The sequence below is a fragment of the Fundulus heteroclitus genome, chromosome 2 (genome assembly GCF_011125445.2).
Source record: "Fundulus heteroclitus isolate FHET01 chromosome 2, MU-UCD_Fhet_4.1, whole genome shotgun sequence".
In the NCBI taxonomy this organism is placed as follows: Eukaryota; Metazoa; Chordata; class Actinopteri; order Cyprinodontiformes; family Fundulidae; genus Fundulus; species Fundulus heteroclitus.
In genome coordinates this window covers 1,632,909-1,686,944 of record NC_046362.1, presented here as the reverse complement: position 1 = coordinate 1,686,944, position 54,036 = coordinate 1,632,909, and the positions used below count along the sequence as shown (strand labels likewise).

At 41.9% G+C, this 54,036-nt stretch overlaps 1 protein-coding gene and 1 long non-coding RNA gene across 4 annotated transcripts; one reads left to right on the top strand and one right to left on the bottom strand.

The window, feature by feature from the left end:
* Positions 1 to 10,720: 10,720 nt before the first annotated feature.
* LOC118565328 lies at positions 10,721 to 11,088 on the bottom strand. Its single transcript, XR_004932311.1, has 2 exons — positions 10,998 to 11,088; positions 10,721 to 10,793 (listed from the first exon to the last, which is right to left on the bottom strand). It is a non-coding gene; the product is annotated as an uncharacterized LOC118565328 (long non-coding RNA).
* Positions 11,089 to 14,878: 3,790 nt separating this feature from the next.
* Positions 14,879 to 49,552, top strand: LOC118565316 (calcium-dependent secretion activator 1-like). Of its 3 annotated transcripts, none has more exons than XM_036145538.1 (2): positions 14,879 to 15,584; positions 48,238 to 48,335. In XM_036145538.1, exons 1-2 carry the CDS (start codon positions 15,234 to 15,236, stop codon positions 48,322 to 48,324), a joined length of 438 nt encoding a protein of 145 aa, XP_036001431.1. In that variant the 5' UTR covers positions 14,879 to 15,233; the 3' UTR covers positions 48,325 to 48,335. The 3 variants fall into 3 exon arrangements, with proteins under 3 accessions (XP_036001431.1, XP_036001429.1, XP_036001439.1); XM_036145536.1 differs by lacking the exon at positions 48,238 to 48,335 and having other exon boundaries at positions 14,883 to 15,118; positions 15,205 to 15,715; XM_036145546.1 differs by lacking the exon at positions 48,238 to 48,335 and adding an exon at positions 49,508 to 49,552 and having other exon boundaries at positions 14,884 to 15,584.
* Positions 49,553 to 54,036: the final 4,484 nt, after the last annotated feature.

Below are 54,036 nucleotides of genomic sequence, written 5' to 3'. Positions count from 1 at the left end.
GTAAACTCGTGAAACTGTTTAATTTAACATCATCATTCAAATTATTTGACAAAACAATATGTAATATGTAAACAATATGTAACAGAACAATAAAATTTGAAAAAAAAATGCATTCACAACACATCAGCAGTAGTATACACTCTCAACCCAGTACCCTTTGCTCATACTACAGTATATTCCAGACAGACTTGCTTAGTGCAGGAGTTTTCACACTACACTGTGTAGAATGCACAGAAGAGGCAGCACGATGGCTCTTCAACCAGGTCCTTGTATACTTTCTCGGATCAAACTTGGAAGTAGGCGGGCCATTGATATTAATCACCATCAAGTTTCATATGTTTGAGATCAGCAGGACAGCCCTGTTGTCAGAGCTTATAATGTCCATAAGGCTAAAGCTCCTCTCACACTCTGTTGTACTTACAGGGAATGTTTTCATGTAGTTCATGAGTGGTTTTAGATCCTTGGGCTCACTACTGGGCTCCTCCAGTAGGTCCCACATCCCATTCAGTTCTAGGTCTGTGCACAGGTTAAATTGCTTGCACAGTCGTGTAATTTGTTCTTCACCATGGCGGATACTGCGCTTTGATGGCCATTTACTCTGATAAAGGATGCTGAGATCCTTGATGGTCTCATCTCGGAAGCACAAGCGTTTCTCCAGATTGTTCACAAAACTTTGTAAGAACTGGCCTGGATTGACTGACTTTAGCTTTGCAATTGTTTTCAGTGCTGTAAACCGATACTCCCCAGTTTCTTTTGCTTCCAAGGCCTCACTATATTTCTCACCTGGACTCTCTTTAAATGAATGGATCACTCTAAGCGTTTCAGCAGATGCTCTGCTCTGAGCAGAGTTATCAAACAAGATTGAACCTCCTGTGAGAGGAAACATAGTTCATGGACAGTGTCATACATGAGCCCAAGGTCACAAATAAATTCTGGACTTTGAACACGGTCTAATAAATGGATTTTGTGTTCCTCGCCTGGACGTGGGTCACCGGGGCCCCACTCTGGAGCCAAGCCTGAAGGTGGGGCATGTTGGCGAGCGCCTGGTGGCCGGACTTTTACCCATGGAGCCTGGCCGGAATCAGCCCGAACAGGTGACACGGGTCCCCCTTCCAATGGGCTCACCACCTATCGGAGGGGCCAAAGGGGTTGGGTGCATTGTGCAATGGATGGCAGTAGAGGGCGGGGACCTTGGCATTCCGATCCTTGGCTGCAGAAGCTGGCTCTTGGGACGTGGAATGTCACCTCTCTGGTGGGAAAGGAGCCTGAGCTAGTGCGCGAGGTTGGGAGGAACCGACTAGAGATAGTCGGGCTCACCTCGACGCATGGCTCTGGCTCTGGAACCAGTCCACTCTGGAGTTGCCCCTGGTGAGAGGCGCCGAGCTGGGGTGGGCATACTTGTTGCCCCTTATCTCGGTGCCTGCATGTTGGAGTTCACCCCGGTGAACGAGAGGGTGGCCTCCTTCCGCATTTGTGTGGGGGTACGAGTTCTGACTGTTGTCTGTGCTTAAACAGCAGTTTAGATTAATCACTCTTTTTGGAGTCCTTGGAGGGGGTACTGGAGAGTGCCCCTCCTGGGGACTCCCTCGTTTTGCTGGGGGACTTCAACGCTCACGTGGGTAACGACAGTGGAACCTGGAGGGGCGTGGTTGGGAGGAACAGCCCGCCTGATCTGAACTCGAGTGGTGTTCTGTTGTTGGACTTCTGTGCTCGTCATGGATTGTCCATCACAAACACCATGTTAAGGCATAAGGATGTCCACATGTGCTCTTGGCACCAGGACACCCTAGGCCATAGTTCAATTATCAACTTTGTTGTTGTTTCATCTGACCTGCGGCTGCATGTCTTGGACACTCGGGTGAAGAGAGGGGCGCAGCTCTCCACCGACCACTACCTGGTGGTGAGTTGTCTCCGATGGTGGGGGAGGAAGCCGGTCAGACCTGGCAGGCCCAAACGTATTGTGAGGGTTTGCTGGGAACGTCTGGCAGAGTCCCCGTGAGACAGAGCTTTAACTCCCACCTCTGGGAGAGCTTTGAACATGTCCTGAGGGAGGCGGTGGACATTGAGTCTGAATGGACCATGTTCCGTGCCTCTATTGTTGAAGCAATTCTGGTCCACTATCCAGCGTCTCAGGTGGGGGAAGCAGTGCAGTACCAACACTGTTTATAGTGGGGGTAGTGTGCTGCTGACCTCGACTCGGGATGTAGTGCGTCGGTGGGCGGAAATACTTCGAATACCTTCTTAATCCCATCAACACGTCTTCCATTGCGGAAGCAGAGCCTGAGGACTCTGGGTCGGGTTCTCCTATCTCTGATGCTGAGGTTGCCGAGGTTGTTAAAAAGCTCCTCGGTGGCAAGGCCCTGGGGGTGGATGAGATTCGCCCTGAGTACCTTAAGGCTCTGGATGTTCAATCAATCAATTTTATTTGTATAGCCCTTTACAATAGCCGAACGGTACCCAAAGTGCTTTACAATAGAGCCATAAAACAATACGTAATAACATACAGATACAATAAAAAGGTGCTGTAGTGGTGCAGTGCTGCTGGGCGTTAAAAGCCATTTAAAAAATACATAGAAAAGAGCAGACAAAAGGAGGAACACCTAAGAGACTGTATTACCCAGGTCAGAATTAAATGCTAATTTAAAAAAGTGGGTCTTAAGCTTTGTTTTAAAAAGGCTAAGGTCAGTAGTGCTGCGGATGTCAGGGGGTAGTTTGTTCCACAGTCTGGGAGCAGCGACGGCAAAAGAACGATCGCCCCACTGTTTAAGTCTTGACCTAGGGACCTTTAACAGAAGCTGACCCGAGGAGCGCAAGGCTCTGCCAGTATTACCAAAAGTTAAAATCTCAGACAAATACAAATACAACATGCAACAACACAACATCTGAGCGGGCGTGAGGAGGATCAGGGTCTTTTGCACACCCCCGATCTCCGATCGCGGCACCGAGTCTGGGGCCTGGAGGGGGTACGGGCCACTGGTAGCCAGAGGCTTGCCGGGTCTGGGGCTGACGCCTCTGCTCTCCCAGAAAGGGGTGGGGGGCAGGGGTAGCTAGGGTAAGGTCGGGGAGGGAGTGGGTTTATTAGGTATTTAGTGGGTGAGGGGGCTCTGGTTGGGTGGCCCGTACGGGTCGTGTTGCCTCCCCCTCTTTGGGGGGCCTGGTCCGGGGGGCATCTGGTCCGAGGGCGGGGCCGGGGGTTGGGCACAGGCAGTCGTATAGTTGAATGGTGGTGACCCCCCCCCCCCACACACACACTTGGGATTTCTGTATGTGAGTGTTATGTGGGAATGTGTGTACAGCGTCCTTATTGTAAGTCTGTGTGTGGTGAGTGCGGCATTAGGGAGGGATGGTGTGAATGAGTTTGTTTTTTTTCAGGTTCGGGTCCGGTCCTTGGCCCTCTGGCGCATTGACGGTCCTCGGGTTTGGGGCTGGTTCCCGGTGGTGGCTTTGCGGGGCCTGGCCCCCCGGGGGTCGGCCAGGGCCCCCGCCGCGCCGCGGGGGCGGGGCGCCCCTGGGGCTCATGGCCGGGACCACTTCCCTCAAGGCTCATGGCCGGGACCACTTCAGCGCAGCTGGCTGCCGGCGGAGCCCACGGGCTTGTCCCCGCGGCTCCTGGGGGCGTCGGCATTGCGGTGGCTGGGGGATTTCCTCGGGGTCGTCTCTCCTCTTTTCTCGGGGGGTGGGGGGGTGTTGCAGATTTCCTGTGATGGCCCCTCTTGGGCGCCCTGCTTTGGGGGCCCCTTTGGGAGTTTGGGGTTATGGGTCCCCTGACCACTGCCTCTGTGCTCGGGGAAGGCGGGCCTTTGGTTCTCCACAACCACTATCGAGCTATTTCCTTCTGGATAATTTTCACCTAAACTAGTCCACTCTCACAAACTCCCACAGGTGCAGTGTTCACTTATATACAGAAAGCCTGTAATTTATTTATTTATTTTCTTTCACTTTCTTTTTTCAAGTATCACATTACACATGTCAGCTTAAATAATATTACATATGATTTAGTAATGGCATCAAGGTGTTACTCGATTGTATCTGTTGCTTTATGTCTGTTGGTTGTGCTGTTCTTTTTGCGTCTCTTTCCAGGTGATGGAGCAGATAGAGGACGTTTTATCATTCTCTCCCTTTTATCTCTTCTTTCTTTCACCTCTTCTCTTTCTTTTTTTTCTCTTTTTGTTCTTCCTTCACTCTCCTACTTTCCCATTGTAGTGTCCATATAATTCGAAATTCTCCCTGCAGGAATCACAATAAAGCTATTTACATGCACAAATCAAGCGGAGCACTATGGCGAAAGCTGTTTGCTCCACTAGTGAAAGCAAAATCTGTCGAGCTCTATTTGGCATTAAGACATCAATTTTTATTGCCACATTGCTAGACAGGACACTGGGAAAAAAATAAAAAATAAGGGGGGGTGGACAAGCCATAAATGGCTTTAAAAACAAACAGCAGGAGTTTAAAATAAATTCTAAAATGGACTGGAAGCCAGTGGAGAGACGACAGCACAGGGTAAAGTGTTTGCCTCTGGACGTGCTTGTTAAAATTCGGGCAGCAGCGTTCTGTACAAGATGGAGATGAGAAATTGATGACTGACTGAGGCCAACGTAGAGGGCATTGCAGTAGTCCAGTCTTGAACCGATGAAAGCATGGATTGCCTTCTCAAGATCCTGCCGACTGTGAAAGGACTTGACTTTGGCCAAAAGACCAAGCTGAAAAAAGCTTGAGCTGACAACAGAGCTAATCTGTTTGTAAAATTTGATCCCATTATCAAATGTTACTCCAAGATTTTTGACATGAGAATTAAAAAAGGGGGCCAGAGTACCAGAGTTTGTGGTGAAAACATTTGACATAGATGGAGAACCAAACAAAATACATTCAGTTTTGCTGTAGTTTAAGTGCAAAAAGTTCTGTGACAGCCACTGCTTTATATCTGTGATGCAGTCCAATAGCTTAGTAAGGGCAGTGTTTTCATTTGGTTTCATGAGCAAATATATCTGCAAGTCATCGGCATACGAGTGAAAAGACAGGTTGTGCTTTTTATAATTGATCCCAGAGGTAACATATACATTGAAAACAAAATAGGGCCGAGGATAGATTCCTGTGGCACTCCACAGGGCAGCGAAACCTTTGAAGAGCGGTGGTCACCAATCGCGACAGAGAAACTCCTGTTTGTCAGGTATGGCCTAAAACACTGGAGAGCGGAGCCACGGATGCCGACGTGCTCTAGGGGAGATACAAGGACTGAGGTCCAGCCTTACCAGCACAGCAGGGTTCCCAGCGTCCACAAACAAGGCAATATCATTGCCCACCTTTAACAGTGCTGACTCGATGCTATGTTGGGATATAAAACCAGACTGAAATTTATCAAGAATAGAATTGGTCTCCAAGAATGTCTGTAGTTGATTAAAAACAACTTTTTCGAAAACCTTAGAAAGAAGAGGCAAGTGGGAGACAGGTCTAAAATTGGAGAGCACATAAGGGTCAAGATGCGTTTTTTTATGAGGGGCCTAACCATAGCGTGTTTGAAGGCAGCTGGAACAGACCCTCAACTAAGACAAGTGTTTATAAAAACAAGCAGGCTTGACCCAACAGAGCTCAGAATCTCCTTCAAAAATTTGGCTGGAATAATATCTGAAGGACAGTTCGTTGGTTTCATGCCACTAACCACCTTAGTAAAAGAAGACAAAGAAATGGTCTCAAACCGTTCAAATACAGCAGTGTGTGCCGGAGGAGCACAGACATCATCAAAAGACATATTCATATTCATATTACAGATATTCTGCTGGACAGATGCCACTTTATCAGTGAAAAAAGACACAAACTCCTCACAAGTTGTAGTGGAGGCATGGGACAGGACAGTAGGGCATGGGTTAATGACAGAATCAATAGTATTAAATAACAGTCTTGGATTATAAGAGCTGTTAGCTATAATGGAGGACAAATATTTGCACTTAGCTTCCTTTAGCGCTCTTTGGTAAGCAGCCAAACTGTCCCTTAACCAGATCAGGGATACATGCAGTTTATTCTTTTTCCACCGCCGTTCAGCCTGTCTGCATTGTTGTCTGAGCAGACGGGTATAGTCATTCAGCCAGGGATCTGACTTAGTTTTAGTAATTTTTTGCCGAAAAGGAGCAACAGAGTCAAGAATCGCAGAACATGTTAAATGAAAAGTGGCTATTAGGCTGTCAGGACAAAGGGGAGGAACCAACCTACAGTCATCAGACAGCTGAGAGTTTCTAAAGGCAGCAGCAAACTCCCCAGCCGTTGATGGAGTAAATGTTCGGTGTCTGCGAGCTGGGGAAACTGGTTTATTGGCAGTGGGGGGGGGGGGGGGGGCAGCAAAATCTAAAACAACAGGGAGGTGATCCGAGATAGCAGTGTCGACTATTTCTCTGAGGGAAACCGAAAGCCCATGAGAGATGACAAGGTCAAGAGTGTGCCCATACTTGTGTGTTGGTGCATTAACAGATTGAATGAGATCAAAGGAGACTAAAAGGCCTTTGAATTTGTTGGCCAGTTGATTTGCTGCACAACAAACATGAATATTAAAGTCTCCACAAATCAGCAGTTTATCAAACTTTGGGAGAAACTCAGACAGAAACTCTGAGAACTCTTGGAGAAAGTCCTTATTAGATCTGGGTGGGCGACAGGGATCATGGAGGGAGGAAGCCAAAGACAATTTTGGTCTAACGAGGAGTGAATGCTAACGTTTTCTGGGGGCGTCTGCTGCGAGGCAACCAGCAGGAAGGACGCCATAGATGCGGCGGTGTAGACTCCAGGTAAGGCCTCTTTGAGTGTCCAGCAAAGCCGCAGATTGGCAGTTTATACAAAGATTTGCGAATATTAAGAAGTGTCAGGCGATCATACACCAGCAGCGGTGACACACTCCGTACAACAGACAGCAGAAACAGGAAAAACATTAACACTCTCAGCAGACAGTTGTGGGGCTGTGTTGGTTAACGCGGCTCTGTAGCATTGTGTGGACATCGGGGGCAGTTCCTCTGGATTGGCAGACTGGGGTGGTGGTCCCCCTATTTAAAAAGGGGGGACTGGAGGGCGTGTTCCAACTACAGAGAAATCATACTCCTAAGCCTCCCCGGTAAGGTCTATTCCGGGGTTCTGGAAAGGAGGGTTCGTCGGACAGTCGAATCTCAGATTCAGGAAGAGCAGTGTGTTTTTTGTCCTGGCCGTGGAACACTGGATCAGCACTACACCCTCAGCAGGATCCTGGAGGGGGCATGGGAGTTTGCCCAACCAGTCTACATGTGCTTGTGGACCTGGAGAAGGCATTCGACTGTGTCCCTCGAGGGATCCTGTGGGGGGTACTCCGGGAGTATGGAGTACCGGGCCCTTTAATAAGGGCTGTCAGGTCTCTGTATGACCGGTGTCAGAGTCTGGTCCGCATTGCCGGGAGTAAGTCGGACTCGTTTCCAGTGAGAGTAGGACTCCGCCAAGGTTGCCCTTTGTCACTGATTCTGTTCATAACTTTTATGGACAGAATTTCTAGGCGCAGCCAAGGTGTTGAGGGGATCCGTTTTGGTGGCCTTAAGATTGCGTCTCTGCTATTCGCGGATGACGTGGTCCTATTGGCCTCATCAGGGCATGATCTACTGCTCTCACTAGAGCAGTTCGCAGCCAAGTGTGAAGCGGCCGGGATGAAAATCAGTGCCTTCAAATCCGAGACCATTGTCTTGAACCGGAAAAGGGTAGAGTGCCTCCTCCGGATTGGGGAGGATGTGCTGCCCCTAGTAGAGGAGTTCAAGTATCTTGGGGTCTTGTTCACGAATGAGGGGAAGATGGAGCGGGAGATCAACAGGCGGATTGGTGCGGCGTCTGCTGTGAAGTGGGCGCTGTACCAATCTGTTGTGGTGAAGAGAGGGCTGAGCCAAAAGGCGAAGCTCTCGATTTACTGGTCGATCTACGTTCCTACACTCATCTATGGTCACGAGCTTTGTGTCATGACCGAAAGAACGAGATCCCGGATACAAGCGGCCAAAATTAGTTTTCTCCATAGTGTGTCTGGGCTCTCTCTTAGAGATAGGGTGAGGAGCTCAGTCATCCGGGGAGGACTCAGAGTAGAGCCGCTGCTCCTCCACGTCGAGAGGAGCCAGTTGAGGTGGCTCGGGCATCTGGTTAGGATGCCTCCTGGATGCCTCCCTGGTGAGTTGTTCTGGGCACCTCCCACCGGGAGGAGGCCCAGGGGAAGACCCAGGACACGCTGGAGGGACTATGTCTCCCGGCTGGCCTGGGAACGCCTTGGGATTCCTCCGGAGGAGCTGGCCCAAGTGGCTGGGGAGAGGGACGTCAGGGCCTCCCCTACTGAAGCTGCTACCCCCGCGACCCGACCCCGGATAAGCGGAAGACAACGGACAGACGGACGGACAGACGGAACACGGTCTAGTAAACCTCTGTACATTTGCCTCTCTTTGGTGGACCTCGTCTCATCACAGCAAGCGTTTTTAAAATGCTTTACCAGAGCTTCCAGGGATGTCCAAACAGCACGAACAGTCCGAAAGCTACTGGCCACCCAGCGTCAGTGTTGTAGTCAAGTCACTATGCCTCGAGTCCGAGTCCAGGTTTGAGTCTCCAGTGTTCGAGTCCGAGTCAAGTCCAAGTCATTTAAAAAAAATCCGAGTCGAGTCCGAGTCAAGTCCACTACTCATCCGAGTCAAGTCACTATTGATCCAAGTCAAGTCCAAGTTCCGCAGGGGCAAAACTCACACTCTGACCAATAAAATGGCCAGAGTGTCAGTCAACGTACCAAAGTTTCCCCGTCTGTGTCACACCACTTTGCTGCTCCCCCTCCCCTCTCGTACATGCCTCAGCGGCGGGCTGGCCAGGCTGAGCCTGCAGCTGTTTGGCTGGCGCCGCTTAACCATGTGACGGTACGAGAGGGGAGGGCGAGCATCAAAGTGCTGTGACACAGACGGGGAGACTGGTGAATCTGTGTGGAAGTGGGTGTACGCAATGCTGAAAGAAAAAAAAAGGTCGGATAGGCCGTATACCCTGTACACCCTGGACTACACCCCTGGTCTTAACTGTAAAAACACACTCAAATTACATCAGCATGGCATGGTTTCAAAATGCTAACAGGAGCTATGTAAGTTAGCTCCACATGTTTAAAAACCACCATGAAAAGGATTAAATAAACCGTTCTAAATAAACCATTTAACTTTCCATGTTTATTTCTCTGCCAAACCTGTCAGTGCCTCTGTGTCAGTTTGGTTCACTTTGGACATCCAGTTGGAAGCAGTTCAATTACTCCAAGGGAAAGTCGGTTATTTCAGCAACGGGCAGCAGCTATGGGTTAGCCGGAACGTGGCAGCCGGAGCAGGCAGGTCTGAATCGTAATAGAGTCTTTGACCCGGTTGCAGCGGGCGATTTCAGCTCCGCTTTTGCTCTCAGCTTGGGAAAATGGGTCCTGTGCTGGCTGCAGGCGGGAGGCCGCTCCGGGCCGTCTGGAGTCAGTTTCCTGCAACCGCTGAGAAAAACAAAACAAGGCTGGTTTCGACATAGATGGATTCGTTACTCCTGCGTCAGGTTACGCAAAAGTTAGACTGCAGACTTAGCTTCAATCCAGCCTGCAGTTCTCTGAGCCCAGTCAGGTCCTCTGGATGAAGATAATTTCCCCCCTTTGTCGCTTCATGAGCAATGGGACTGAGTTTTATAGAAAGCACATTTTACTCAGCTTGGCCGACCCTGCAGATGTTTGTGAGTCTTTGAGTCCCGTGAGGCCCGCATGGGTGGCAAGAAGGAAGATAAGTGAGGTGTAGCCACTGAGCTATATAATACACTGGAGTGCTAATTGCCCGCTGTTAGAACGAGTCGCTTTGAAGCCACCAGCCGCCATATTGGTACTCCCTATTTTCCCCCAGTAACTAGGGAATGTGTGCGCTACAGCATCAAATAACGAGGATTTTCTCATGTTCAGGGGGGCTTAAAACTTTTAAAATGTCAAATGCCATATACTTTTATGTTATGTTCTAAAACTACAAGTACTGAGAAAGTCATGTGCTGAAATATTTTGCATTTTATTCATTTAAATATACATATATAACATTTATAAATATATAAATAACAATATACATAAACATATATTTACATATATGTATACATATATATATACATATATACATGTACAAATATTTATATAAACATATATGTATATTTAATATGAATAACATGTAAAATATTTCAGCAGCTAATTTCCTAGTAGTTGATAGTGTTAGTACATCCACTGACTGTAGAATTACCTATGAAACGATTGCACACAGCCAGAAAACTGCTTTTTGTTGTGAGAGTAGGGAGTAGCAAGGTGGCGGCCAGTGACTTCAGTTTTTAGGCAAAATCAGCACTCCAGTGTATTATATAGCTCAGTGGGTGTAGCATGGCTTCATAGCAGGGCACCCTGCTGGGAAGGGGATGGGAGTAGTTCTTGGTGCCTGAAAAAGTCTGAAATTCCTCTGCTTACAACCCATTCTGATTTTTCATCATGGCTTGATGGCACAACAATGCCATTGTAAAAGAAGTTAAAGATGGCAAGTACTTCTCCATTATATATATATATATATATATATATATATATATATATATATATATATATATATATATATATATATATATATATATATATATATATATATATATATATATGTGTGTGTGTGTGTGTGTGTGTGTGTGTATTTCATTACATTAGCCAAACCTGAACATACTTTGTATTTTTTTTTTTCAAGTTGTCCCACTTTTTTTTGGCCTGTTGTGGCTCAACTTCACCCTCCAGGCCCGTTTTTTGCAGGATTGTTCTAAACAAGAGAAACGAGAAGAGATAAACACACAAGGATCACTACTATCACAACTATAAGATTAAAAAAAGTGACATCTGGGCATCATTTGATGTGATCAAAAGATTATATTTGTACGTTGGTGTTTGAACAGGACTTCTTTGAACTTGTGTGACTTTTACATACAAATGCAACATGTATATGGAATTATGCCTCAACTCTTACCTCCATCCGACTGCGGCAGTATTTCTGGCCCCGGTAAAGAGGTGGTTATTTTGCCCACGGAGTTTTATCAACTCCTCTTGTATGCTCCCTGCTGCCTAGAACAAAATGACATGTAAAGCATATTTCTGTTATGTCAACAGGCAAAATGACTGTTCTGTATAATTACGCCAGTATTGTTCTTCAAGTGAATTATACTTTAAGCCTTATTATACTGTACTGTAAATTAACTATACGTTATTGAGTATTCAAACAAAACTTTTGCAGTATTGACAGCCCAGTACAGCTGGACTGATGTAATTTCTTCAGCTGCATTAAGCTTTGGCAGTGCTAATCATTTGTAATAAACTGTATGAGAATAAATTGATCGGATTTGTGAGGGACACGGCTATCAGCACAGTTACAATAAGATGTAGGTTAAAATAAAAAATCGTGACATTTTTATGAAGGCTTTTAATGTTGCTGAACGTCTCGTATCAACAGATTAGCTCTAAGCTTTAGCTTTAGCTGGTCCTACAAATTCCGGTGGCTCCGTTACTGTCATGTATTTTAATAGATGTTCAGTTAAAAAAATAAAAACAAACTGCTTACATTTAAAGCTGTACTCAGCACTACTGCCAGCGCTGCTGCTGCTTTCCATTAGTCTTGATGAAAATCCACCTTCTTTTTTCTTCTTCAACTACTAAAAAAAAGCAAGCAAAGCACCTCGGGAAATCTTATGGCAGGCGAGGCCACTGAGGACAGTAGCGGTGCATCCTCAGAATTCGGGGAAAAGGAGGACGCATTTGAAGGCTGCATTTTAAGCATCCTCAGAATTTTTGCCAAATGGGACAGCCTCCGCGCATCGTTGTGACGTCACCGGCCTTAAAATGCGTCCTTCGAAGGACGCAGCCGCCGAAATGAGACACAGCTTTTGTCACAAGAATAGCAAAGACTAATTTTTTTTTTTATGGAGAAATTTGTTTTTCTAACTAAAACAAAATCTATGGATATTAAACAAATCAATGCAGCCACAGAAAATCTGAAGAAAATATACCCTCAGGATCTTCAAGAGGACTTTACTGCAAAGTTTTGCCAGTTCATCTCAATGGTTAAAGAGGAAAAATCAGTCATGGCCATGTAAAAGAAGTTCCTAGAGCTAGGCTTGAAGGATGCTTTCCCTATGCAGACATTTGCCTTGGCATGTCTCTAACATTACCAATTGCAAACTGTTCAGGAGAACGATCACTTTTGTTATTGAAACGAGTGAAAACACACCAGAGAGCAACAGTAACAGAAAAAAAAAACTGAATGCCTTTGCCCTGAGAATGGATTTACAACCTCCCTGGATTTTGAAGACATTATTGAGGATTTTGTCTGATCAAAACTCAAGAGAAATCTGTAAATGTAGGTTTTCCATTTAAAAATCCAAATCTGAATAAGTAAAATGAATATTAAAATTAAAGGTAAAATGCATATCAATTAAATGTATAATATATGGCTATACCTTCTACTATTAAGAAATTAAATTTCAAGAACAAATCAAGTATATTCAAATCTCAAACAGTTTTCTTTCATCCTATGTATACATTTTGTTATTTCTCCACAATATCATGATCAGGCTGTCAAGACGTGCTGCGATGGAGACCTGAGATGCTGGAAGGCTGAAGATTATCCGTGAGTGGAGCATGCTAAATGGTTTCTTCAGTAAATGCTGCTGCTAATTAAGATTTTCTACAAAATGTAATTGCTTACATTTATTTGCTGTGTTTACAAAGCAATGCTGACACTTATTGGAGATTTACTGGCACTAATGTCATAACAATGACATTCGCAATGGTTAAGATAAGGATAATTTAGTAGCATTTAACAGAGCCTTGTAGTAACGAATAAATACGGTAATAAAAAATTGCCTGATAGACAGTTTAATATACGACACATGACTTTTTTTGATATACAAAGACCCAACTTCTCGTAACCAAAGACTACACTATGTAAAATGTGAATTAACTTTTATTAGTAACTTTGGTACGTTTCAGATTTCAATTAATAAATAACATTGATGGAGGTGGCTCCAAAAAATACAGTCTGCCCAGTATAGTGGGATGCTTTTGATTTTAAAACCCTAAGATCCATAAATTCAGTACGTCTCCCAAAAATAAGTTTAAATCTCATTCTAATCAGGATTTTTAAACTGCGTGTCATGACATAAACTTTAATTTTTAAATTCTATGTTACAAGACAACAGTGAGCTTGATATGCTTGACAGCCAGTAAACAGATTTCATGAGTTACCATGGTGACCTTGCTCAGGTAAATAAAGCTGCTGTCATAATTAAATACATTAGCTTTTGGCAAGGCAAGGCAAATTGCTTTACATGATCAAAATACAGGGAAAAAAACACAGAGAAAAGCAAGTAGTAGGTTCTAGGTATGCAGAGTAGGCTGGAGCTAGACGACCTGAGTGGTCTGGAGGGTTGATACACTGATAACAAGTCTGTGATGTATTTAGGTGCTAAGCCATTCAGGGATTTATAGACTAACAAAAGTATTTTAAAGTCTATTCTCTGAGATACAGGGATCCAGTGTAAGGACTTTAGAACTGGGGTGATGTGCTCTACTTTCTTAGTCTTAGTGAGGACACGAGCAGCAGCGTTCTGGATCAGCTGCAGCTGTCTGATCCACTTTTTAGGCAGACCTGTGAAAACACTGTTGCAGTAATCAATTCGACTAAAAATAAGTGCATGGATTAGTTTTTCCAGATCCTGCTGAGACATTAGTCCTTTAATCCTGGAAATGTTCTTCAGGTGATGGAAAGCCGACCTTGTTATTGTCTTTAGATGCTTTTGGAGGTTCAGGTCTGAGTCCATCACTACACCCAGGTTTCGGGCCTGATCAGTGGTTTCTAGCTGAAGCAGCTGGAGCTGTGCGCTAACTTTTGATCTCTCCTCTATTGGTCCAAAAATTATTACTTCAGTTTTGTTTTTATTCAATTGAAGAAAGTTTTGCCACATCCATTCATTGATTTCTTCTAGGCATTTTCTTAGTGGTTGAACTGGTCCATAGTCACCTTGTGACATGGTGATTTAGAGCTGTGTGGACCCTTGGGGAACCCCACATATAATTTTTGTCGTCTGGGATGTAAAGTTACCTACTGACACAAAAAAGTCCCTGTCCTTTAAGTAGGATTTAAAACAGTGGAGAGCTGTACCAGAAAGGCCGACCCAGTTTTCCAGGAGTTCTAACAGAATGGAGTGATCAACAGTATCAATGCTGCTGCACTGAGGTCCAACAGAACCAGCACTGTGGTTTTTCCACAGTCTGTATTTATATGGATGTTATTAAACACCTTGATAAGGGTGGTCTCTGTACTGTGATGAGCATGGAAGCCAGACTGGAAAACATCAAAGCGGTTGGTCATCGTTAAGAAGGTGTTTAATTGCTGAAATACAGCTTTTTCAATAATCTTACAAATAAAAGGGAGGTTTGAGATGGGCCTGTAGTTCTGGAGAAGTAGTTTGTCTAAATTATTCTTTTTAAGCAGTGGTTTGATAATTGCTGTTTTTAGAGACTGGGGGAAAACACCTGACTGAAGGGACGTGTTTATTATCTGAGTCAAAGCTTTTGGCTCCATGGACTCGATATGTCGCTACTGTCAGCTTTCTGTCTCTTTCTCTCTTCTTCCATTTGGCAATGTAGGTGAACAAAAACAACCTCGACATTGTAACAGTCAAATCCACCTCGAGTCAAAGAAAACAATCTTTTAATTGAATCCAGGTAAAGGGAGTAGCGTCTATCTCTACCCAGCACAGATTTATTTTCAACTGCCTGTGTGTCTTTTGTTGTGGGTTTAAAAAAACAAAACAAAGTGACCCCTCCTCACTGTGCTCCAGCCTCAGCCTATCTCTGCTCGCAGCCACAGGTTGCTCACCTGTGTCTCGAGCTCTACGCAGGCAGCAGCGGGCGCGCGCTGCCATACCAACACATTGTGTCTGCGTGTGAAGGAACGAAGCTCGTGCGGCGACATCTTCATATTAACCCGGAAAACTCCGCCTGCCTGCCTGACGTCGTCACAAGGAACAGTGGCTCACTCGGGTCGTGACTCCAAACGCAGCACTTGTTCCAGCAGGAAACCGGTGGTGACAGGTGAAGTGCCGACGGCAGCGCCACGTCAACCAGAGCAAACAAACTAACTCAGGCGCTAACAGGAGTTTCCCGTTTGATTTTGCTAGTCTGGAGCTGAGCTTTGCCTCTGGTCACCATGCTGGACCCTTCCTCTAGCGAAGACACGGGCGCGGAGTCCGACCCAGAAGTTGCCCGAGAGCCTCAGAGGAAACCGTCCGTCCTCTCGGCGGCAAAGAAGGGGGGAAACGTCTGGCGGACGGGCGGTGAGCGGCTGCAGTCCACCGAATCTGGAGGCGCCCCCGGTAGAGGTGCGAAGGGCTCCCCCTCTGCAGGTGACGATGAGGAGGAAAAGAAGGAGCGAGAGCGCGCCCAGAAGGAGGAAAAGGAGAGGAGAACCAAGCTGCAGATCTACGTGTTCGTGCTGCGGTGCATTTCCTACCCGTTCAACGCCAAGCAGCCCACCGACATGGCCCGCCGACAGCAGAAGGTGAGACCGAGCAGCGCGCTGGACACAGCTTCCCTGGGCTCTCAGCCGCTCTCTGACTCATTGGCTCTAGCAAAGCCTTCAGACAAACATCACAACCTTACATTGTTTTGAACGAATATGGCACATAGCACAGTCCCACATCTTCTAATTTCTGAAAAAAAAAAAAAAATAATAATAGCAGTTGCTTTGGTTCTCCAATAGCTCCCATTACACTTGTTTTAGATGCAGACCAGTGGCAGCTGTTCTCCAACTTTACAGATGCTTCCAAAATTTACACAATTGGCATAGCATGTTGCAAATCCCTGTGTGATGCAAGAACAAAACAAAACACAAAATAAATCACATTTGGCATCAGAGGTGCTGTTAGAACCCTGGGACATGGAAACTATTTCTTTATTAAATTATCACACCCGTCCATCACTTCCCCTCTGTCCTTTACACGCCTGCTAGGTGTTGCTCACCTCCCGGTTGCAAAGGGAAACGGACACTAACAATCAAAGGAATCTTGATAGGAAGGAAGGAAGGATCTACCAGTTTATGCTGTCTACATATCAGAACACAAGCAAAAAGTGACAAGTGAATTTCTCCAATGTGGGATCAATACAGCCTATCTTATCTTATCTTAAAAACAAAACCAGTCTCACAGTACTAACCGGACACTTAAAACAGAAACGTTAATAGCATTTATAGTTTTATTAACCACAAATCAATCAATAATTACACCGTTGCCACAAACAATGTAATAAATTGATGATTATGGCAGGAAAAATGTCATCTATGACATTTATTTATTTTCAGTTAAATTCTGGTTCTTAAAGTTAAATTCAGTGTCTGCTAAAATGCCAGGTTATTTCAAATACTGCAGGAAAACAATAAAGACCTGCAACATCTTCATTCAGTTTTTAAGTGAAGTTTAAGATAATGAGCTCATTGCACAGAAGATTTGTCACTTCTTGCCATTCTGATCTCTAACACAGAGTCTAATACTATTAATAAACCATATTAACATTTAATCCTCCAAAATGGAACAAATATAGCTGAAGTCATTGATTGATGGCGCTGGCCAGCAACACTGTCTTAGGGGCTAAGCCCTGGGTGGTATGGAGTTATATCTGTGCCTTTGAATTGAGCGCGCAGGAACCAATCCGAGCGAGCGGTGAGACAGGTATTCAGTGTTTAAACATCACGCACGCATGCTCTAAACCTGTCTGCCACGCACTCAACTCTGATAAACTCTTCTCACCCACTATCCTCGCGCTCAGTTCCGCGTCTGCTCACACTCGACCTGCTCATTCAACGCTCAGCACCAGCTGTGCGCTCGCTCGGCTGTTTCTCCGCTCGCTCGACTCCGTCTCTGCGATCGCGACTTCAAAAACTGTTCACTCCACCAGCCAATCACAGACAGCTTTTTTTTCTCTCCATCCAATCAGAGTATGGCTTGCAAATACTGCATTCGGATGGATTAAATCAAAATGCTGCAGTTTTTGGAAGAAATTACTAAACATAATGGTGGGATTAAAGAAATCCATGAACAGCTTAAAGTAGAAGCTTTTTCTCCTCGTACCCTGAGATCTATTGACAAGATTACATGGACGTGCAAAGACATGCGTACATTTGAGCAGCACCGCTACAGTGACATGGCCTGAATGGCAGGTATCACATTATTTTTTTTTAGTTGCCATCAATTGCAGGCTCCTCCTGACTCTTTCTCACCTCATGCTTGATGACTAATGTCTTCCACTCATCATCCACAACTATTCCTCTACATTTGAAGTTGTTTCTCTACTAAAGCTACAGGGGAACAGAATATTTCAACCTTCCTTTTCTCTGAAACAATCTGTTCTCCCTAAATCTAGAACAGAGACCAATCACATCATGTTTTGGCTTATTGCTTTGGGTTTTTTCTCTCTCACCTATTTCAACTATTTCAATAACTTTGGAAACTCTGCTAGACTTTTTTTCTATTTATCCAGTAATGTTTTATAGTTTACATTAGAAAAGTGGTTTTAATAAAAATAAGGAGAGAATTCTGATCCTGTACTTGTCGTGCTCAGTGACTGAGCTTCCAGTGGTTTGTGGCAGTAAATAAAAAAGTTTTAGTAAGACTGACTGCGTGTTAGGTTAAACTATTGTTCAAGTGAACAAGACTCAAATTAGAGAAGACTGTACTTATTTTGGCACAAAAACGACCCAAAACAGAAAACTGGGTCAAAAACGAGAACACGTTTAATTCTTTTACTGGGGGCCACAGGTTCAACAACAAAAAAACCTTGACATCTTTGGGCTGAAGAATCCTCCTGTCGGGCTGTTGTTATTTTGTTCATAAAGCCATAATGCTGCAGGGTATCTTATTTCAGAGGAACTAAATTTCACACAACATGGGCTCACTGTTATAAAGGCCAAACTCAATGCCTCCTCTTGCCTGATTCTCCCACTGCTGTCCGTTTCCCTCGCCCTCCGGCTAGCCCAGCATCCACCTTCACTGGCTGCATCTCTTCCTCCTCTCTCAGGTGGTCTGAGAGCATCCTTCAACAGGATCGTCTTCACTGGCAGTTGTTTAAAAATAACTCTGTAAGCTTTGGTGTGGTTTCTAGTAATTCCTGAATCTAACAGGTTTATATATTTTTTCTTTTCTAAACACTGCTCTCAAGTTTCTTTACTGATGTTTTAACAACCTTCACTCAGTCACAGCGGAAGTACAAAACCAAAAACTAGCTTTTCATGTTCTGATTGGTCAACCCATGGATCATAAATCAGTGAGGCCACATGGGCCACTTTTAATTTGGGAAAAATCAGCTGCCATCAACCTGCATCTACAGTTCCAGACATGTCTGGCAAGTTACAAACATTGATATGTTACATCAATGGCTACAAAACAACAGATTCTTTTCCTTCTCATCATGTGACATCAACATGGTAGGCCCCTAACCCTGTAGGCCCCATGTTTGGTGTCTTGTTCACAAGACACCAAACATGGGGCTTTTTAGTTTGTTTAATGACAGGATATGGGATGGGTTGGTTCTAAACACTATAACCTTTATAGTGTTTTGATTTATCACTGAAAGGAAAATCCAAATTATTGGGAGGGTAAGGCACCCCCTGATAAAATGGTAGGGAAACGTTTTTGTTGCATAGACTTTATTGTTCTATTATCTGATGCAAGGCACTAACAGTGAAAATAAAATAAAAAATTCTTAACACTGAACACAAAGTGAAGGGTAAACTAAAACTGAAACGAACATTTCATTTGGCCTTTTATTTACAAAATGTAAATAGTTGGTTGGTTTACTCAGGCTAGTATAAAGCTCACATCCTCCTCTTTATCACCTGTCATCCTTGTCCCTTCAGTCCTGCTCAATTAAAAAAGCGGTAATAGATGTAGGGCTGCAACTAACCACTATTTAAATAACTGAATAATCGATTTTTCATTTTATTTAATTATTTTTTTATTCCCATCATTTTTTTTCCAAAATACAACATTTGGACTAACAGAGCAAATAAGCTGTAAAACTGCAGCGTCAGGTTCGGTGTGGGTGCACCTCACTTTTGTCCTGGTGCTCCTAAGGAAAGAAACTGGAAATAACAAAGCAACCAGAGAAAACGCCCTGCTGACAATCAAATAAGATACACAGACTTTTCTCAGCACAAGCTGCACTTCCTGTAAACACTGCATGCTGCATTTCCTTGTACATATTGTTCCTCCAAGGACGTTGATATCTTCTTTAGGGGTTCTAATTTTTCTTCGAAAAGTCACAAAGATGTTTAATACTTTGTTTTTCTTTTGAAGATTTTACATTTTTGATGGTGTCCTGTATAGATGTTTGTTTTTTGCTTTACTATAAGTGTTTTTAATTTGTGTCTAAGGGTGGATATTGTTAAGAACCTCACCTTTTGATTCAATTTCAATTTGATATTGATTTAAATGTTTCAATATTGATTTATGTTGAAAAAAGGAGTAGAGTACACATCATTACATTTTAGATATTTATTTATATTTTGTCCATATGAACAGCTATACAGCTATAGTATAACAGTGCATGTATCATTAAATATCAGTATAGAGTACAAAAAGTAATGTATTATCACTGAAGTAAAGTGAAAGTAAACCTAAATTATTCTCCATTCCTCTTAGAAACTCAAACATTTCTCATCGTTTTTTAACAGTAACACATGTGAAAGTAAAGCTTTAGTGCAGTGATATTTGTAATGAATGTGGAGAGCGACCGCTAAAAGTATTCCAGAACTCAGTGCTGAACTAGGGAGATAAACAGGCCTGGAGGAATGGTTAATGAAAAACAAGTATATCAGTTACAGCTAATGTGATGATTTTTATTCCCAGATGGCCACTATAATATACAGCAAGAGCATACAGTATATATCAGGGTTAGGCAATAAATTGATTTAATCTATTAACATGAATTTACAGTTTATGAAGATCTAATTTTTGGAAAATCTCAATTTTGCTATGCAGATTCACTCATCGAGCTAGAGAATAACATGCAATGCTGAATATGTTTAGGAAAATATATTGTAAAATATTGTAAAGAGAAACTTTTTTTGAACACAAGACAAGGCACTTTAAGTTATTTGTTTACTTTTTTGAAGTTAGTTTGAAGTTGCACAAGTAAAGTGAAGCCTGTTCTAAGCTCATTGTGTAGAACTAATAGCAGCAAACTTTTAGTTATATTGTCGTTGTTTATTAAGGCAGGGCCGCCATCTTGTTTCACATCTTGTAGTTAGTTGCACTTTGAATTCAGGTCAACTCCCATACCAAATGCTTGACATAATAGCAAGTGCCTTTAATTTCTGTTTGTTAAAGGAAAAGGAAGGAAAAATGGATGAATCGGATTTGGTATAATAAAATCAGACATTTTATTTTTAAGCCTTATCACCCAGCCCTAGTATATAGCCTCTATAAGGGAAACTATAACAAAGCCACAGTTTCTTTTCTTTCAACAAAGTAACTTATAAACTTAACTTGAGTCTGACAAAATAAAGAACTGGAGAGCTACTGTATTTATAAATGAAATTATTCATGAGTAACCTCTGCAGAAACAGACTCCTTTATGCTACACCATAATCTTATCAATCGCCAGCATTTTTAGCACATCTGACTTAAGTTCAGATGGACTTTCCTGGAGGGCTTTCTTTTCACCTCAACTTTTCAGTGCACTTCACCTATGTGAGCCTATTTAATGGTGCTCAAAGTGACAGTGATGGACATGACGAGCTTGGGCCACAGTACTGGCCATCTCTCTCATAAACGGGAGGGACAGACTAGGAGGTTTAATTGGGAAGAGACTTTTGACTGTTGAGTTCTAAGCGACAAAGAAGGTTTTCATTGGCCAGGCTTGGACAAGTTTTCTCTGATACCTGCTGGTCAGTTCTGTCGCGCTGGTTCTTGAGTTGAAAGGTTCACTCTACGGCCGCACGCCAAGCAGAGCCTGAGTGGAGAGCAGGAGAAAAAGAAAAGAGAAGAGAAGGGAAGGGGTTTCAGGTGCCATGCTGCTGCAAAGAGAGCGTGTCGCGCGACAAGACATCCATGGGCTGAACCACTGGCCCACCGGGGAAATCCCTAGTAGTCCCAGTCTGCCCCTGTATTAACACTGCAGGAAAACTGTTTACTTTATTTACATTCGCGTTGTCCCGCCCGTAAAACGTGATACCACTCGAAGCTGTTGCTCATGAACCCAGTGGCCAGGGGAACTAATGAATCACAGGATTTTCTGAATCGAAATCATCGCAATCTGTCTGTGTCTTATAAGTGCATTCTGAGTGTCTCAAAATCCTATTTGTGATTACATATTGACAATTAATAACATTGATTCTTGAAAAGTTAGTTTAAAGCCCTGCCCCTCTCTCCCATTTATTTACCAGCAAATTAAAATGTAAGTGCAATAAATAAGGTATTTACTGTAAAATCAACCACATCGTTCTCATTTGTCACCCGGGCTGGAAGTAACATTCCCTATAAACAATCAGTCCTCCCCATCAACAATGTTTTAGTCAAAAGTTTCTCCTTTCAAACCAAGAGGTACCGTGCGGAACTACTTTGTGCAGTGTGTAGCCCGTGTTTACTTCCTGGTTCCTGAGCCAATCATATGAGAGTTCCCTGAGTTGTCAACACAGAGCTCAGCATTTGCTATTTTATATTGGCAAAAGAGCAGCAGTCTGCTAACATGGAAGCCAGTAAGAGAAGCAGACCAGAAGTAGATTAGAGAAATACAACATCATCTATCCCGTGTAAGTAAAGATTCATTAGGGTCGGGGGGAAGCAGATTTGACCGCATTTCACAGCAGCAACTGACCGTTGAGGAAACGGCATAGGCTGTTGTTAGTGGCAGGCAGTTGGCCCGTTTTGGATATCCATATCCCAGTGGGCAAATTTTTTTTTTCAAATATAACAAATTACTTTAGTTTACCATCTAATGTAGAACAGATTCCTGGATCAATGTGTGCTTCTGTGCTTTTTTGTCTCTCTTGTTGTGTCTCTGCTCTGTCCTCTCAAACCCCCAGTCGGTCGAGGCAGATGACCGTTCACACTGAGCCCGGTTCTGCTTAAGGTTTTTCCTTCCTGTTAATAGGGAGTTTTCCTTTCCACTGTCACTTCATGCTTGCTCAGTATGAGGGATTGCTGCAAAGCCATGTACAATGCTGACGACTCTCCCTGTAGCTCTACGCTTCTCCAGGAGTGAATGCTGCTTGTCAGGACTTTGATGCAATCAAACTGGTTCCCTTATATAGGACATTTTTTGACCAATCTGTATAATCTGACCCAGTCTGTATAATCTGATTGAAATTGACTTTGTAAAGTGCCTTGAGATGTCATGTTTCATGAATTGGCACTATATAAATAAAATTAAATTGAATTGAACTTACTTTGGCTGAATAGTCCTCACTTGTCATCTTAAATTTAGCTTTGCAGCATCCTCGTCTCTCTTGACTTGGCAACCTGTAACCCTGTGACAGGAGGGAAGGAGGGTTGCATGTTGTTTCAATTTGAAACACTAGGTGTCATTACTTATTGCTCCTTCAGTCACAGAACTTTGAGGGGTGATAATGTTGCTGCTCTCTCTTCCTGTAACTTAGGAACAGCAACATCATGAGTTGCTGAGCCTGTAGCTTAATTAAGGAAAGCAATTACACCTCAACCACTCTCAGAACCTGACACAAGTCCTTTCTATGTGCTCAGAACAGTCAGAATCAACACTCCTCTGTGTTTTTTTCCCCCATGCACGGACAGAAGTACAAAACATCTGAGGTTGTTTTAAGGACATTTGACTGCAAAAGTCAGAGAGTTTCTGCTTTGAATAAACCTTGGTGCAAGTAAGCGCATGTCATGATTCAATTATTTGATTTTGAGCACATATAAGCGGTGCCTTTGGGATACTTTCTTACCTTTTAATCCCAACATATTTCAATCTAAACAGGAAATTTTTGCATATAAACACAGCTACTGTCATTAACCAGATGACAAGTTAACAGCAGCATCAGGCGAGCTGTCAGAGACCAACATTAAGGCTGGTTGTGCTTCGGGGCGTCGTGCAGGTACTGAATCCTCCTATGGGGTAATACAGCACATAGCTTACATGTGTTTGCATGGAATGGTGGGGCTTGGATATTAGTTTAGTGTCAATAAGTATTAATAATTCACAGCCCACCTATACCTGGTATTATGCGATGCGGCTTGGATTGTTCAGGTTTAAATAGTTTTAAAAGGAACTGGAATGTAGCTGGATGAGTCAGACCTTGTTTTGGATCAGTCATGCATGGATCGTGACAAACAGGTCAATCAAGTGCTTCACCTGTTTCTACAACGGCAAACCTTCAGAATGCTGAATAGGTACATTCTCCTGTTAATTCAAGTAGAGGGTTAGAAATGGATGAGAGTATACATACCGCAGCACTTGTGTTTATTTTTAAACAAGATGATGTCGCGGGTGGCAGCCTTGGTGCTTTGCTCTCTTAGCATTTGGATGTTTATTTTGGTCTTTGCTGCTATTCCATGGTGCCATGACATCACTGTATAAACCATTTTACGCAGTTGATATAGCTACATATGTAAATTCTCCAAAAAATGTCATAAAAAATATAACGGCAGCTTGTTGTTTTGTCAGGCCTAATGTCCCTCCTCAGTAAAAGGGTCGGTTGCGGTGGTGATTTGCAGCTACAACCACATTTGGAAAACTCCATCCACACCTCCCTTCTCTGTGAAATGGCGTGTCACAAATCCATTATTATGTTTTATATGGCTTGTGGAAGTGTTTGTGTTGGAGGATGTTGGACAGGCGAGGACAAGCTGACCAAAGGCTTTAACCTGGAGGCACAATTCAACTCATTGGGGCTGCAATACAAAGTCTCAGACGAAAATGCGGTGGGGAGCCCGCTGCGGCAGTACTGCCCCAACATGGAAACGTTACGCAGCCGGATGCCATTTGACAGCATTTAGAAATCATATAAACTTGTAGGTAATGACAGTGTTGTGGTCGCCACCTGCTGTGTTGGAACAGAAGTTTTTTTTTTATCCGTTTGTTCAAAAACCCGAACTTGAATTGAATTTTACTCACTTTTTGTCTCTCTAAACCCAGGAAGCAGTCTTCAGTAAAGTCTCCATAAATGAACTTCAGACACTCTTCTGTGATCTCTTTAGTAACTGCTGTGAAGTTAGTTTGAGGTTGAATATTGGATATTTACGCTCCATGGCTTCAGGAGTGATTACCTCATGTTGGAGGTGATACAGTGAGGCTGATCTGGGGCTGCTGCTCCTCGCTTTCCTCCTCTCAAGTGGAGCAGTCAGACATGCTAGCGGATTCACGGCTGGTGCATCAGTTGGGGGAGGAGTGAAGGGGGAATGCTGTTTGCTTGATGGTGTGCTCTGAGACAACCTACGTAGAAAGATAACCCGTTTTCTGACCATTTGAGCAACGCAACAAAGCTGACCACGCCTGAGCAGGTGCTTTGGTATTCACTTCTGACATTCACGTGGCCTCGTCAGTGCACAACACATATTATACCCCCAAAACCTACATCTCCAACCTCTTGGTTGGAAATGTAGCAGCGATGTAGGGGATATACCAAAGATACGAATGAGGTAAATGAGCAGGTATACTCTTGGTCTGTGGGAATGAGGACAGCAAATATCCTTGCCTTCAATCAACCTGGGTAATATCCACGTACGGGCAAAAAAAGAAATGGAAAAAAACCCACACTTTTTCACTGGAGTTTGGTTGTGAGGCCAGCTCGGACTGCACATTACAGGCACACAAAAATGATGGTTCGGTATGTACCTAGGTTCTTTAGTCACAGTTCAGTACATTTTCACAGCTGGTTAAAAGATCTTCCAGGGCAGCTAAGAAGATTCCTCCCAGCTAACTCAGACCCTTGTAAAATTAGGCCCCGCTAAAATTATTCATTTTTCTCGTTTGTCTTTGAAACCTTTTTTAAAGGGGAGGGGAAGGGGGAGGTTAGTATATGTATTTATTTTAAGGGATGTAAAGGCAGAGCTGTAAAGCATACTGCTGCTACAGTATGTGATTCAGTCACAAAGGCTAGTGATTCATTGATGTTGTTGTCAATATACCAAAATTTCAAGCTTGGTACAAATGTATAGAAAAGTAATTAATATTAAATACAATTTTTGATTCTGCAGACATTTCTTTTAATACATAGGGTTCTTTGAAATAGATCAGATAAATATAACTTACTGTATTTCTACTGTCTTGATCAGTGCAAAAACAAATTGGTAGTAGACATTTAAATCATTGTTTGGTGAAAAAATAACTTATATACCGCAAAACAGACTAGATAACCTTGACTAGAAGTAATAATACCCTAGAAAGAAACGTGGACTGTCGATTCATCTGAACAACTAGAATTGGAAAACTTCTTGACAGTGTAAACGATAAAGTGAATAGAAATGTTTGAGCATCAGCCTAGTTCACGTTCTCTGGTTTGTTTTTGTCAGTATTGGAATGTATAGCATGTAAAAATTTATTTTTTAACCTTACTTGTTTCAGTTAGCCATAGCTGATAGCTCCCAGTGTCAGCTATCAGTAGTAATGGGGTGGGCGTGCTGGTCATTTCACCTGTTCGTTATTCTGTACCTTTGTAGTTTTGGTCCTCTCGTATCTGATGAAGGGGGGTGGGGACAGCACCTGGTTGGGGGGGGGGCGCACCTGGTTGGGGGGGACAGCACCTGGTTACAGACTGTACCTGGCAGAACTCCAGTAGCTTTGCTCCACTGTTAGCCAGAGGAGGCTCACTGCCCTTATCTCAAGAATGTGCAAATGTTAAATATCCTAGGCCTCCTCCAGTTCAGCTTAAAAATGCCATACCCAAAAAAGGATTGATTATATCTATGGAACTACAAGGTTTATTTGAATTGTTCTGGTACCACGATAAAGGGAATACACCATGAAATATTTCTAAGGTCTAAAAATCTGTGCTTAAATTACTGGATGAATATGGCTCAAAGCAGAGAAAAATGCTTTTTCTAATCTGAATATCCTTTTAAATTTATGTTGTTGAAATCCAAAATATCTCTCAGTATCTGGTTGAACAAGAATCCGTACAAAGAAGGTGAAGCAGAGAAGTTTTACAGAGGTGCTACGTGATAGAAATCCCGGCAAACCTTCTAAATTAACCATTTTAGGAAAAATATGTCATTTAAAATTCCTCAGCGTTTTCTTTTTCTTTTTAGACCATTCTACCTTTTTGTTGGCTCCTGCCTCCTTGAACAGCCATTGTTTTATACCCAAAAGGCTCCAGCTAAAAGATGACTCAGTTCAGTCAATATGTCGCTGTCAATATGCCAACAATGAAACTATTCCGAGCAACCTTGGCTGGACTTTCTGCAGCGGCCATGACAGGATTTTCTTCTGCATTAGCACGAGCCAAAATAATGGGCAGAAAACAAAACACATTGGTGAGTTCCTTGTTATTTGGACTAATAATTATGATCATAAAAGTAATAATATAATAGTAATGCTTACATACAAGTCGGTAGACTGCTAGTAGTACCTGCAAAAGTACCTGCCCTTGGCCTGGATGAGAAAAATGCACCTTCGGATACAGCCCAGGTTTTTCAGTATTTAAGAATAAAAATTTCGCTCTATACTATTAATTTCTCTCAAAAGTCTTTAGATATTTAAAAGGCATTCATTCAAGTTTAGATATTCCTCTGCCCCGTTATCCGCAGCATCAGACAGAGAAGTCTCTGTCAAAGTTTTCAAATGCCTGAGTGAGATCATATATACTTAACATTATAACCCTGCTGAAAACATTGTGGTTAATGGTCGACATTTCCCAACACTCGCCTTTTCATAGAAAGAGCATCCATGCATAAACGCATAGCGTCACATTTCGTACTCATTAAATCATTGATTTCAAGTTCTTGTTCTAATTTTTACTGCCGTTTGTTAGATATTAATGAAAAGAGAGAGGGGGAGAGATAACGACATTGTGTTCAAAGCCAGTTATACAAATAAGACCAGTTCACTCTGTTGTGCAATTACACACTGTTTAAAGTTATTTAATGTTTAATAAATAACTCTCTGTCTGTTAGGTATTGTCTGGTGAATATCAGCTGATATTAGGACAATAGTTGAAAGGGATGATTCGAGCATTGGCAATCTTTTAACAGCAAACTCTGCACACGTGTAGAATAAGGAGTGACAACTTCTCTTCAAGTTCAAGAATTTATTAACAGAAATAAAATGAACATCCAGAGAACATCACTATATAATGCAGTTTATTATGCGAATGAACACTATATTTCAATCAACAAATCCTCTTTACGAGGCTAGTGAAACTTAACTAAAACTACTAAGAAAAATGAAGATATAAAGAAGCTAAGCTAAGGAACTATGTACACACCAAAAAGAAACAAAGAAAAAAACAAAGTGGTTGATCATCAGCATCATCAGAATAATTCTGTGAATCCTGGTTCACTGCAGATCTGAGTCAAAGAACCAAAGTTCATCTTAAAGAACATTCAGAACAACATTTGGCATGTATTTCAACCCATTCACAATGCAAATGCTGAGTTAAACTAAATGTTATTTGATGATATGACATCTTATTTGAGTTAAAGAACCAAATGTCATGTTTGGCTTTATATATTTGGCCCACATGCAGAAACACACTCGGCAGCAGAGATCAGTTTAAGCAGTTTATTTAACGGTCATGATGGTAACGATCGCTCAGGAGGTGATGAGGGAATGACGGGACCAGTACCTGATAAATCACTAAAGGGAAGGAGAGACGATTAGATGAAGAAGGTCACAGGGGAAACGATCTGAGGTACGTAAGCTTACCACCGGACGCGGCAACCGGACCGGGGGAGGACGGTAAGGACTCAGCGTGCTGTAGTAGATGGTGGCAGGTGCTCCAGAGACCGGGGGCGTAGGCGGAGGGTGGTCCGAGCAGCATTGCCGATCCAGGACAGTAGGGGGAACCAGACAGGCTCGGGGTGCACAGGTGAATCCGAGAGGTGGACTCAGAGTGGAGGTTTTCTCGAGAGGGTTCTCCAGAAAGGAGACGAGAGCACTTGGGAGGGAACCTGGGAGACACAGAAGTAAGCGGTTAGCTCGAGGGAATCTATCTCGGAACAGAGACAGTGGCCTGCAGTCATACCACAACTGATAACACTCTGGCATCCTCCTGCTGTCCGCACGCAGTTCTTGTAGCATGATCAGGCGCTGCTGAACCAATCCCCGGTGTGCGTGCCCCGCCCTCCAGTCAACTGGAAACACCTGCGGAGAAAAGCAGACAGAGGCAGAGCCAGCAAAAAAGCATGGCTCTCCTGACTGAGTCCTGTCACCAAAGTTCATCTTAAAGAGCATGAAATGGTTAAATTAGCTTAACTAATTCAGAACAACATTTGGTATGTGTTTCAACCCATTCACAATGCAAATCCTGAGCCAAACAAAACATTATTTGATAAAATAACATTTTAAAGAATACTTTTCTCAGTAAAATCATTAACATTAGGGACACTTGATTTTATTAATGCGATTTATTCTGGGAGCTAGGGGTCGCTGTAGCGATCGGTCGCTAAAATCAGTTAAACCTAAAGTTAAACAAAACGCCTTTAAATCAACATTATTATTCCATATTAATGCGGCAATAACACTCATAGCACCAATCGAACGATGGTGGAGCGAAACAAAACAAACCTTATGTTTGAAATGAACCGTAGTTGAATATCCAGAAACCGGAAGTTACCGGGATCTAATAGTATTTAGGCTAGCGGATTTCGGCACTAATTTTAAAATACTCCGGCTTTATTTTCGTCGTAATGACTGGGCCGAATAACATAAACATTAATATCCAATCAATTTATGAAACCCTTGTGGAGATAGTGTTTGTTATAACCATGAAAACACACTTGAATTACATCAGAAATGACATGGCTCGAAGAATGCTAGCGGGAGCTACAATGGTTAGCTCCGTGTGTCCAATGTAAAAACACAATGTGACCGCATCACACAAACCTTCCAAACAACCATTTACCTCTCCCTGCTCATCCTCTGCCAAACCTGTCAGTGCCTTGTGTGAGTTCAGTTCACTTTGGCCATCCAAGGGAGAGCAGTGGTCCAGGGAAACATTGGTTCTATTAGCAGCGGGCTAGCGGCTCTGCGGCTAGCCGAAACGTACTTGGAACAGGGTAGGCCGGTCAGACGTCCTGCTTGCAGTCTCTGAGCTCTCAGTTTGGGATACTGAGTCCTCTGTCGGCTTTTGGCCGCTCGACATTGTCTGGAATCAGCTTCCTGCAACAGCTGAGAAGAATAAACAAAGCTGGTCTTGGCAAAGGGATTCTTTGCTCCGGCGTCTGATGCAGAAGTTAAGACTTAACTCTGATTCGGCCGGCAGTTTCTTCGATGCCAGTCAGGTCCTCTGCTCCGCAGAGGACGAGAATTTCCACCTTTGTCTGTCCATTGAAGCGATGGGAGATGAGTTTCACAGAAGGCCATGCATGGAGGCCCATGTGGCCAACTCCTCAGTAAGGAAAGTAGCTATTGGCTGGTCTAAAAGTCGCTAGAAGTCGCTGAATGACGTCATCGCCTAATTTCCATAATCTGCCACATGATGTGATGTGCATGTTATTGACGCTGTGGGAGAAATAACGTTGTTAGAGAGAGACAAAAAGTGAGTAAAATCACTCAAAATATATAGAGCTACTTTTTTTTGTCCATTAATGTTTATTTATTATTATTTTTATTTTATTTTATTTATTTTTTTATTTTTTATTAATGTTTATTTTATTACAATACTAACCCTCCTCCTTTACCCAGGGTTTGAGACCGGCAAAATGAACCATAAAGAGACACTATGGCGGAGTTACAATTTGTTTCTCTTCAACTTTTTTTAACATTTTCTTTTTTCTCTTTTGGTCCACTAAGGAGCCTACAAATCACGGTAAAACATGAACATGTGGCTGCGTGAATCAAAAGCCGTTATTTATTTAAGATAAAATATTTCAAAATCAGTTATTTATAATCAACCTGCGCCGTCAATCCTGGCGCATGCGCGCTTCATTTGCAGTCTGGACGCTGAGGGTAAACATGCTGTGGCTCTGACTGCAGCGCTGAGAGGGACTCCTGCAGTAGCGGGAGAACGGGGTTGGGACTGAGGAGGCAGCTCACGGCAGTACCTGCCGCTGGAGGACAAGAGTATGAACGATACGTGCTTTCACGTAAGAGTCTCCAAAAGTCGCTAGTCGCTTTTTTGAAAAAGAGTCGCTGGAGGGGTCTGAAAAGTCGCTAAATATAGTGACAAAGTCGCTGAGTTGGCAACACTAAGAAGTGTGTAATAAAGAGAGCTGAGCTAGGCTCATAGCAGGCATCCCCTTCTGTGAGGGGATGTCTCTGCGTGGACATGTGAAATGACTTGCTCACAATCCATTTTGATTCCTCTCCCATGTCACATGTTGCCAATTCAATCTAATTTTATTTTTCTCATAATGGCTGTAATGGCACAGCAACTCATTTTCATTGATTTATCGTTTCGCTCATTCATCAACAATCTTAATTATTTTGAAATAAAAGCCTGAATGAAAAAAGAAGAAGCATGATTACAAATATTTTGCTGGAGTTCTCGAAGCGCTCACAATGTAGTGTAGGAAAAGTCTTTTAGCTGAGCAGTTGTTTTTATGTAAACATTTGTACTGTATAACAGTTGTGTAAACGATTAACATCACAGAAAAAGGCTAAATATAATGCTCTGGGTCATAAAACAGTATACAAATTGATGAATAAATGGGAAAATGTTATTTAGCTGTCTATTTGATTTTATTAGCATAATAATAGGCCAATTGTTAACATGAAAGTGGGTTTGTGATACAATTATTATTGTTAATGGCATATCATTACAATTTAATTTCAGATGTGAAAGAATCCGTGGCAGGTAGGCAAGGCAAGGCAAATTTATTTATATAGCACAATTCAGTACAGAGACAATGCAATAGATGCAGACAATGCACATAGATAATTTTATTTACATATTTTTTTTAATTTAGAATCTGGTCTCCAAGACGTCCCCCTACCACGCAGTTTGGCTGGTTTGTTGATGAACTGGGACCTTCATCAAATAATTAGTTTACATGTAAAACCAGTTAAACTAAAAAGTATACTGCTCTAAGCCATTGCTGAATAAGTAAATTGTTTTTTTTTTATATAAAGCAGTGATTCACAACAGATCTATCAAATCTGTCAAATATACAGATTCAAATTAAGGTTTAAACATAATTTCATGTTGATTGTAGTTATAATGCAGTGCACTGAAAATATGTTTATAATGCCACATTCTCTCTCTAAAGAAGCTCAACTGATTGCATCAAGTCACAGACTTTCAAGCGATTCCAAGCCCCGTTCATGTTATAGTTTGAAATTATGATGGCTGAATCTGCTGGTTACAGTCTTTCTGATCAGCTGAGGCTTGTCAATCTGACTTTGTAACTCTCTGTCTGTCAAAGGTTAAGTTGAATTTGGAATGGACTTACTTAACCTTTGGTAGTTTGTTTTTACACCGTGGAGTTTTGAGAGTAGCATGCGGTAATAAAAATCAGTAGAAGATACAGACCTGGGAAAAGCAGCTGGTGTGTTTGAGGCAATCTATAGATGGCCCAATATTGAGGATATTTTTTTACAGAGTTGCTTAAAAGAATGAAAAGTAATATAGAAAAAAAAATGAGACGATAGTGAGTTTTGTTTCATTTGTTTGTTTGTTTTTTTAAATAGGTTTAAACTTCAGGCATCTGTATTGCTTTATTCCTAAAATACTTGAAGCTTTTATGGTCTTCTCTGATATTGTTCTCCAAGCATGCCTTAGAAACCAAGTGGAAAAATATAATTAGATTAAACCTCCTCATGAAAGACCTTATGATGGAGGAGGTTCAGCAAGATTTTTTTTGTGTTGTGGGCACAATCTTTGGCTAAACAGTTGCGCTTGAGGCAGCCTTCATCCTGTTCAGTCATTTATCCGTTTCTGCCAGGTTGCATAAGACAGATTATTTTATAAGGATATACTTATACTCCATGCCTGTGGAGTGTTTTTGTAAACCACAAAACTCTGAAAGTACTAAACAGCCGGACAGCAAGTTTAAACTGTGGCCCAAGGTTCGGAACAGAACACTTGACAGACAGTTTAGCCCTTTGCATGAGTTTGAGCTTTCCTGCAATCGGTAAAGTATAAATGATAAGACCTGGACCACCAGGGTGTTTAAAACCTTTGGTCTTAAACAGATTTAGTCAATCGTGAAAGACTTAAAACAAAAAGTAGAATTGATACTAGCTCAGTCTAGGGTTCTGGAGAAGCCTGGAAAAATTTGGAATTTTATTTCTGAACAAGTATGTGAAATTTTACTCTGAAAGTATAATTATATTTGCAGACTATTAACTATTCTGAAGCTTTATGAGGTTATATGCAGAACGGGAAAGTGCGGGGTGAGTTGCATCATTCAGTTTGAAGAAGGGGTGCAGCATGAACGTAGTGTGTGTCGAACTAGTAACAGCTAGGTTGTTAGCTATTTAGACCGGGTGGTTTTCTCCTGGACAAGAACTTTAATAACTGTTTTATGTTGCTCTCAAACGTAGACGCAAATAAACAAAGGACGATTAGCCTAGTGGGGGGCAAGTAAAGCCTGGCGCCCTGCCAGGCTCTTAATACGCTGGGAGAAACCCTGTGCTAGGAATGATTAGAACTGCAGAGAGGATCATCCCAACTGACTTAAATCACTACCTTTCCAGGTCCAGTGCCAGTAAAAGGGCAGTTAACATAGCTATCACCCAACTCATCCTGGTCACTGGTTATTCAGACTTTTACCCTCAGGTTGGCCTTACAGAGCGCTGATGGCTAAAATGAGTCGGTACAGAGCCGATATCTATCCCCAGGCTGTCCCTCTGATGAACGCCTCACAGCCAGGGTAGCCGGCTCCTCAACAGAAATCCATTGGCATATTTTCACTAACAAGGTTTTCTACCGCTTTTGTGTGTTGTATGTATAACATCCATCCATCCATCTATCCTCTTCCGCTTATTCGGGGTCGGGTCGTGGGGGTAACAGTTTCAGTAGGGTGGCCCAGACTTCTGTTTCCCGAGCCACTTGATTCCGGGGGAATCCCATGGCGTTCCCAGGCCAGCCGGGAGACATAGTCCCTCCAGCATGTCCTGGGTCTTCCCCTGGGTCTCCTCCCGGTGGGACTTGCCCGGAACACTTTACCAGGGAGTAAAAAAATATTGCATTAGCACAAGAAATGCAAGTTTGTAATACTTAAAATATATTATCCGGTAATTATTGCATTCTAAACAGTCCTTTGCATTATGAATATTGCAATGAGGATATATTTGACATATTGTGCAACCATACCATAAACGCTGCCATAAATATAGATGGGAATCAAAAAGTCTTCCAAAATTCTGGTTCCATTTGGTCATTAAATTCAGAGCTGTGTTCATAAAACTTCCTTGAGTTTAACCATACTGAGAACCTGGGTTTCAGATTGCATAAAGCACACACAGAAACGGAAATCAACAAACTGTAATCAAATCCTGTCAATAGAGCCCAACAGATTTGACTTTAACAATTGGAGCATTACTGCTTTCACTATAGTGCTCTGCTAAAGCCTAAAGCTTTATTAGATTTTATTCTGGGACTATTTCATGTTCAGTGGACACAAAAACTGAAAGGTACACTTGCAAAGGGAGATGTAAAAAAAGAAGCAAAATAAACAGGTAAAATATTAGGTACAAACCGCTAAGCTAATAATAGGGTTTTCTGTACAAAAGTGAGTCTGTAAGCAACTTAATCCAAGCACCTGTAGGTGTGTAAGGTTTATCCATAAGAAAAAAGTGGTTGTGAGGAGCCAAAGACATGTAAACACTTAGACATAAAAAAAGGGACACAGTATAAATACTCACATTCATCGCACACATCCTATACTCCCTGGTTCAGGTACCGGCACCACAGAGTGGTATTTAGACCCACGGGGTGAACACTATCATCAGGATGGGGGGGGGCACCGTAAAACCCCGACCTACCCACCCAGAGAGGAGGCCAACATGAACTGAACGGGCTGGCCAACAAGAGCTGTTCCTCCATTTCCCCAACCTCCGGATGGCAATCGGAGAACAGGGGTGTGAGAAAGACCCCGTGCCTGGTCAAACTTCATGTTGTTGCATGCTGTTCTTAAGTGTATTTAAAAATTGAACGGCCAAACAGGGGGCACCCAACGTAGCCCAGCCCCCTGTCGGACAGAACCACCCCCACCCCCCCGGTGCCTTTACCTCTCTCCCAATTTGTGCCCTACATATGTGTGTTGGGGGAATGTCCATCCATCCCTCCATCCATCATCTTCGGCTACCCCAGTCGGGTCACTGGGGTAGCAGCTTCAGGAGGGAGGCCCAGACTTTCCTTTCCCCAGCCACTTGGCCCAGCTCCTCCGGGGGAATCCCAAAGCGTTCCCAGGCCAGCCGAGAAACATAGTCTCTCCTGGGTCTCCTCCCAGTGGGATGTGCGCAGAACACCTCACCAGGGAGGCGTCCAGGAGGCATCCTAACCAGATGCCCGAGCCACCTCAATTGGCTCCTCTCGAGGTGGAGGAGCAGTGGCTCCACTCTGAGTCCTCCCTGGACTTCTCACCCTATCTCTAAGGGAGAGCCCAGAAACACCATGGAGAAAACTCATTTTGGCCGCTTGTATCCGGGATCTCGTTTTTTCGGTCATGACCCAAAGCTCATGACCATAGATGAGGGTAGGAACGTAGATCGACCGGTAAATCGAGGGGTCTGCCTTTTGGCTTAGCTCTCTCTTCACTCTGACACCAGTCATACAGAGACCTAACAGCCCTTATTACAGGGCCCGGTACTCCATACTTCTGGAGTACCCTCCACAGGACCCCCCGAGGGACACGGTCGAATGCCTTCTCCAAGTCCACAAAGCACATATAGATTGGTTGGGCACACTCCCACGCACCCTCCAGGATCCTGCAGAGAGTATAGAGCTGATCCAGTGTTCCACGTCCAGATCGTGTTGTTGCCACACTGCTCTTCCTGAATCCAAGATTCAACTATCCGATGGACCCTCTTTTCCAGAACCCCGGAGTAGACCTTACCAGGGAGGCTTAAGAGAGTGATTCCTCCATAGTTAGAACACACCCGCCGGTCCCCCTTTTTAAATACCGGGACCACCACCCCGGTCTGCCAATCCAGGGAAACTGCCCCCGATGTCCACGCAATATTGCAGAGCCGTGTTAACCAACACAGCCCCACAACATCTAGAGCTATAAGGTACTCTGAGCGAATCTCATCCACCCCTGGGGCCTTGCCACCAAGGAGCTTTTTAACCACCTCGGTGACCTCAGCACCAGAGATGGGAGAACTCGACCTGAATTTCTCTGGCTCTGCTTCCTCAATGGAAGACGTGTTGGTGGGATTAAGGAGGTTAGGGAGGTAAGGGAGACGCTAACAGACTAAATATTTGACTGCATGGAGGGTGTGAAATCAGATGTAGTATACTTCTTATGATGTAGTGGACTATTTTTTTCTTTTAAAAAGGAGAGTGTTTTACAAGTATGGAGTAAAATAAAATAAGTTTCCAAGTACAATATACAGTTGCTTCCAAAAGGATTCCCACCCCTTGAACTTTTCCACATATTGTCACATTACAACCACAAACATAAATACATTTTATTGGAATTTTATGTGAAAGACATACACAAAGGGGTATACAGTTGCAGTTTTTATACAAATAAACTGAAAACAACATATTTTAAAAGTATTCCCCCCACCACCCCCCATCATTCAATATTTTGTGGAACCACCTTTTTCTGCAATTCAAGATGCAAGTCTTTTAAGGCTGTTTAGGGTTATTGTCCAGCTGGAAGGTGAACCTCCGCCCCAGTCACAAGTCTTCTGCAGACTCCAACAGGTTTTCTTCCAGGATTGCCCTGTATTTGGCTCCATCCATCTTCCCTGTCCTTGCTGAAGAGAAGGGGTTGGTGTGTTCAGAGTGATGTGCAGTGTTAGTTCTCCGCCACACATAGTGTTTTGCATTTTGGCCAGAAAGTTCAAGTTTGGTCTCATCTGACCTAAACACCTTCTTCCGCATGTTTGCTGTGTCCTCAACATGGCTTCTGGCAAACTTCTTATGGTTTTCTTTTAACAATGGCTTTCTACTTGCCACTCTTACATAAAGACCACATTTGTGCAGTGCACGGCTAATAGTTATCCTTTGGAGAAATTCCCCCACCTGAGCTGTAGATCTCTGCAGTTCCTACAGAGTCACCATGGACCTCTTGGCTGTATCTCTGATCAGTGCTCTCCTTGTTGGGCCTGCAAGTTTAGGTGGAGAACCTTGTCTTGGTAGGTTTACAGTTGTGCCCAACTCTTTTCATTTCCAGATGATGGATTGAATAGTGATAACTAAGATGTTCAAAGCTTGGAAAATCTTTTTATAGCCCAAGTCTGCTTTAAACATCTCCACAACTTTATCCCTTACCTGTCTTGTGTGTTTGTCTGACCTCATGCTGCTGTTTGCTTGCCAATATCCTCTTAACCAACCTCTGAGGCCGTCAGAGAGCAGCTGTATTTGTACTGAGATTAGATTACACACATGGTTCTATTCAGCCATTAGCAATCATCAGGCAACTTCTGAAGGCAACTGGTTACAGTCAGAGAAAAGGGGGCAGAATAATTTTCCTCACTACACTTTTCAGTTTATTTGTAAAAAAAATAAATAAAAATAAAACCATGTATGATTTTCTGTCTGCTTCACAATTGTATACCACTTTGTGTTGATCTTTCAGATAAGATTAAAATAAAATGTATTTGTTTGTAATGTGACAAAGAGTGGAAATGTTCACTGGGTATGAATACTTTTGCAATGTACTGTAGCCAATTGTTTCCAACATCTTGACCAAAATGGTAAATGTTAAGAAACAAGTAGTTACCATGTATAACGAATATGTCATCAAGTGCATCAGCACATTTATCAGATTAGATGAACACTATAGGGTTGTTTTTATTTTATTTTATTACAAGGAAGTCCCATTGCGATTAAAATGTCTTACAACAAAGACCTGGCCACGGGAGTACCCATAACAATAAATGTAAAACAGCTACATTATCCTAAACAATATAAATATCTAAATTTGTTGGGGAGTTAAAAACAGTTTTTAAAGATGGAAGAAGAGGAGTAAATGCACACAAACAATCACACCATAAAAATGGAATAAAACATTGAAATAAGAATTGAGTGAACTAACACTGAACATCACTCTGAACACACCATCCCCACCGTCAGGGCTACAATGGAATGGTTTGAAACACAACATATTCATGTGCTCATCTGAAACAGTTCAAACCCTCTCAATCTAATCTGTTTGAGCTGGAGCTGCTTTGCAAAGAAAAATGGGCAAAAATCACTTGGATGTCACTAAATGTGCAAAGCTACTAGAGACATACCCTAAAAGACATGCAGCTGGAATTGCATGTCTTTTAGGGTAAGGTGGTTCCACAAAGTATTGACTCAGGGGGGCTGAATACTTTTACACAATGCCCTTTTCAGTTTTTTTATTTGTAAAAAAGAAAAAAAAAGAAAGCATGTATAAAGTGCTTTCTAATTCACAATTGTATGCCACTTTGTGTTGGTGTTTCACATAAAATTCCAATAAAATGTATTTGTTTGTGGTTGTAATGTGACAACGTGCAAATGTTTAAAGTGTGTGATTACCTTTGCATACCACAGTATATTGTACTTGGAAACTCATATCAGTTCTCTCTGTACTTGTGAAACACTCCTTTTTAAAAGAAAAAATAGTCTAGTACATCATAAGAAGTATACTACTGGTGTTTTGTGTTGATTGACCCCCTCATGAGTGTCATTAAGGCAGATTTCATGACAGAACTATTGAAATGTGTAAGACTCTGAAGGTGTTGTAGATCACATCAGGTGTTTTCTGCTGAAACTTTCCAACAGCCTGTGTCCTTAGCATCCTCTGGAGGCGGATTACTTTTCCACTAAGAATGAACAGTTATTGCCAAGCATGTATTGGTTTGTGTGACATCTGGACCAGGTTGGAGTTGCTTGTGTCGTTTCTGGTGACTAATGAAGTCCCCATGGCATCTCTGTTTGCTGCTCCCCACGTAAACAGATTGTCGAGATTCCTGGTCTGTTGCCGCTCTGGGAAGGCTTCTGGGCAATTTGTCGACATTACACAACCTCTAAATTCTTTGGTAAAGTGCAGAATTTGCCTTTTTAATGCTGTAAATGGACTGCTATCTGACTTTTTGACTTGAAAATGAGTCTGAGATACTAAGGACTATTTGCACTCTTCAAGCTTCTCAGGGAGTGTTGTTGGTCAGTTCAATCACCTGATTTCAGGAAAAAAAAATTACAAAGAGTGTCTTGTTGAGTCTGCGTGTTATTTGTAATTTGTGTGCTATCTGAGCTGTCTTTATCATCAAAAAATGATTATGGTAACGCATATAACGAAAATAAAGATTCTTTATTCTTGATTTCTTTTTTCTCCCATAAAAATCTGTTCTTGTGATTTCTTGCCTCTGTGGTTTGCAAACCACACTGTTTTAGTTTCCCAGTTTTTCATCACTTCTTTCTTATCTTTGAACATCCCTGTGAGACACAGTTATTTGTTGCATTGGCCTACCTTCGTTAAAAGTCTGTGAAAACAGTGGCACAGATATAAGATCTAGCAGCATATGACTGCAGCCGTCTGGCTGGGAAATATGCTTGCTACAGGAAACTCCTCTCCTGTTGTTGTAACAACTTGTATGCAAATTTAACTTGTATGCAAATTTTAAAAAATCCAATAAAATGATTCCTTTTACGATTAAATGATGATTAGATTTTACAAATTCTCATTCATATTTTTGCAATGGCCATTTTTGAGTTTTACATAGCCACATCAGTGTTATTAGATCCAAGAAATGGCTACACTTCCAGAACTCTGCTGGGTTTAGAATTAGACCTCTTTGGCTCAGAAAGCTTTCCAGTGTCGTCCATGCTGTTAAATTGAATAATTTTATTGTCCTCTAGCTGTCTCATTATCATGCCTTCCCTCCTGTCAGTGCTTTGACTTGAAATAAAGGAACAGTAATCTATGAATTTATCTCAGTATTCTTCAAAGAACAAGAAAGGTGTCCTGTCATAATTCCTGTTAAGGGGCTTTTGTATTTGTGATGAACTTTTTCACATTGTCAAGCTGATGCATGAGGTGGGGTAGATCATTCCGAATGTTAAATGCTGCTGGTTTCGTGACTCCCTCCCTCCTCCTCCTCCTCCTCCTCCTCCTCCTCGGCTGTGGTGAAAGGCAGCATGTAGCAGCTCTGTTTGCAACACGCACAGAGGGGAAAAAAAGCCCACACAGAAAAGCTGTCAGCTGGAGATAAGTCGCTGCTCTTTTTACCGCTGTCTTCTGGCACTTTGACTTCCAGAATGGATCTGTTGCTGGCAGGGCTGCATCAGGCTGAAAAGTAATGGCTTTATATCCCCCAATGGCTCTATTCTACCAGTGCCTCATACTTATGCAGCTAATGAGCTGCAGCAACTGGTAATTCTGTGGCTCATGAAACTGCAAATTATCATACAGCAAGATCAGTCAGTTGTCACTAACGTTGCTACTTTATGCCGATTGTCAAATCTGTTGATGGAAATAACTATTTTTGTTCTTTACCCATTCTACTGAGAATGGCTGCTTTGCCACATATCACTGGTCAGATTGAAATTAAAATCAGCAATTCTGCACAAAACTGATTTGATTAGTAGCTCTGTTGCCCCCTAGGAGGGAAAGAACCCAGATGTACACAGACTGAGGCTTCCACATTGGTCACTTGGCTTTACTGAAGGACAGTTCACCCAATCACAATGACAAGTGGATCAGTTATTGTCAGAAATAAAGGATGAGAGAAGCGCCACGGCAACCTGTGTTTTAAATGGCAAATGCTGCAGCCATGTGGGATTTAAGAGGACCACAAAGTCCTTTATCCTAAAGTAGACCAAAGTTATTTCTTGTACACCATCAGGTTAAATTAACCAGCTGGCTTTCAGTTCATATAGCCCATTTCACAGTCGCACAGCTTTTTTATCTAAAGAAGACATGGCTCGTTAAGCTATATGCCGTTATATTCTGTAAGTTAGCAGAATGGCCTGGCTTGTGTGCCGCTATGTGTTTGTAGCATCTTGTCTTATTAGAGGAGAGGAAGTGAAAGACACCAGGAGAGATAGAATGCAAGCAATTCAGCAGTTCAGTCTCAGCAGGCAGGCCTAGTGGATATCATCCAAGGTTGGATATCACAGCTGAGGGATCGTACCAAGGATGGTTGTCATGGTGACCATTTTATAGGCTTTTACCGTCCGTTTTACTGCACTTCCTTTTTAACCCCATATGACTTCTCAGGTGAAAATGCCCATCTTTTTCACTTTGAGGTGCAAACGAAGGAGATGTCTCCTCCCCCAATGATCAAACCCCTGACTTTAGATTTATTCAATAACTCCACCTAACTCTAGGTGCCATTTGAGATAACAATTATGTAATTTGTACTATAACTTTTTACTACTGAAATTGAAAATTGCACTATTTACCCATTCATTACCTATAACCGCTTGCAATATCAATCAATCAATCAATCAATCAATTTTATTTGTCAACTGCAATTTGCATTACAATCGAAATTTCAGTTCCAGTACAACCGTCCATCACATAGACTTAACAAACATTTTGGGGGAACGATTGACTGAGGCCTTGCGTTGTCAGGAACGCAGCCAGTCGGCCGCTGCTAAAAAGCACAGCCGTGAGGTGCGTTCCCCAAACTGCCCCAGACCCCGCTTTACACGGGGTCCTTAGGCGCTGCCCTTGAGATCTGTTGAAAAAAGATTTACACTGGGCGAGTGGAGGGAGATAAAAAAAGAAAGGTGCTGCACAATTTGTGTTTCCACACAAAATGTGAAGCATCCGACAAAAAAACCTCATTTGCAACAAAAAACCTAATTTGCATATATAATTAAACCGTGAGGCTGATGCACATCAGCACCCCCAGACTGGTGACCATCTCCAGCAACGCTTTCGTTTTGGCCAAACAAAGCATCTGAAAAGCCCAGAGAGAGACGAAGAGTTTTCTCCTCCCGTTCCCCGCTGTCCGACACACCAGCCCGCGTCAGAGTAAAGAAAGATTTCCCCCCTTTTTTTTATTTCTCTTTTCGCCCATAAGGTGATCTAATTGTGCCTGGGCAGTATTATTTGGATTTAGCTGAGTGCTTAATTACTCCAAGACGGAGTTTGTTTAACTGCTGGACATTTTCTGATGTATGTGCATGCATTTTGTAAGTGATTTTGGCTGTGTTTTTGGTGTGTGGTTTTATAAGTGACTCCGCCGCGGGTCGATTTTTCCATCTTTTCCCCTTTGTCTTTTCCTGTCCTCTTATCAGTTAAATCTCTTTGTTGGGACTCTCAGTCCGCGCTCCGTCTTTGAAAACCTCATCCAGGACCGCTCTCTAGTCAAGATACCACCCCACATTAGCGTAAACGCTGATTACATCATTAAGACCTCCCCTTTACGCATCACGCAAAGTTGTAGGTCATGTGTCGTCATCTTGGGAAGGTGCAGCGTAGCTAAGTTGTTAGCTAGCTTGTTGAAGAACATTGAAGCACCCAATCTAGCTTCTCAGAGCTATTTTGGTCTTCCAAGGCTGCTACATCAAATGCTGACGTCTTGTAAACAACTGTGAGTTAAACTAAGATTTGCTACCTCTCATTTTAATTCATTTTTAACTTGTTTATTTTCATATATTTTCGCATGTTTATTTTAGTAGTGAGTAGAGTTTCCAAGGTTGTTGAATTAGAATAATTACTGTAAAAGGGAATTGCTTAGGTTTAATAAATAATAACCTGTGGAATAGTAATTGTTTCTGTTCATTTCAATTAAGAGTTGCATGGTTCTTCAAGATACAGAATTATCTCTTTTCGAGTTGACATCTGACATTAATACAGAGACATAATCATTGGATGGTGATAAAGGAGTAATAATTTAAACCCTAACTGCAGTTATATTGGGGTTCTCATAGCTTGCTGGACAATCTTGTTCCGGCATAAATGAGTTCATAACAGCTAATTAATAAATGCATTAGTGGTATTTAGTCATTACAAGCTTATAGCCTTGGAATCACCACCATTTGAACCATATTTTGTCATAGCTACTATTTGAGTTTGAATTACCTATTATTAAAATTATAATACCAAATTATAATTAATAATAATATTCATATTCAAACAGATTTCTGGCATAACACCAGGTTTGAAAAAAAGAACCAACCTATTCACCAATATACCACTCCTACACAAAGGAGCTACCTGCACCCCAAACAACTCTACAACCCCTCCTCTGACCTCTCTGACCCACTGCCTACACTAAGGAGTCGGTTCCACTGATTGTCCAGTCGTGCTTACAAGTAAAAGTCTACTATGGGACTTTACGGCCCCAATTTAGCTCTAGAATATGGATGTAAGGACTTGATATTTTTCACATGATGATGCAAATCCAGCTAGTAGCTCCCAGAAAGGGTGTCTGTTTTCTATCATAGCAGAGCTTTTAAGTCTAATTGTAGCCGAGAGGAAAGTCCCTAGACTTAGAGACTTAGACAACTTTATTTGTCATTTTGTATGCACAGAGTGCATACTGAACGAAATTTCATTTGCATACAGCTTGAAAATTAGTGAATTGCAGTAGATTACAGGATAAAGTAAATTACAGGATAACATTTACAGGATAGAATGTACAGGATAAAGTTTACAGGATAAAGTGCCGCAGTGATTTAACAGTACCACAATTGGAATGTAAACAATGCAGGAGAAAGAGACTATGTGCATTCAAAGTGTACAGGTGAGTATTTCTTAAAAACCATTTGTATGTGCAGAAATGATTTGTGCATTTTAAAAACTGAGAGTTCGGCAGCATTTGTAATGCTGGATAAGGATGCAATGAAGTAAATGTGCAAATATGCGAATGTAGTACAGAGTCCAGTTTATAGCTTCAGCCGTCTAACAGTCTGATGGCGACAGGGAAAAGGCTTTTGCAGAACCTGGTGGACCTGCAGCGGATGCTGCGGAACCTCTTCCCAGAGGGTAACAGGGAGAACAGTCCATGGTGGGGGTGTGAGGGGTCCCTGATGATGTTACAGGTTCGGGCCACGCAGCGCTGAGATGAAATGTCTTTAATGGAGGGAAGAGGAGCCCCGATGATCTCTTCTGCTGTCCTCACCACTCTCCTCACATTTTTCCAGTCGGAGGAACTGCAGCCTCCACACCACACAGAGAGCTGGTCAGAATGCTCTCTATGGTGCTTCTGTAGAAAGTCGTGAGGATGAGCTGGGGCAGGTGGGCTCTCCTCATCCTCCACAGGAAGTACAGTCGCTTCTGTGCCCTCTTCACCAGTGACGTGGTGTTCACAGACCAGGTGAGGTTGTCTGTGATGTGCCCCAAGGAACTTGGTGCTGCTGACCACCTCCACAGCTGAGCTGTTGATGAGCAGTGGAGCGTGGTGAGGCCGGTTCTTCCTGAAGTTGACAATGATCTCCTTCGTCTTCTCCACGTTCAGGATCAGGCTGTTGTCTCTGCACCAGCCCACCAGCTGCTCCACCTCCTCTCTGTAGTCCTGGTCGTTGTCGTCTCTGATCAGGCCCAACACCATTGTGTCGTCTGCAAACTTCACGATGTGATTGGTGGTGAACCTGGGGACGCAGTCATATTATTATTATTTTTTATCTAGTGACATTTTTTAAGGCATCTTTTTAACAGACATCTAAATGTCTTCTTTTGTGAGGTCCAGGGCTGTTCATAGTTTTTTCTCGGGTTTTCCACATTGAGTCCTAGCTTTGATAGCCCTGTTTTGTCTTTCTTCTTTCTGATCCCCCCCCCCCCCCCACCCACTCCTTGCTTAAGCGTCACGCAGCATTTCCAGGATCCTTCATGAGTTAAGATGGAATAGTCTATTTTAGTCAGTGACTAAGGGGAAGCAGAAGTCGATGATGCACTATGTTTTTTATTATTAATTTGATTGTAAATTATAGTTATTTTATCACAAACATGCATAAATAAAGCAGAAGCACTGTTAGGGTGTTGGGCAACCAGCAGAGCCCCTTAATTACGAGACCCCTTATAGTAGAAGCCCCCAGCCGGTTGCCTACTTTGCCTGTATGGTAAGTCCACCACGGACAACAGATTGGACTGAAGATGCAACACAGATGCTGTCTACAAGGATGGCCAGAGAAGGCTGCACTTCCGGAGGAAACTTATGTCTTTCAGTGTTTGCAGTAACATGCTGAAGATCTTCTATTGGTCGGTTGTGGAGAATGCAATCTCTTCTGGTGTCTGTACCACTCTGCAACACAACACATTGGTCAACCACCAAAACCTTAGAAAGACTAACCTGTGAGCAGCTAATACAGATAGGGACTTACTTTGACTGAATTTATTCAGTCAAAGTAATTCAGTCAATTATTCAGTATTTATATAGCGCCAATTCATGAAACATGTCATCTCAAGGCACTTTACAAAGTCAAATCAATCATCAGCAAAGTTTTAAATACATTTCTAAGATATTTCCACTCTGGCTTCCGTCCACAGTCCAAAAACATGACTGCGCTCTAGGCATGGTTGTGTGTGTGCATGGTTTGTCTGTCCTGTGTTGTTTACCAAAGAATAATAATTTGACATTAGACCAAACAGTTGGTGCCCTGCTTTTGAAGAAAAATTAACAAATCTATGACAGGGACGCAGAAGTATGTAAAATAATGCCTAAGGTCACCAGTGGGGGACAGTGTAATGGGGGGAAGGGAGTTTGGCTGTTCCTATGGCAGCCTAATGGCCTTCTGCTAAAAAGTAAGTAATGAGGCGAAGTACAGGATACTAAACGGATTTTATTCTGAGGCACCGCGGAAGGGATTAAGAGGATGTTAATGCTGTTGTCTGGATACATGAGGGTGTGTGTGAGCCACAACACCAGGATGATTGAGTTTACTGCACACAAGCCATCTCCTAGACATACAGATTGGTATGTGTTGTCATTTGTAGTAATCTTGGCGGTTATTTTAGTTGAAATGTTTGTAGATATTTGTCAGTTAAATTGACTTTCTGTGGCATCTTCTTCTCGAATGCCTTCAGGTCTACAGGAAGGCTGTTTCACATCTAAGGAATGTATTAAGAGAAAGATGAGTAAGCGTACATTTTAATTCAGCCTCTAGGGACCAACAGGAGGAGTTTTTTTAGAAGACCTGGAAGAGCTGTAGGACAGAAGGAAATCTAATAAATAGGGTGGGCCAAAATCAGTGAGAGTTTTAAATACCAGTAACAGCACCCTGAAACCATTTCTAAAACAGAGAGGTACCCAGTGCAGAGACTTTAAAGGAGCTATATGTAAGATATTTAGTGTAAAATCCACCTAATTTATTCTAATTTGTCACCATGGATGGAAGTAACATTCCCTATAAACAATCAGTCCTCTCCATCAACAATGTCATGCGCACGATTTTCTCCTTTCAAACCCAGGAGTACGGTCAGGAACTACTTCTTTTCAGAGTGTAGCCCGTGTTTACTTCCTGGTACCTGAGCCAATCATATGAGAGTTCCTAGAATTCCCAAAACAGAGTGCAGTATTATGTATTTTATTTTGGCAAAAGAGCAGCAGTCTGCTAACATGGAAGTCAGTAAGAGAAGTGTACCAGAAATAGAACAGAATACAACATCAACATACCAATCCTGTGTCAGTAAAAATTCAGTGGAATTTCACAGCTGCAGGACCATTGTGTAAATGGCTGGTCTCCATGGCAGGCATTGTGTATGTGTTGTTCCGATTTTAACTGCCAGGTGTCATTATTACTTATTGTTACTTTAAAACTGGTGCTTTGTCAGGTTGCTTTCTGGACCCTATCAACATTCTAGCTGTTGAGTTGTGAAGGAGCTGAAATGGAGCTAAAGTTCTTTGACGAGAAGCAGAAAGCAAAGGATTACAATAAACTGTTCTAGACGTTTCAAAGGCCTGAACTAAATTATCTGCATTGGACTAGGAGACAAACCATCTCACTCTGGCAATGTTCATCAGATAAAATGTTTTCTCATAGTAAACGTGTTTGTAAAAAGGGTAGAATACGTCACATGTTTCTGAAGCACAAAAGGATAAAATATCTAAAATTATAAAATATACTCAGATTCAAAGTTTAGAAATATATGATCACACCTGCTCTAAACTCTGGGAATAAACAAACTGACTGCTTGCTCTGCCTACTCATAACTAACCTCTATCCTTTCCTAGAATATCCTCCTTTAGAATTCCTTGGCTCTTCTTGAGGCAGTCTGCTGCCGTTTACAGCTTCATATTACACCTTGGTACTACAGTTCTCTCCAATCACAAGAACATTTATAGTAGTCTTGCAGAAACTCAGGCTGACTGCTGCCCCATACAGGTCAGTAGGTGAAACTGAAAAGTGTTATCCTGGTTACATTGTGACACATAGGCCTCTGGTATGATCAAATTTACCTACTACTTTCTAAATTCAGTTGTGGTAAATTTGGCTTGTGGTGTGTAATCTCAACCTGTTCTGCTTCTGGTCTGGTATTTTCCTAGTTCAGGCTTTATATCTGTTGACCAACCATTGTTAAATGCTCCTTAGGGATCAGTCGAACGTGTCGACACGGAATGGAGATCGAAGTTGCTCCACCATTTTTATCTGTGATTCACCTCAGGAGGTTTGTGACAGAGCTGTTATGTCAAAGGATATATGCCATAGTAAGTGCAGGTCATGGGATAAGTGTAAAATAACATGCAAACAAAAAGGACATAAATGGTCTGGATTTCAAGTAGAGTAGCACCATCAGATTTGTCTCCAGTAATAACTTGATGATGTGTGGCTACATAGTCATGACAAACTATGAACTATCCCAGAGTTTCTTGCCCTTATTCACAGTTATCTGACAGGAAATGGGCGAATAGGAAAACAAAGGAAGGGAGGGTGATGCATGGAGCACAATTCAGGATATGAGCCCTGGACTGCTCTGCTGAGGACCAACAGCCTCTGCACATAGCCTGGACAGCCAGACTGACTTGCGCTGCTTACGCTGCTTATCAGTCTGGAAAGGAGCTGATAGAGCTCGATTGCAAAGGCGGGATTAACAGGGTCAGCGTCATCAGGTTAGCACCAATCAGATAACTACAGATGAGATGCAAAAACTCCAAAGAGATGTGCTCCGTTGTTTTTTTTTTTTTTTTTTTTTTTGTAGTCCGTGAAACATGTCATGCCATCGAGCAAACTCTTCAGTGAACGATTTTTGCTGCTTTTGTCTAAAAAAAATTTGAATGTAATATAAATGTTGTACTCGCATGTACGTTCTGTATTTCTAAAAATGAGACAAAAAATTTTTCTGAACAAACCACCTTTCAATCTAAAAATGAGCGTAGTTCAAACTAATTGGTTTGACAGCAAACAAATAATCTTTTACTCCATACCCTTCCATCTCCATGCTCACACGTGCTTAGTTAATTTGTTTCTTAAAAGTGTTTTTGGAAGCAACGTCATCATTGAGAAAACACCTTGTTTATTTCTGTCTGACACTCTTCCATAGATTCACTTCACTGCTTAACATAGTTCTCTACTGTAGTATTATAAAACTGAGTTCCTAAATACCCCTTTTTCTCAAACATTGAAATATTTACAGATAATAATTACCGTTTTGCTTTGTTCAGAATTTGACATGACTGAAAATCCACCAAGTCCTGAAAACATAATGTATTTAATTTGACTAAAAGTGCATTTGTTTGCTGTTCCTAATAAGCCTTATACAGCTTTATATATTAGCTCATTTTGAAAAATAAAACTGATCTGGTATTGCATTAACTGCTTCCATGCAATATTTGGTAGTAAATCATATTTTAAGTATCAGGCCTTCCCACCTTGTATTATAATGGTATTATGTTTGGCTGATATGATGGACTAACTGCTCTATAATGTTCACACTGAAAGCACATCTTTAAGTGACTAAAATGTTAAAGGGAGGAGAACATTGTGTAATGGCAAAGAAAAAGAAGTGTCCGGAAAATGTGGAATAATGGATATCCAGGGTTTCCCCCAGAAAATGAGAAGCATGTGTCTGCAGACCTGGAAACCGCAGTTTCAGACCCGCAGTTCAAGACCCGCAGTTCAAGACCCCTCCTCTTCAGCGAGAGCACCATCTATTTCCTGATGACTCATCATGGATGGCGATAGGAAAGTGAGTATTAAACTTTAATCAAATTGTTTATTTAATACCGTCAAACTATGGTTGTCTTTAATTTGAGAATAGCAGTTTGCTGTGATGAGTATACAAGTTTTAACACAATTTACGGTGACACTAACTCGACACACCGTTTTCAGTTGATAAGAGCTTATCTAAGGTACGTTTGGCTTATTTTAGATAAGCTAATGGTTTGACCCAAACATTTAGTGTAAATAAGCGAGGCACAACGATGATATATATATATATATATATATATATATATATATATATATATATATATATATATATATATATATATATATATATATATATATATATATATATATATATATATATACACACACACACACTTAAACTTAAAACCCCAAAAATGTGTGACAGGATCATGAAACTAATTAAATGTATTGATTGTCACACACAATCAAGTTGTTTGAAAGCAGCTTATTTACATCCTTTTCATTTTTTTTGTTTTGGTCACTGTTACCTTTACTCACTAGTGATTTTATTGCTTTATCCCTTTATATTAATCCACACTCGTGTGTCACCATTTTACTGGGATTTCCTGGTTGGATTTGAATGAAATGAAGAAAAAGAGATGGAAAAAACTGAACAGCAATGCATGTCTCTCAGTTCTGGGAGGAGAATGGAGGAGTGTTGAAAGGTAAATTGTTTCCGCCATCTTCCCTGACACACTTAGGCTTGCTTACTACTCCTAACATTTTCACTTTAGTAGCTGTCTGGATGCCTACAACTTTTATTTTACCGAGGTAAAATTCTACGAAACATCTTAGAATTAAAAAAAAAAAAAAGATTTTTCCTAAAATTACATCACTCGGAGCAACTGTCAGTCTTAGGATTCTTTATGAATACCTGGTCACCCTGGTCATGGCCCTGGTTTCATGTTTATGTTATTAGTTCCTCATTGATACCATCTCTGTTGTTCTCCTCTTTGTCTTTGCTGACTTTTGTTACTTTCTCCTCCTGCCCGCTGTTAATTTTGCATCATTATTTGTTTTGGGTTCCAGTTTAACTCGTTGGTTCATTTAAAATCTCACAGGAATTTTACTCTGCATTTGGATCCTCAGCTACACAATATGACAGTATTTGTTTTCAGTGTTGTGATATGTTTTTTCTCTCTCTCTCTCTGCAGATGGACCTGCTCTGGGATCTTGGACTTTAATAAAACATTTAAAACTGCTTCAGTGTGTCAAAGTTTTTGACTCCAACATGCACAGCAAAACTTAAAAATGGACGACACAGACCAGAAATTCATATATTTCCTTAATGGGTTCTGTGTAGTTTGAAATTTTGATACCAGAGTACCAGATTTGGGTCTGACAAATGTTGAGAAAATAATTTATAATTGGATCAAATCATAAAAGGAAAAACTATGATCCATCAAAACAGCAGCTGGGCATAAACAAGCATGCAAACCACAAATTATTAAAGTGCAGGTTTATGCCAGTGTATTTGAAGTTCTTAAGGCACTCGACAAACCTTATTTGGTTTTATATTATGATTTTAAAAAGGATAAAATAGTATAAGGATAAAAAAAAGGAAGCCAGATTGCTGCAGGTATGAAGGATCTTCACTTCGGTTCACATTACCCATAAAGAAGGCAAAAACTGACAAAAACAAACAGGCAATTAACAAGGGTTACAGTTTCTGTTTTTTAGCATTCAGGAGAGTCACATATAACACATAATGAGGTAGTCAGGTACTTATTGAACAATGATGATTTGAGGCTTCATTTACAGAAATGTGCATTTAGATATTCTGAGATGTTGTGCAGTTGGCAGTAACATTAAGGTGATTGTAACGTATGATGGGCTAGTAACAGTGGGGTGATTTTAAAGTGTTGGACTGCAGTTTCCCATCAGGGGCCGATTGCCCTCACAGCTCTTGGGAAGAGAAGGGTTCTAGAAATGCATATTATTATTTAGTAGTTTAAAGTAATAAACTTTCAAGCTGTTGGCGGTATTGACATGCACTAAATCTCTAAAGTATTAAAATCAGTATTTTACGTAGAAACAGATGGCACCGTCACGAAACAAAAGGATCTAGAACCGTGGGTCTGGAGCTGCGGTCTCTGGGTCTGCAGATGCATATTATTGCATAAAATGGTCTCCCTGTGTTAGGTTCTGGGCTGTGCACGCTCTACCATGGAGCGGGATGGTTAGGGGGATATGCGGAACGGGGAAATGCGGGGAGCAGAGCGTCATGCACCTCGAAGGAGAAGCGCAGCATGAACGTAGTGTACGTCGAGCTAATGACATAACGACAGCTAGCGCATTTGCTTATTTACACCAGGAGGTATTCTCCCAGACAGGAACTTTAATGACCATTTCATGTCTCTCTCAGACATCGACACATTTACAATAAACAATCGGCACTTAGCCTGGTGGTGGGGGAGGCCATGGGGCCTGCCAGGCTAAGTAAGCTGGGGGAAACCCTTGATTTAATTATATCAGCATTTGTGCTGTAATCAAATATTTTCTGATATCACGTAACCTATAAAAGCACTGTAACATATGCTCACATTTGAAAACTTGACACAAGATAAGTGACTTATAGGACACCTTTCTTTCCAGAGTCAATGAGGCACGCTTATTATTCTCTGTCCTTTTCCAGTGTAGCTTCCAAGATTGTTAAAATAATTGATATCTTGATATAATTGATTCTAAAAAAGGAATTATTTGAACATTCTCTTTTGTGTCAAAATTAATGTACACTGACCCATTTACATTTGCCCACATTGTTGCAGACAACATAAGCTAATGCTATCAGGTTAAATATTAACTTCACAAACAGCCCTATGTAGAATAGTGTCAAAACCCAAACCAAACAGAATGAGTTTGTGGGTGCAGTGATTTCATTTAAACAGAAGGGCAATTTATCTAAAAAGGAAGGTGTTTTATGTAAATTGGATGTTGTTTCTGTTAGACCAGAGGTTGTATGCACTGTGGTTATGTATCCACTCCATGTCATAATGCTAAACTCTGATTTTTTTTTTTTTTATCTATTCTATTTATTTTTTTTCCAGGGCTTTCCCTTTACTTATAAAATGCTGCCTATATCTGACTCCAGTGTGAACTATTTGTGGCTCCAAACTGATCCGCATGCACAAAAGAACAATATTAATGACGCAGCCCACAGTTTAAAAGATCAGATAAAATTGGATTCAGGATCACAATATGGAAGTGGCTCAAATGTGACTTGAAAAGATCAGATTTGGGTCAGAGCTGAGTGTCCCCGCTGGTTCTAAAACATCTGACATGGTCACTTGACCTGTAAAAAAGATGATTTGGGCCACATTTGCTTGCAGTGGGTACAAGGCCATAGGGTTATGTCGGTCTGAGGTCCCCCATTAAGATATGCTTACATTCTGTTCTACTGTAGTGTGAGTTGTCGCTGGAAAATGTTAATCAGCTGACGGCTCAGTCAACTACTAAATAGTGAAGCAAGTAAACAAACCAGTGTGCCCGCTCTATTACTTGGCCATTTAGTTGCAAAGGCGGCTAAAGTGGCTAATAATAACCCAGGTTATGCTGGTGAAGATTCTCAGTCATTGAGAAAGCTCAGTAATTGAGAAAGCTTCCGGGAGAGGAAGCGAAATGTCTTCAACTACGGAAAACAAGTCCAGTTGCTTTGTTTTTTACTTTTTTTGGAACCCAGGTTATGGTGGAGCCAGAAACCCGTAGCACCCTGCTCTGCTACTGTCATTGATTACTGAAGAAAATATAACGTAAAATTAGCTGAAAGACAGAAATGGTACAGGGCTGCTGCTAAATATATAAGCATTGAGCGGATTCTTGTTTTACACTGTAAAATGTGGTTTGTATGCAACAGATCCATGTTTGATTTGAAACACACTGATTTTAGTTTAGAATGATCCTTTGTTTGTCCATCAGTGGTAACATTATGTTTATATGATCGTAGTGGCACACTGAAGATAAGCACTTATAATAAAATAATTGCATGATGAAATCAAAGCTACACAATTCCGTGAAATGTATTACCACTGTTGCTTAGTCTTGTCTACTGTTAAGCCAAACAGATGTGACACGTTTAAATTATATATTTCCTAATGAGGGCTGAATTTGTCCCTACCTTCTGGTTTTGCCCAAGTTAAGAAAGTTTAAACCTTGCCATATTGAGATGAATCATAATTTGTTTGCTGTTAACCGGAAAGCACCATGTACATAAAAAAAAATCTTGCAGCGGTATTGAAAATGATATCAAGTATTTTTGTTGGCATTGGTATTCAACATGGAATGTTAATATCATGGCAACTTTAACAGCTTCAAACAATGACTGTTTTACTGAAATTACCTTAAGGTATTAGGACGTTTTCACATCTCAGGTTTATATATTGAAAATAAATAAAATAAATAACATTAAAGTTTCCCACCTGTCTGTCCTTTTATGCAGTTTCCTCTCCAGTCAAATCTTTCTCAGGTGTTTTGGCCTCATAGACCTCCTTTTTCCTGCTGTTTTAAACTCAAACATCAAGACTTTGTTCTTGGCGTAGCCTACAATGTTGTTTTGCGTTAAACTGTGTAAATACATGTTGTGGATTACTGACTTAATCATAATCTGCCCGCAGAGCAACAACCGTGTTCTTCTGTTAATGCAAGAACAGGCAAAACAAAGACATTCTTAAGCTGATATGTAGGAGTTCTTCTAAGCCTCAGAGCCATCAGAACAGTTAAAGCACCTAAGGTCCTTTGTGCACCTATGGAAAAAAACTGGACATAACAATGCAGCCCAAGCAAAACACCCCCTGCTGACAATCAAATAAACCACCAGCCCATTTCATTTATTATTATAAGTGTTTTAAAATTAGGTCTGCTTCTTATCATTCTGAGTGTCTCATCAAAATTTCATTATGGTTAGATAACAGTAAAGACTCTAAACTAACTTTCTTGAAAAGTTAGTTTAGAGCCCTGCTGCTCTCTCCCATTCAGTGCCTTCACACAGACTTTGTCAGCAAATTAACACTTAAGGGTAATCAACAAATTATTACCATCAATCAATCATAATAAAATTATGTTCTGATTGAGACGGGTGGTTTATATCGCTCCATATTCTGATCAACGGCTATCTAAACACTTGTTCTGATTAACTGATAAAGCCCGTTTACACTACACTTTTTTAACCGAGCTGAGACCAGTCCGAGCTCGGTAACCGAGATAACTCTTGTGTGTAAATGGTCAGCAGACTGAACCGGACCGCGCTAAACATAACCGGACCGCGCTAACTGCAGACCAGTTCTTGGGTATGTCTCGGCCTGGTTTTATTTTTTGGCCCGGTTATCTGATAAAGAGCGCATGAGCAGGCAGCGTCATGCCCTTACAGTCAGCTGACTGTCCGCGGTTTTTCCGGCAGTCTAGCTGCACGTCCCGATTCACACTCCATTCAGACAAATTTCAGACATTTATAATAATACCAGCTTCCTTACCGTGCCACACGGTTTCCAGAGATAAATCTGCTTAGCAGTGTGATGAACTTCAGTGTCTGTTGTTGTTTCCTGCATCTGTAAATCCTTATTAGACGTTCGTTTGTCTCATCCACTTCCCAAAAAGCCAACTTTCTCAAGTAAATTCAGGCAAATTCAATGGTTGCCTTCTTCCCCTGACTCTCCACAAACACCAAAATATCACAATATCAAGCATAACA

Coding starts and splice junctions, on each gene's coding strand:
- LOC118565316 (XM_036145536.1), top strand. CDS start 15,234: ATGCTGGACCCTTCCTCTAGCGAAGACACGGGCGCGGAGTCCGACCCA.